The sequence below is a fragment of the Dipteris shenzhenensis genome, chromosome 7 (assembly GCF_047967505.1).
Source record: "Dipteris shenzhenensis isolate YYH24624 ecotype China chromosome 7, Dip_SZ_1.0, whole genome shotgun sequence".
Classification (NCBI taxonomy): Eukaryota; Viridiplantae; Streptophyta; class Polypodiopsida; order Gleicheniales; family Dipteridaceae; genus Dipteris; species Dipteris shenzhenensis.
Window position 1 is genome coordinate 37,959,751 of NC_141602.1, and position 72,089 is coordinate 38,031,839.

Sequence of the window (72,089 nt, forward strand, 5' to 3'; positions counted from 1 at the left end):
CCTCATGAGCATAAGCATGAGCTTATGCTTATGCTTATGCATAAGCATAAGCATAAGCTCATGCTTATGCTCATGCATGAGCATGAGCTTATGCTTATGCTTATGCATAAGCATAAGCATAAGCTCATGCTTATGCTCATGCATGAGCATGAGCTTATGCGCAAGTTTCCGCATAAGCTTATGCAGAAATAGAGAATGAGAGAAGCTTATGCTTCTCTCATTCTCTTTTTCCGCATAAGCTCCTTCTCTCTTTCCACATAAGCTCATGCGCTTTTTCCGCATGAGCATAAGCATGAGCTTATGCTTATTTTTATGCATAAGCATAAGCATAAGCTCATGCTTATGCTCATGCATGAGCATGAGCTTCTGCGCAAGTTTCCGCATAAGCTTATGCGGAAATAGAGAATGAGAGAAGCTTATGCTTCTCTCATTCTCTTTTTCCGCATAAGCTCCTTCTCTTTTTCCGCATGAGCATGAGCTTATGCGCAAGTTTTCGCATAAGCTTATGCGGAAATAGAGAATGAGAGAAGCTTATGCTTCTCTCATTCTCTTTTTCCGCATAAGCTCCTTCTCTATATCCGTATGAGCATGAGCTTATGCGCAAGTTTCCGCATAAGCTTATGCGCAAGCATAAGCATAAGCATAAGCTCATGCATGAGCATGAGCTTATGCGTAAGTTTCCGCATAAGCTCCTTCTCTATTTCCGCATGAGCATAAGCTCCTTCTCTCTTTCCGCATGAGCTCCTTCTCTCTTTCCGCATAAGCTCCTTCTCTATATCTGCATGAGCATAAGCATAAGCATAAGCTTATGCGGAAATAGAGAATGAGAGAAGCTTATGCTTCTCTCATTCTCTTTTTCCGCAAAAGGTCCTTCTCTCTTTCCGCATAAGCTCCTTCTCTATTTTCGCATCCGCGTAAGCATGAGCTTATGCTCATGCATGAGCATGAGCTTATGCGCAAGTTTCTGCATAAGCTTATGCGGAAATAGAGAATGAGAGAAGCTTATGCTTCTCTCATTCTCTTTTTCCGCATAAGCTCCTTCTCTTTTTCCGCATGAGCATAAGCATGAGCTTATGCTTATGCTTATGCTTAAGCATAAGAATAAGCATAAGATCATGCTTATGCTCATGCATGAGCATGAGCTTATGCGCAAGATTCCGCATAAGCTTATGCGGAAAAAGAGAATGAGAGAAGCATAATAGAGAATGAGAGAAGCTTATGCTTCTCTCATTCTCTTTTTCCGCATAAGCTCCTTCTCTTTTTCCGCATGAGCATAAGCATGAGCTTATGCTCATGCATGAGCATGAGCTTATGCGCAAGTTTCCGCATAAGCTCCTTCTCTTTTTCCGCATAAGCTCCTTCTCTATATCCGCATGAGCATGAGATTATGCGTAAGTTTCCGCATAAGCTCCTTCTCTATTTCCGCATGAGCATAAGCTCCTTCTCTCTTTCTGCATGAGCTCCTTCTCTCTTTCCGCTAAGCTCCTTCTCTATATCCGCATGAGCATAAGCATAAGCATAAGCTTATGCGGAAATAGAGAATGAGAGAAGCTTATGCTTTTCTCATTCTCTTTTTCCGCATAAGCTCCTTCTCTTTCTGCAAAAGATCTTGCGGAAACTTATGCATAAGCTCCTTCTCTATTTCCGATTGAGCATAAGCTCCTTCTCTATTTCCGCATAAGCTCCTTCTCTATTTCCCCCTTCTCTCATTCTCTATTTCCTCATAATCCCTCATTGTACATGAGCATGAGCTCCTTCTCTATTTCCGCATGAGCTCCTTCTCTATTTCCGCATGAGCATAAGCATGAGCTTATGCTTATGCTTATGCTTATGCTCATGCATAAGCATAAGCTCATGCTTATGCTCATGCATGAGCATGAGCTTATGTGCAAGTTTCCGATTGAGCATAAGCTCCTTCTCTATTTCCGCATAAGCTCCTTCTCTATTTCCCCCTTCTCTCATTCTCTATTTCCTCATAATCCCTCATTGTACATGAGCATGAGCTCCTTCTCTTTTTCCGCATAAGCTCCTTCTCTTTCCGCAAAAGATCTTGCGGAAACTTACGCATAAGCTCCTTCTCTATTTCCGATTGAGCATAAGCTCCTTCTCTATTTCCGCATAAGCTCCTTCTCTATTTCCCCCTTCTCTCATTCTCTATTTCCTCATAATCCCTCATTGTACATGAGCATGAGCTCCTTCTCTCATTCTCTCTTTCCGCATAAGCTCCTTCTCTATTTCTGCATGAGCATAAGCATGAGCTTATGCTTATGCTTATGCTTATGCTCATGCATAAGCATAAGCTCATGCTTATGCTCATGCATGAGCATGAGCTTATGCGCAAGTTTCTGCATAAGCTCCTTCTCCATATCCGCATGAGCATAAGCTCATGCTTATGCTCATGCATGAGCATGAGCTTATGCGTAAGTTTCCGCTTATGCGTGAGCATATGCGGAAATAGAGAATGAGAGAAGCTTATGCTTCTCTCATTCTCTATTTCCGCATATGCCGAAACATGAGCATAAGCTCATGCTCACCCATGAGCATAAGCTTATGCTCACCCATGAGCATAAGCATAAGCTCATGCGGGAAAAGAGAAGGAGCTTATGCGGAAATAGAGAATGAGTTTCCGCATAAGCTCTTTCTCTTTTTCCGCATAAGCTCTTTCTCTTTCTCTTTTGCGTGAGCATATGCGGAAATAGAGAATGAGAGAAGCTTATGCTTCTCTCCTTCTCTATTTCCACATATGCAGAAACATGAGCATAAGCTCATGCTCACCCATGAGCATAAGCATAAGCTCATGCGGAAAAAGAGAAGGAGCTTATGCGGAAATAGTTCATGAGTTTCCGCATAAGCTCTTTCTCTTTTTCCGCATAAGCTCTTTCTCTTTCTCTTTTGTGTGAGCATATGCGGAAATAGAGAATGAGAGAAGCTTATGCTTCTCTCCTTCTCTATTTCTGCATATGCGGAAACATGAGCATAAGCTCATGCTCACCCATGAGCATAAGCATAAGCTCATGCGGAAAAAGAGAAGGAGCTTATGCAGAAATAGAGAATGAGAGAAGCTTATGCTTCTCTCCTTCTCTTTTTCTGCATAAGCTCCTTCTCTTTTTCCGCATGAGCATAAGCATGCGGAAGAGAAGGAGCTTATGCGGAAATAGAGAATGAGAGAAGCTTATGCTTCTCTCCTTCTCTTTTTCTGCATAAGCTCCTTCTCTTTTTCCGCATGAGCATAAGCATGCGGAAACTCATTCTCTATTTTATGCATAAGCTCCTTCTCTATTTCCGATGCCTATGCTTAAGCATAAGCTCATGCTTATGCTCATGCATGTGCATGAGCTTATGCTTAAGTTTTCGCATAAGCTCATGCTTATGCGTGAGCTTATGCGGAAATAGAGAATGAGAGAAGCATAAGCTCATTCTCTATTTCTGCATAAGCTCATTCTCTATTTCCCACTCTATTTCCCCCTTCTCTCATTTCCCCCTTCTCTCCTTCTCTATTGTCCCTCATCTCTTTCCCCTTCTCTATTTCCCCCTTCTCTCATTTTCTATTTCCTCATTCTCATTCTTTTCTTTCCTTTACATCTTCTTTCCCTCTTATCTTTCCCTCTTCTTTCCCTCTTTCCTTTCCCTCTTCTTTCCTTTTCCTCTTCTTTCTTCTTGCCTATGTCTATGCCTATGAGAATGCTCATGTTTGTTTTTTATTTTTTGTTTTCGTGTTTGTGTCTATGTTAGACATGGGATCACGTCACTCATCGGACGAGTACGGACAGCCTCGCAGGAGGAGAGCTCACGATCTATATGCTCCAGAGGACTTTGATTCCTCTCAGGCGACTACCCCGAGGACTACCCCTGGTCCGACTCCTCTCGGTCCTAGCACTGTGACTACCCCTGGTCCGACCCCTCTTCCACATAGCACTGCGACTACCCCTTAGGGGACTCCTTTGCTAGCTGCGCATGGCTTTGTTGGGACTCCCGACGAGTTTGTAGCACAGATGAGCGATGAGGAGGCAGCGAGATTCTTCTCTCTGCTCTCTCAGAGGACCTCCGCAATTCCTTCCCCTACACCGACGGGTGGACGTACTGCCCAGCCATCCCCTCGTGCCCCTTCGACTGCGCGATCATCACCTGCGCATGCCTCCCACAAGGGAAGGAAGAGTAGGATGGGCGGCTCATGTTGTGCTGACTTAGGAGATGTAGACGAGTCAGCACACTCACGCTCCTTTAGGTCTCCACTTGGTCCGGAGACACAGTATCAGTCAGGTCCCTTTCCCTCTCCTACTCCCACAACTACTCCTCGATCCGGAAGCGGTCGCGCAGCTTCCACTCCTTCAGACTCTGCTACCGTCAGTCCCCCTTACTCATCAGGGGATCTCTCCTATCAAATCACATCTGCCGGAGAGATAATAGAAGACAAAAAGGGCAAAGCAGTGATGGCCGCCATGAGGCGGTTGATGAGTCATCACTTCAAGAGCGGCATAAATATCGATTGGCGGTATCAAGATGCCCAAAAGAAGCAGGCGGTGATCGATGAGTTAAAACAAAGATATCCTAATCCGCCAAATGTGGAGTTTAATAACAATTATATGCTCGAGCGCATGGGTTTGGTCCTAAAGCATCGCAGATCAACCATGCGTATTTCCATTACAAAGGGGTTGGCTAAACCCAGCTGGGTAGACAAAGCTGATTGGAAGTACTTCAAGAAGCAACATAGGGACCATCCCGAAATGTTCGAGGGTCAGAGGAGGGCTGCGAAGAGATGGCTGGACGTCGTAGGTACTTCGTACTTTGGTGTAGGCGGACGGTATGCGTTCGAGGCAACCGTGGTAAGTTTACTTCTTTCCATTTAATGTATTGTTCTATTTGTTTTACTTACATATTACATGCACTTTAGCTAACTCTAACTCTCGTAAATTGGATCCACAGCAAGCTGCGATGGGTCGTCTTCCTACGGATGCAGAGACGCGGCGCGCATTTCGGATAGGAACCAAGCCGTGGTTCATTGAGCAAGAGGCAATGGGAGCGACAGTCGATTGGGCTGAGGTGGCTGCTCGCACGGTATAAGTTTACTCCTACTTGTAATCTCACTTTTTAATTTAAGTTCCAATCTAATTTTTGATTTATATGGTTCACTCTTAGGGTCAAAGCTCAAGCCTCCCATCATCAGAGACGAGCGATCAACAGGGGCAAGGATCGGACGCAGGTGCCGAGGACGAGGGAGAAGACGCAGGTGTTGGGGACGAGGGAGAAGATGCAGGTGCCGAGGACCAAGGAACAAGCCAACAAGATGATTCGGATTCGGATTCGGATTAGTAGTGGTAGTAGCATTTTGTATATCTGCTCGTTAGAGCAATTTTGTATCGCCCTTTCATAGGGTAATTTTGTTACAAACACAGTTGTATATGTATATGCATTTCTTCCTCATCGTTCACAAGAACAATTTTGTATCACCCTGCAAGCAAGGGAAATTTTGTTATAAAAAACTTTCTTTTGTAATTACAAAAAAAAAAAAAGGATTAGTGGGGCTAAACAGGGCCAAAAGGAAGCCCTGTTTAGCCCCACTAACCGTTTTTTTTTACTTCTGTTAATCGTCGCTATATAGCGACGTTTACCAGTGTTGCTATATAGCGACGATTAACAGAGTCGCTATATAGCGATGTTTTTATCGTCGCTATATAGCGACGTTGCATCGTCGCTATATAGCGATGATTAACAGCGTCGCTATATAGCGACAGTTTATAGCGACGCTCCTTTTCCGATGACTTTTATAGCGACCTTTGCGCCCGTGAAAAAACAAATTTTTAATGTAAAAAGCGTCGGTATTTCCGTCGGAAAATGGCCTATGCCTTGTAGTGCTAGAGGATGCATAATTGCCTTGCTGCAATTTTCCAGTCATGATGTCATTCTGCTTTTTATAGCAATCTTTAACCATATGATCCATTTTACCACAGTAGTAGCATTCAACATTCACTTCTATTTGCATTTTGGCCTCTCTGCCATCCACCAAGAACTCTTTGGCTCCCCTTGCCTCTAAGGTTACCACTTCCTCCTCCATAGGACTGGTCCTCTTGAATTTGCTGCATATTCTGATTTCTGCCATGGCCTCCAGATCGGCCTGCTCTACCTCTGCCTCTACCTCTTCCAGCATTTCAGTAGAAGACAACTTCTTTTGAAGTTCCTCCTGAAGAAGATGCACCACCATTTCTCTACTCTTCAAAAATTAGAAGAGTAATCAACTCCTCAAAATCAAGAAATTTTTCACGGACGGCAATGGATGTCCGGAATTGTGCATAATCCTTTCCTAGACCATTGAAGGTCACGGAAACTAAATCATCATCTTCCACTAGCGACCCAATGGAAGCAAGTGCATCTGCAATCTTCTTCACCTTCATGTGGTAGTCATTGATGCTCATATTTTCTCTCTGCACATTATGCAACTCTTGCTTGAGCTGCATTTTCTTGGCTTGCGTATTTGTGCTATACATTTTTGTCAAAAGTATCCCACGCCTCCTTTGGCATGCTTGCATCCTAAATATGCACAATCATAGAATCTGAAATACTGGTAGATAGCAAGTACATAACTTTTTTGGCTCTCTCATGCCAGCCTTTAAACGCATGCAACTCCTGTTGATTGGGAAAATTAGGAATAACTAGTTCTTGTTCAGCTCCAGTAATGAACTCCCAATAGCCTTTTCCCTTAAGGAAATTCGTCATTCTAAACTTCCATGCTTGGAAGTCGTTCTTGTCAAGCTTTTTAGTGACTATCTATGAAAGAGCATCAGACGCCATTACAGAACACTGCAAAAATATTCTGTCACTGCAAAAAACAATATTCTGTCACTGCAAAAAACACAACTTCTGCCTCACAAGGGCAAATCTGCAAAACTGACGAAAGTGGTATTTGACCACACAGTCACTTCCTAGTGATGATTTTGCATCAACAAGCAATAAGAATGATTTTGTCACTCCCAATATCTCTATGCGCAGGCATACGATGCAATTTCTGCGCTGTCTTTTCACCGACCTGCAGAACAGTGGTCGCACAGCAAAAACAGGGCACTTTTCTGAGTGCCTGTGGAAAACTTCCGCCACCAAAATGGGCCCCGAAATGGCCTCGAATCAAAAAAATAATGTCACCGGGGCTTTGCCTATTCTTGCAGCACATACTATCCTCTCATCACACCGCGAAGGGCGTCCCAATCTGAGACAGTGCACTCTTGCACTTTCTGGCTCTGCTACCTACAGAGATTTGCTCCCAAACTCAAAAAAGGAAAGCAACACTGATCCTCTTACCAAGACACCGTGAACTTGGTTTGCTTTCTTGAGCTCCTTACCACGAACCAAGCTCTGATACCATGTGAAGAGAGTGGGAGAGAAGTAAGGAGTCTCACTTGCAGCTTTCTCACATACACAATGGCGGAATACACACAAAGGTGGAGGCTAAAAACAGTTTTCCGCTTCGTAGTTGTGAAAGCCAAAAGAACTCTCTCTTAGTACAAAAGGAATAGGTGAACCCTATATGTGGGTCTCAAACCAAACTCAGCTAACCTAGGTAGCATACTAACTAAGCCACTAACTAGAGTACATAAATATAGCTATCATCTAGCTATTATTCATGGGCGGTATACCAATCGCACCTACAGCTAACAAGTTGGTGACATAAATGCACAACGGTCACCCTGGCATATCATGAGTGGAGCTGGATATCTCAACAGGATAGTATGTCCAATGGTTGTTCTCCTTTAAAAAAACCTTGACCTTTAAGTGGGAGGTTGTGGGGGTTCAGGAGGGTTCAAGGCCACTGTACCTTAACCGCAGTTATGTACAATACTAAAACACACACACACACAGATATATATATATATATATATATATGGATGACATAGAAGATTAGGGTGTTTTGCACCCACCAAAACTTGTGTGGCTCTCTTCTAGATCTCCCTCTCTCTCACCCTCTTCTGTTCCACTTCTATTACTGAGATTTCTCAGGCTTTTTCCCCTATGGACTAATCCCATGTTAATATTTGGATGAGTAGATAGGATCTTGAGTAGGAGCTTCTTCTATTGGATTAGTGCACATCCTTAAGCTTTTTCATATGTAAGGTGACATGTCCTTGTTGATCTACAAGCTTTTCCAGGCAATTATGGTTTTTGGACTAGTGTGAGCCTAGCTTGTACAAGTTCCTTCATTTGCTGAGCATGGGCTGAGGTGAAGTAGTCATTGGTGGTCTCAGAGGATTGACTACTACTATTAGCTGTATTTGTTTCTACTAGAGGGTGGAAGTGATGTCAAGCACTGCTTTCTCCTAATTTTGGAGAGCTTGGTTCATCCACCCTTCTTCAACCTCTTTCTCCGTTATTTGGGCCGGAAGTGTTGTGACCTCTATCTCGATTGCATGGAATTCGTCTTGGATGTCTACTATAGTCTATCATTCCAATTCTTGAGTATGATGCCCCTTGGCCAAGCTAGGGAGTATTTTTGACATTTAGAGCATCCGATTGGCTTGATATTTGAGGATGGAAGACGGTGATGAGGTTTGTCAAAATTGTTGATACATGAGGTGCCTATGCATCGTTGTTGATCTTGTAGTAGATCCCCTTGCGGCTCATTGTATGCCATGGAGATGCCATGATGTTGCCAAGTTGTTCTTGTACCAATGTAGCCTTTGGCTCTTATTGCTGATGGAGATCTATTGGTTGCAACTGTGTGCCAAGCTATAGCATCTCTTGTGGCAATTCCTTATTCCCTACCTCCATTGGAGGTAATTGTTGGACTCTTGGGAATCTTCATTAGGCAATGTGGCATGAGGAGGTGATTGGGATTGCTCCCAAATGGGTGACATGAGGATGTCCAAATCTCAAGAGGTTTTGGTGACAAGCGTAGAGCCATGTCCTTTTCTTGCTCCTCTTTACTGATGATTACTGCCAATAAGTAGGGAATTTTACATTTTTGGCCAGATTAACGATCTATCTTCTCTGTGAAGAAGATGACCAAATACTGGATCCATTGTTATTTTAGTTGCCTACTGAGCAAAAAAATGTGTAGAGTGGAAGGGATCGATTCTTTCCACGCCACCCAAGATTGTGGATAGGAATGTAGTTGTTTCCTTGAGTCTAGGGTCAATGATTGTACAAAGTATTACTCCACCCCTATGGAACTTGGTGCCCTTGGGGAGGAGATGCAGAATTTCTTAAAGTTTGGCATCTATAGGCCTTGAGGGGTGTTATTCCCCTTTAGTTAGAAGTGAGAAATCCCTTTGGATTACTGTAGGAGCAAGAATAATATTTAGTGGACTTTGATTTATAGTGATGGAGCCATATTTACTGTCCAATGCATCCCTGGAGGTAGTAGTTTCCTATAGGAATTCTAGAAGATCAAATAAGGTACCAAGTCCCCTTTTCCCTAGGAAGTCTTTTGTGGCATTGGAAAGTGTATATGCCAATGGAGGTGGCCACAAAAATTCCTGGGACTTTGCTGCATCAATAGTCGTATAGTTGGAGGGAGATCTGGGCTACATTGGTATTTCTTTTGATTTCATTTCATGCATTGACTCTTCCTTTAGCACTGTCGCTTTGCACCACAAATTATTGGGTTCACTTTGGTCGAGAAGAGGTAGATGGTTGTGAACATTGGCAGGAGTCTCGTTGCTGAGGCTGCAGTCTCTTTCATTAAATCTTCTTGAGCTTTTGCATTTTTTCCCATCATGCATCGATTTTGGATAGGATTATACCCTAATCATTCAACTTGTAGATCAGTTTGTATGCAAGTGTGAAATTTGTGCATGAAGACGTGTGTGTGATGTGAATTCATTACATACTTCAAGAATGTGAAATGAAAGTTTACTATGTTCCTATTCAAAATCATGTGAGTGCACGTGACTTATTCATATGCATGAGAGTGCACGTGACCTAACAACTAGGCAAGGACTAACATTGCACTTATTTGCTAGAATACATAGGGAAGCTAGGACCCAGTCATCACCTCTGAGCCCTAGATTAAAATAGATTAGGTCTACCTATATGTCCAAAAATGTACATACGCTCATGAGTGCATGTGTAACAATATAGTTCTAACTAAGGGGGATTTGAGATTCCCAAATATTTATTTTTGTCGAGTTGTCTTGGAAGCTATTGTTGATGAGTTGTGAGTTGTGGTACTAGCATTTGAATTTGCTGCCCATTGCCATTGATCGTCGATTTTCTAGGAGCGCAATGCCAATGGGGGAAATCTTCTTGACTTTAATAGGTCCTTGACCTTGATACTTTAGTTTACCCTTGTGGACTTTGGCGTTGTAGAGTGAGACAAGGTAACCTTCATTAATCTCCTTGTCTTTGATATTCCTATCAAACCATGCCTTTCTTTATCTATTTTTTGTTGTCATTGCATGGTAGGCTCTTAATCTCCTTTCAGTATGCTTCTCAAGTTGGAGTAGTTGTGCTTCAAGAGATTCTTTATCACCAAGGTGCTCCTATACTACCACTCAAAGACTGGGGATAATGAATTCTAATGAAACTACTGCGTTCGGAACAATATACTAGTTGGAATGGCATAAGACCTGTGTTGACCTTGAAAGTGGTTAGGCCCATAAGGCAGAGTTCATCTTTTCTGCCCAGTTAGAGCATTTGGATTCCACTACCTTTGCGAGAATAATGCATAGGTTTTATTCGTAGATTCTGCTTGCCCATTCCCCTGGGAATAGTAGGGAGTGCTCTTTTGGTGTACAACCATGAATCCTAAGAGAAGTTCCTGAATCACTTCATTGACAAAGTGCGTGCCTCGATCAGAGGCTATTTCTAAGGGGCAACCATACCATGTGATCACATTTTCATTAAGGTACTTGGCAGTACTTCTAGCATCAGCTTTGTGTACTACTTTTGTCTCAACCCATTAACTGAAATAACAAGTTGCCACAATTATGTAACGGGCTTGTGTTCCTTTAGTAGTAGAATGTATCGGTCCTACAAAGTCAATTTTCTATTTTTCAAACGGTTCTTGTGCCATGACTTTGGTTAGGGGGATTGAATTCCTTGTGTTGGGGTTTGGCAATTCTTTGGCATACATCATAATTGTTTGTCATCTCTCTCATCCAATCAGATTCGAATGTCTTTTGTTTCTTCCATACAAAAGGTGGACAAAGAGTTCATCCAATGTCACAAAGGAAGCATAATGAAAGCGAAGCCTCCTACTTAAGAGTCTTGATGATGCTAAAACCCATAGATTCAGAGTGAGTAATTTGTGACAAGGCTGAGGGAAAGAGCTTATTGCATGCATCAATTAGTAATCTCTAGGCTCACAACACTTGCGTGCATCAATTAGTATTCACTAGGCATTCAATAGGCATCAATTAGTATTCTATAGGCACACAACACTTGTGCGCATCAATTAGTATTCAATAGGCATTCAACAGTGCAGTAGCCTATGAACCACAAAAAGAATCAGCGTAATAAAACATCCCCAATAAAGTCAAACATTGTGCAAGTTCCTCCTTTAAAGCCATGCTAAACAACAAACGTACACCAATGCTTACATTACACTAAATAAATTCATGCAAATAATAATAAACTAGATTTGTCATAGGTAGTCTTTCCATCGTGGAGCACGTAACTACTAACTCGAAATTGAAGTTGAATCCTACTATTTTATCAATTGTTTAAGGAAAAAAGAGAATGAGTAAAATAGAGGACATGGGATGTGACACAAGGTCCGTTAGGAACCAATCCTCCCTCCAAATGTCATGGGTGGTGATTTATTATTGATTTTGTGATGTCCATATTTTGGAAGCTGAAGTCCAACAAATACATGAATAAGGCGATACAATAATTGATCCTCATTGCAGTTTTCACAATATTGTCACATGGACTATAACCATTTGAATAAAGGTGCAGTCATCCTTCAATCTTGCATCCATCTTGGATTTCCTTGCTCCCTCACATTGATAACATGCATTAAACAAAAGGAATGTTGTAAGAATCCAAATTGAAAAAAAGAAATTTTGAATAGACGAGTAATTAAAAATATTTATATTATTATATTTAATATATAATTATTATAACCACACATAGTGTGGGCGGGGAGCTGGTGCGATTCCTTCCCCAAAGATAGTATAATCCCCGAGCGAATGGGTTCTTCCTTGGGTGCCAAGTTAATGTTGAGAATATAAACATCGAGAATATGAGCACCGAGGATAAGTCTCATGAATGAATAAGAAACTGACATATTACCTAAATGTCAATAGTCGTAATCATAGTCGAATGCCGAGAGACAATATCCCAAAAACTTGCCACTGTGACCTTGAGAGGATCTGCGTGTGTCTATGAGCAGGATGATTCCAACATCCAAGATCATTCAGTAGACTCTAGACAACACAAAAAGACAACTATCATTAGAGGATGTCCAAAGTAGAGCATTCTAGATGAGCATAGTCTTGGATGATCAAAAGCAGTGCAATATCCCGACTGTCATTGTCAGTAAAGCTCTATCAAGATCTTTGTAAACCTCCTTCGTCATGATGTCCTCCTCAATTCTCATGCCTCCACAAGGCCTTGTTCCACCATAGACTCATCAAGATCCTTTCAAGTGATCTTAACAATAGCATCAAGTTGAATCAACTCTTACCTCATGCTCCTAGATTGGCCTCAGGTGACGAAGCATCAATTCGACCCATTGCTTGTCCTCCCAGTCATTTGTCAACCCTCCTTACCTAAGCACTACATCCATGCTCTCTGAAAATGATATCAAGCATCTTCCGCAGCAAAGCTTGGGCTCTTCTTTTTTGCATAGACTTTGTGAAGCTTTACTTGCAATCTAGAGAAAACCCTTGATGGTAACAAACATCCTAGCCTACTGTACATACACTACTACACACGGATCATATTGCGATGTTTATGTACCGACGTTTAGCGCCCGCTTAGCGTTAATCATCAGTATGAAAAGCGGGTTTCCTAAATCGTCGCTATATAGCGACTATTGCTAAAAGTCGCTATATAGCGACTTTTAAAAGTCGCTATATAGCGACACTGATACAAAATATTATAGCGATGTTTTTACAGAGAGGTTTTTTTTTTTTTATAGGCCTTAAAAGTTAGTTTTTTCCAATGACAAATTTTTTTAAATTTTCATACATGTTTGAGCTCATAGAGAATAAAAAAATGAGAGCATGTACATCAAGCCTTTGAAGCTCATATATTCATGTCCAAGTTTGAGATGAGAAAGTTCAAATAAGAGCATTTACATCAATTGTTTCATCTTGAGCCAAGTCTAAGGCGCCAAGCAAGTCTATCTCCAACTCTATACCGAGTCGATCTCCTATATCATCATTGTACTCTAGCATCGTACGTACGTTCACCTAAAAGTATTTGATCATCTTCTTTAATAGAGCTTAAGTGTGGTGATTGATCTTGATGATTGTTGTCTTCTTCGTCAATATCGTGATCTCCATCCTCCTCCCGTGCGATGTCATTATGCGCATCTTCCTCTTGGCTCATATGGTGATCTACATCTTCTTCGCTAGATTCATCAATTGGATCCGGCATTGGTAGTGGCATCTCCATATCCATTCCCCACACTTTGGACAACTAGCCAAATCTCCATGCTCACGACGAAAGAGAATACAATCATTATGGCAAGCATGGATGGTATCATAATCCATACCCACCGTTGTTAGCATCTTTTTCGCTTCATCTCTTGATGCGGGCATGGTATTTGGTGCAGGCAACATCTTTTGGAGCAACCTATGACAAAGACACTATCCAAATGATGATTCTCAAAACAAACAATATCCAAATAATGAGTCAAATTAATGCAAGGGCTAACCTCATTAAGGCCGAGACACTTGTATCCGACCACCCATACTGTACTTGTAGATTCAAGATTGAGAGACAAGCACGTAGTTTAGACATCCTAGCACCCTCGTACAATTGTGTTGATTGCAACTCTCGCATTTTGACCTCAGACTCTGACATCACGTGTACGTGGGATGTAGTGCCCCTAAAAATGGAATCCATCATGTCGACCATACCCTCGTCGTCATCCGGGAGACCATAGTCTTGTTGAAAGTGAGAAGGTATATGTGTACCCTCGTCACCCTCCTCATCCTGTTTTAAGATTTCGTGTAAATATAAGATCTTCTATTTCCTGGTATACAATAAGATTGCGAACTTAAATAGCTTTGACTTACCGATGATCCATCAACATGTGCAACACCAACAGGGGGTACTGGTTCCGGCTCCTCCCCATACATCCGCAAGTGGCGCATGATAATACGACGTTGATGTCGTACTTCTCACTTGCAATGAGTGCAATGACAGTATAACCTCTCCGTAAGCCACTTCGTGCTCCCGGGCGTTGGCGCATCATCGGACGAGCTTCCACTCGTCCCTTCCATCTACACTTATAAAATCACAACATAAGCATGAAGAGGAGATATTGACAATTATAAAATAGCATGTTTGAGCTTCTCTTGAGGCCATATTAAAAAAGTGACAGTAAGCGTCGCTATATAGCGACGCTCTGTTTCGTCGCTATATAGCGACGTTTTTAATTAAAAACGTCGCTATATAGCGATGAATAAGCTTTGCTATATAGCGACGCTGTGGGTTAAAACCCAAAACGCTAAATGCACGGCATTTTGTTCATACTATTTCCTAATATCTCAAGTAAGCAAGCCAATATCTCCTCCCACCTATTTTCGACGACCTCCCACCTATTTCAAGCAACCTCCCACTCTATTTTCCACTCCTCACCCTTCTTGTACCTCTTGTACTCCCTCTCTATCCTTTTCCCTCTTTGGTTTCTTGAAAGGAAGTTCTTCAAGAGGTGAGTTTGTTTCAACAATGTAGGTTGTTTGTTTGTTAGCTTTAGTTTTGTGAGTGTTTCTTCTTGTATTGCTAAACCTGTAAACTAGTTTTCATGCTTGTTTTGAAAGGATTGAAACAAAAAATGAGATTTCAAGAAAGAAAGAAAACTCACCTCTTTTTTCTGTATTTCTCTTCCTTCTCTTTCTCCTTGTCTCCTCAATCTCCTCCTTTCCTTGTCTCCTCAATCTCCTCCCTTCAAGAACTTGCTTTTGTAATCTCCTCCTTCCACTAACATCTTATTTGAAAAAATGGGTTGTTTTCTCTCTTTTGTAGGGCCACTCCACTACACCGAGTGGGACATACTATTTCAGGTAAGTGCTTTCTCTTTCTTTCATTTATTATTTTTGTTATTTGCATTGGCGTAGAAACCCTCTCTTCCCCTCAAACTCTTTCCTTCTTCCCCCTTCTCTTATTCTCTTTTTTCCCCCTTCTCTTTTTTCCCTCTTCTCTTATTCTCTCTTTCCCCCTTCTCTATTTCCCCCTCATCTCTTTTCCCTTCTCTCTTTCCTTTCCCTCTTATTCTCTATTTCCGCATAGCATGAGAGCATGAGCTTCTCTTTTTTCCCCCTTCTCTTTTTTCCCTCTTCTCTTATTCTCTTTTTCCCCCTTCTCTTTTTTCCCTCTTCTCTTATTCTCTCTTTCCCCCTTCTCTCATTCCCCCTCATCTCTTTCCCCCTTCTCTATTTCCCCCTTCTCTCATTCGCATAAGCTCATGCTCATGCATGAGCATAAGCTCATGCTTATGCTCATGCATGAGCATGAGCTTATGCTTAAGTTTCCCCCTTCTCTATTTCTCTATTTCTTTATGCTTAAGCTACAAGACTCTACAACAAAATTACGATAGGGCTATGCACTAGCTTGCCATGGCTTTTGATAGTTATGAAAAGCAGTCCGTCGTTTTGAGAGATTTCCAAACTAGAGTGGAAGTCTTGGAAACGGCCCATGAAGATGTTTTTGAGTAGTTTAACTAGCTTCAACAGATGCTGAAGGATTCAGATGAAGCTAGAGTGAAGCTATCACACAGAGTGAGCAAAAAGTGAAGGAGATGAAGGAGAACATCACCAACCTTAGGATGAGGGAGGAAGGAATCAAGAAGCAACTTCATCATGTACAGAGCAAGACTGTGGTATTCATAGCCGCAATAGTTAAATCGGATGCCTATCCTATTATGCAACAGGGTTCGAAATGCATGGTCTGCCATACCCCCATCATAGATGACTATTGTATCCAATGGCTTGCGTGCTAACACTTTGTGCACGTTTTTTGCTTTGGGGTGTTTGTGCATATAAAATCTAGCTGTAGAGAATGCCATTTGCCATTGCCCAGGTCATGGACAGATCAAATGTGCATGCCTGCTATAGCTATCTACGACAAAAAAGTAGATGTTGCACCTGATTTGGCCATTAGTCTGCTCATTTCTGTCATCACCTTGTCTACTAGAGGATGCATAATTGCCTTGCAGCAATTTTCCAGTCATGATGTCATTCTGCTTTTTTTTGCAATCTTTAACCATATGACCCATTTTACCATAGTAGTAGCATTCAACATTTCTATTTGCATTTTGGCCTCTCTGCTATCCCCCAAGACCTGTTTGGCTCCCCCTGCCTCTAAGGTTACCACTTCCTCCTCCATAGGACTAGTCCTCTTGAATTTGCTGTATATTCTGATTTCTGCCACGGCCTCCAGATCGGCCTGCTCTACCTCTGCCTCTACCTCTTCCAGCATTTTAGTAGAAGACAACTTCTTTTGAAGTTCCTCCTGAAGAAGATGCACCACCATTTCTCTACTCTTCAAAAATTAGAAGAGCAATCAACTCCTCAAAATCAAGAAATTTTTCAAGGACGGCAATGGATGTCCGGAATTGTGCATAATCCTTTCCTAGACCATTGAAGGTCCCGAAAACTAAAATCATCATCTTCCACTAGCGACCCAATGGAAGCAAGTGCATATGCAATCTTTTTCACCTTTATGTGGTAGTCATTGATGCTCATATTTTCTCTCTGCACATTATGCAACTCTTGCTTGAGCTACATTTTCTTGGCTTGCGTATTTGTGCTATACATTTTTGTCAAAAGTATCCCACGCCTCCTTTGGCGTGCTTGCATCCTAAATATGCACAATCATAGAATCTGAAATACTGATAGACAGCAAGTACATAACTTTTTTGGCTCTCTCATGCCAGCCTTTAAATGCATGCAACTCCTGTTGATTGGGAAAATTAGGAATAACTTGTTCTTGTTCAGCTCCAGTAATGAACTCCCAATAGCCTTTTCCCTTAAGGAAATTCATCATTCTAAACTTCCATGCTTGGAAGTTGTTCTTGTCAAGCTTTTTAGTGACTATCTATGAAAGAGCATCAGACGCCATTACAGAACACTACAAAAATATTCTATCATTGCAAAAAGCACAACTTCTGCCTCACAACGGCAAATCTGCAAAACTGACGAAAGTGGTATTGGACCACACAGTCACTTCCTAGTGATGATTTTGCATCAACAAGCAACAAGAATGATTCTGTCACTCCCAATATCTCTATGCACAGGCATACGATGCAATTTCTATGGTAAGTTTTCACCGACCTACATAACAGTGGTCGCACAGCAAAAACAGGGCACTTTTCTGAGTGCCTGCGAAAAACTTCCGCCACTAAAATGGGCCGCGAAATGGCATCGAATCAAAAAAATAATGTCACCAGGGCTTCCCCTGTTCCTGTAGCATATACTACCCTCTCACCACACCGCGAAGGGCGTCCCAATCTGAGACAGTGCACTCTTGCACTTTCTGGCTCTGCTACCTACAAAGATTTGCTCCCAAACTCGAAAAAGGAAAGCAACACTGATCCTCTTACCAAGACACCGCGAACTTGGTTTGATTTCTTGAGCTCCTTACCACGAACCAAGCTCTGATACCATGTGAAGAGAGTGGGAGAGAAGTAAGGAGTATCACTTGCAGCTTTCTCACATACACAATGGCGGAATACACACAAAGGTGGAGTCTGAAAACAGTTTTCCTCTTCGTAGTTGTGAAAGCCAAAAGAACTCTCTCTTAGTACAAAAGGAATAGGTGAACCCTATATGTGGGTCTCAAACCAAACTCAGCTAACCTAGGTAGCATACTAACTAAGCCACTAACTAGAGTACATAAAGATAGCTATCATCTAGCTATTATTCATGGGCGGTATACCAATCGCATCTGCAGCTAACAAGTTGGTGACATAAATGCACAACGGTTACCCTGGCATATCATGAGTGGAGCTCGATATCTCAATAGGATAGTATGTCTAATGGTTGTTCTCCTTTAAAAAAACCTTGACCTTTAAGTGGGAGGTTGTGGGGGTTCAGGGGGGTTCAAGGCCACTGTACCTTAACCCCGATTATGTTCAATTACTGTAGGAGCAAGAATAATATTTAGTGGACTTTGATTGATAGTGATGGAGCCATATTTACTGTCCAATGCATCCCTGGAGGTAGTAGTTTCCTATAGGAATTCTAGAAGATCAAATAAGGTACCAAGTCCCCTTTACCCTAGTAGTCTTTTGTGGCATTGGAAAGTGCATATGCCAATGGAGGTGGCCACAAAAATTCCTGGGACTTTGCTGCATCAATAGTCGTATAGTTGGAGGGAGATCTGGGCTACATTGCTATTTCTTCTGATTTCATTTCATGCATTGATTCTTCCTTTAGCACTATCCCTTTGCACCACAAATTATTGGGTTCACTTTGGTCGAGAAGAGGTAGATGGTTATGAACTTTGGCAGGAGTCTCGTTGCTGAGGCTGCAGTCTCTTTCATTGAATCTTCTTGAGCTTTTGCATTTTTCCCCATCATGCATCGATTTTGGATAGGATTATACCCTAATCATTCAACTTGTAGATCAGTTTGTATGCAAGTGTGAAATTTGTGCATGAAGACGTGTGTGTGATGTGAATTCATTGCATACTTCAAGAATGTGAAATGAAAGTTTACTATGTTCCTATTCAAAATCATGTGAGTGCACGTGACTTATTCATATGCATGAGAGAGTGCACGTGACCTAACAACTAGGCAAGGACTAACATTGCACTTATTTGCTAGAATACATAGGGAAGCTAGGACCCAGTCATCACCTCTGAGCCCTAGAATAAAATAAATTAGGTCTACCTATATGTCCAAAAATGTACATACGCTCATGAGTGCATGTGTAACAATATAGCTCTAACTAGGGGGGATTTGAGATTCCCAAATATTTATTTTTGTCGAGTTGGCTTGCAAGCTATTGTGGATGAATTGTGAGTTGTGGTACTAGCATTTGAGTCTGCTGCCCATTGCCATTGATCGTCGATTTTCTAGGAGCGTAATGCCAATGGGGGAAATCTTCTTGACTTTAATAGGTCCTTGACCTTGATACTTTAGTTTACCCTTGTGGACTTTGGTGTTGTAGAGTGAGACAAGGTAACCTTCATTAATCTCCTTGTCTTTGATATTCCTGGGGATAATGAATTCTAATGAAACTACTGTGTTCGGAACCATATACTAGTTGGAATGGCATAAGACCTGTGTTGACCTTGAAAGTGGTTAGGCCCATAAGGCAGAGTTCATCTTTTCTGCCCAGTTAGAGCATTTGGGTTCCACTACCTTTGCGAGAATAATGCATAGGTTTTATTGGTAGATTATGCTTGCCCATTCCCCTGGGAATAGTAGGGAGTGCTCTTTTGGTGTACAACCATGAATCCTAAGAGAAGTTCCTGAATCACTTCATTGACAAAGTGCGTGCCTCGATCAGAGGCTATTTCTAAGGGGCAACCATACCATGTGATCACATTTTCATTAAGGTACTTGGCAGTACTTCTAGCATCAGCTTTGTGTACTACTTTTGTCTCAACCCATTAACTGAAATAACAAGTTGCCACAATTATGTAACGGGCTTGTGTTCCTTTAGTAGTAGAATGTATTGGTCCTACAAAGTCAATTTTCTATTTTTCAAACGGTTCTTGTGCCATGACTTTGGTTAGGGGGATTGAATTCCTTGTGTTGGGGTTTGGCAATTCTTTGGCATACATCATAATTTTTTGTCATCTCTCTCATCCAATCAGATTCGAATGTCTTTTGTTTCTTCCATACAAAAGGTGGACAAAGAGTTCATCCAATGTCACAAAGGAAGCATAATGAAAGCAAAGCCTCCTACTTAAGACTCTTGATGATGCTAAAACCCATAGATTCAGAGTGAGTAATTTGTGACAAGGCTGAGGGAAAGAGCTTGTTGCATGCATCAATTAGTAATCTCTAGGCTCACAACACTTGCGTGCATCAATTAGTATTCACTAGGCATTCAATAGGCATCAATTAGTATTCTATAGGCACACAACACTTGTGCGCATCAATTAGTATTCAATAGGCATTCAACAGTGCAGTAGCCTATGAACCACAAAAAGAATCAGCGTAATAAAACAGCCCCAATAAAGTCAAACATTGTGCAAGTTCCTCCTTTAAAGCCATGCTAAACAACAAACGTACACCAATGCTTGCATTACACTAAATAAATTCATGCAAATAATAATAAACTAGATTTATCGTAGGTAGTCTTTCCATCATGGAGCACGTAACTACTAACTCAAAATTGAAGTTGAATCCTACTATTTTATTAATTGTTTAAGGAAAAAAGAGAATGAGTAAAATAGAGGACATGGGATGTGACACAGGGTCCGTTAGGAACCAATCCTCCCTCCAAATGTCATGGGTGGTGATTTATTATTGATTTTGTGATGTCCATATTTTGGAAGCTGAAGTCCAACAAATACATGAATAAGGTGATACAATAATTGATCCTCACTGTAGTTTTCACAATATTTTCACATGGACTATAACCATTTGAATAAAGGTGTAGTCATCCTTCAATCTTGCATCCATCTTGGATTTCCTTGCTCCCTCACATTGATAACATGCATTAAACAAAAGGAATGTTGTAAGAATCCAAATTGAAAAAAATAAATTTTGAATAGACGAGAAATTAAAAATATTTATATTATTATATTTAATATATAATTATTATAACCACACATAGTCTGGGCGGGGAGGTGGTGCGATTCCTTGGATCCCCAAAGATAGTATAATCTGAGGGAATGGGCCCTTCCTTGGGTGCCAAGTTAACATTGAGAATATAAACATCGAGAATATGAGCACCGAGGATAAGTCTCGTGAATGAATAAGAAACTGACATATCACCTAAATGTCAATAGTCGTAATCATAGTCGAATGCCGAGAGACAATATCCCAAAAACTTGCCACTGTGACCTTGAGAGGATCTGCGTGTGTCTGTGAGCAGGATGATTCCAACATCCAAGACCATTCAGTAGACTCTAGACAACACAAAAAGACAACTATCATTAGAGGATGTCCGAAGTAGAGCATTCTAGATGAGCATAGTCTTGGATGATCAAAAGTAGTGCAATATCCCGACTGTCATTGTCAGTAAAGCTCTGTCAAGATCTTTGTAAACCTCCTTCGTCATGATATCCTCCTCAATTCTAATGCCTCCACAAGGCCTTGTTTTGCCATAGACTTCATCAAGATCCTTTCGAGTGATCTTAACAATAGCATCAAGTTGAATCAACTCTTACCTCATGCTCCTAGATTGGCCTCAGGTGACGAAGCACCAAGTCGACCCATTGCTTGTCCTCCCAGTCATTTGTCAACCCTCCTTACTTAAGCACTACATCCATGCTCTCTGAAAATGATATCAAGCATCTTTCGCAGCAAAGCTTGGGCTCTTCTTTTTTGCATAGACTTTGTGAAGCTTTACTTGCAATCTAGAAAAAACCCTTGATGGTAACAAACATCCTAGCCTACTGTACATAGTGCAACCTCAGAAATATTCCTAGTGTTGGCACAGAGATTGGACTCTCGATAGAAATTCAAAAGATTTTTGCCATGTGGTTGCCAAGATTTATGTGCTTTGGTACAATGGAGGCCTGATTTCTCATTCGGTCACTCCAATCATTACAACGTCTGGCGAAGATCCAGTAGTTTCAAAGAGCATGCATGCAAGTCGACAATGAGAATAGAAGGTGTATCGTTCCCTTCTTCACGTGTCTTGTACGTTATAATGTCTTGAAACATTACTTTTGCAAAATGGGCTTTTTGGTGCTTAATGAATTTGAGCTTGACAAGGTGGTGGCAAACAATCTGTCCGTGTAACAATTCCAGTAAAGCTGATAGACATTCCTCATTCCTCTATTTGATTCCATTAAATTCGATCGACATTCTGTCTTGAATGCAATTTTCCTATGGTTCGATCAAATCAGTAGCAATGCTCAAGTATTCAAGCTTTGAAGAGTTCTGGTATTTGCAAATATGCTTGAAGCAAATGGATCTTTGTTGCAACAAAACTAATATCAAGGCGAGCGAAGAGGCTTGGAATCTCGTTCAAGCTCCAACACAGATACAAAGGGAGACATGGTTTTAAGTTCATGAGCTTTAATCATGGTATTTACTTGCAAGTATAGTTTCATTCAACTTTGGCACTAAGCATCCTAACTTCCTAGCAATATTCTGTTGAAGTCCTTTTAGATTTCAGCTCAATTTGATTTGAAAGCCATAGTTCGATTGTTATGCACCAAACGTCTGCTCTCTTCTCAAACTGCCTTTTGCCAATTCCTTCTTTCTCAAACAGCTCGTTTGTCAATTCCTTCCTTTTATTGGTGAGCAATCGTTGTCATGGTGCTTGTCTATGTGCAAGAAGATTTGAGCTAAAAAGGTGTGTGTTAGGCTCCTCTTTCTTTTTTCATCTTCCCCCACCGTCAAAATTTATCTTGTCATGTGCTTTCTTCACTCGCCCCTTTACGTGAATTTGTAGTCACTCATTAAGCTGACCTATGCCTTATTGGAAGCCGGCGCACTAGTACAGTTGATCTCTATCCACTTGCTCACAACGTGCTTGAAGACGTAAAAGTATTGCAAGCAGGCGTTGCAATAGATGATCGGTCTCATTAGCCTCCAAGAAGTCACATACCATTATTGCAAACCTTCATAGTCGTGCTTCTGCAAAGGAATTCAATCACCCCTTACTTGGATACATAGGGATTTTCACATGCGCCAGCCTCATCTGATTGAGCAGTGGGTGTAGTTGTGTGGATGGATTCTAGGGCCTCACCTGCTAGGAAGAGGAAGCCTGGTCGCACCATGCTAGATCGTCCTCGAATTTCCACCTACATCAAGTCTTTCTTGGCTCCTAGCTCGAGAAGCTTTGCCACAGGTCGTGAATTGCTCTGGGTTTTATATACACAATCGGTAGCTCAAAGAAGCACTGCAACATCGTCTTTCAAGATGCAAGGGCCATCTGCCAATACTTCCAATGCTACTTATTGTCCCAAAGCAATTCTCTTATTCCCCAAGATGCAAGAGCCATCTCCAAATACTTCTGATGCTACTTATTCCCCCAAAGCAATTCTCTTATCCTCCTTGACAGGGCGACTCTCGACAAAAACTTCGCAAATACAAACTGCCATCAAATTCGAATTATAAGGGCTGAGATTGAGGTCTTGATGGTGAAACCCAAGTATTGTCCCATCATGTTGAGTGGCCTAGAAGAATCATGGTGAACCATCATGTTGAGTGGCCTAGAAGAATCATGGTGAAAAAGCATGCTTGTCAAACTTGATGGCTCAAGTCAAGGCTTTTATTTCTTAAAAATCTTTAATGTTTACTTGGTTCAGATCAATCTGCATCAATGGTCTATATCTACAACACATGGCTCAATGAGAGTTCAAGAAACCCAAACTTCTCCCTAGGCTGCCTACCATAAAAATATTTTACCTTTGAAAAGAGAACAATCACCTTTGGTTTTTGGCCTACCCAAATACCAAAACTTTGGTTTTTCGTTCTAACCAAGTTTCAAATTCAATTTCGTGTGCGTGTGAAGAGGGGCTAATTTAGGCTCTAATTTGCCCTGCGTGAACAACCGTTGAACCATTTTATATCACTTCAAGACTCATCGCACCCGTGCCAGCTGTTGATGCCACATGGCTGTTCTCATCTGTAGCAGACTACGACGAGAGGAAAAGTATCTAAGCACTCGAAGGTTGCATTGCATCATTTTGTTGCCAATTCTTGTTTTACTTCGCACCTCTCCTCATGGCTCACACCCTCCCTAATTGCTTCCATCCTCGTCACCTCCCCTCCTTTTCCTTCCAGCATCAACCCAACCTCTCAATCCAATCACCTCCCAGACCGCTTGCTTCTTCTGCATTTGGCCAACTTAACTCATTAGTCTCTTGCTCGTGCCATCCACCTGCTTTTGTTTGTGCGCCCTTTACATCAATCTTTAGGTCTCACTATCTACACGCCTTTCTTCAAAAAGCTCACGGTGGTAAAGAATGTGGTCGTGTCCGGGGTGATCACTTCTGCAATTCTGGCTGGAGCTATGGCCATAGGTAATGAATCCATCTTAAGTTGCAATTCATTCTAGGTTCTGTAAGACTGCATGATCAACATTGTGACACCTTCTCGAAATTGCAGGCGGCAAAGAGCGCCTTGGAAACCCCACCATCGCTGTAGCTCTCTTTTTCTTCCTGTGCATTCTCAGTCGTGAAATCCTCATGGACGTGGAGGATATGGTGGGGGACAAGGCGGCTGGAGTGAAAACACTGGCAGTTCGCTTCGGAGGAAAAATTGGAGCGTTGACTGCTAGTGTATGTCTAGCGGCGGCAAATGCATTGCTGGTAAGAACACACCAATGATCATCGACCGAACGACTATGTTTGTCGGTCTCTAAAAATTAGGACGTTACCGATCTATCTAACGTGTAGTTCGAGTTCATGTTTTGCGTAGATCGGCTTTCTTGGTGTCAGAGCGAATGCGTACGCCACGGCCGGGACTTTGAGTCTGCTACCACTTCACGCCAAAGTCTTGCAGCTTTGGAAGAAGAGCGTGGGCATATCTGATGACACTACAGACACGGTGAAATCTATAAAGCACATCGTTGAACAGTCAATGATTCACATAGGCCTGGGAGTGCTTCTCCTAGCAACCGCAGCGTAGTCTAATTCTACAAAGAATAGAGATACGTTTGGATTGGTTTGTGTTGTAACTCAGGGCCGACCTTGTATACTCTCCTTACAGAAATTACAGTCATGTTCGTACTCCGTCTCATAGTTACACGGGAAAGACTGTAGTATATACTATAACAGGCATTTTGCACTGCATGAATGATGTCTAGATCTGTTGTGGGGAGTTCGTTCTTGTGCTGCGAATCTTATGGAAGCCAAGAAAGCGACTCCATTACAACATCAGGCTTCGAAGAAAGAAGAAGCCATGTGGTAATTTTATGGTGAGAGTCGGATTGGCAGTCGTTAAACAAGGAAGAGGTTAGTTTTTCTGTTACGAATGGATGAGCATTGAATAGACGTTGGCAGTTGGAACACTGATTCGAGGCGGTGAACAAGATGGGCTCGCCAGATAAAGTACACGCAATTTGCCTTATCGTCGATAACATGTTCGGTTGCTCTTTATTCAAAGTAGTTCCCGTCACTATGGCTGTTCGGTGGTCTCTTTTCGAAGTGAAGAGTAAAACTTGGTTGTATACTACCCAGGTATATAACTTAATGGCTGACTAGACATTTGGCTTTTCTATATAACTTCAGTTTTAAAGTATATAATTCACCATTTGTCCCATCCTTGGATATGACTACTTCACTCAGCTGGACTTAATAATTTGAAAATGTTGTATTTAGTTGGATTCAAAGGTTGTATTTTCTTATGACTGCTTCACTCAGTTGGACGTTATAATTTGAAAATGTTTCCCTGATTTGGACTTTATAATTTGATGGACATTTTCCAATAATACAGTATGATTCTATAGCTTGCAATTCATTTAGGATTTGTGGTCACTAGCTCAGTGGCTGAATTTTGATAATAGATAAAGAGAACCAGCCTAAAGGGGACTATTTTAGTATAGCACTTTGCAAACAACCACCGGGATGGTTTAGGCAACCACTGACCTATATTGTATCAAGCATGTGTATGATGTGCTCATCAAACATCTTGCATCCCATCTGCTTTCTACAGATGTCCTTGTTATTTGGAGAAACTCTCGTATTGTGCCAAAACATCATCACTATTGCAATGACTTCCTCACTTACACTGTCTCTCCTTTTCTTGCATTCTGTTGTAGCCCATAGACTACTCAGATCGGAGTGATCGGGCATTACTTTCGCTCTGCATGCATCTCTCGAGGTGTTGGTATGGTTGTCACTCTATGAACTTTAGGATGCAGGCTAAAGCTTGTGAAGACTCGAGACTGGTATTTACCTGAATGGCTCGATGTTGCTTCCTCGAATTCTACCACCAATCGTGGCATCATAGCTCGTGTTCTTCGCTCTTTTCGAAGTGAAGACGATAACACGTTCGGTGGTCTCTTATCATCGATAACATGTTCGGTTACTCTTTATTCGAACTTATCGAAAAGAGACCACCGAACATGTTGTCGGTTACTTTTCACAGCAAACTATTTGCTTAATCAGCTTCCTACCCAACCGATACAAGGTATGACTCCTTATGAAGCATTCACTGGACACAAGCCACACATTGGGCATCTCCGCATATTTGGTTGCATAGCATATGCCCACAAACATGATGATCATCGCAGGAAATTGGATACAAAGTCACGCAAATGCATCATGGTTGGCTACAGTGAAGAATATACAAGTTGTATAATCCCATCAACCGCAAGGTCATTATCTCCAGAGATGCAATCTTTGACGAGGAATCAGAATGGAAAACCTCAAATACACAGGAGATGGAAGCATCAACTTTAGAGTCATGTACAGAAAAGGTTGATGAAGAAGAGCAAGAATTGCCAGCATCACCCCCAATAGAGCCGCTGCAGCAGGGAAAGCAGACCTCCAGCCAGATTAACATATGCTCAGAAAGGCAAAGCAATTCAAGTTGAAACCACCAACTATGCTCTTATGACTACCATCATGGCTACAGAAGAGCCAGTGTACTTCGAAGATGCAGTAGACAAGCCAGAATGCGAAAGTGCTATGAATGAAGAAATGGATGCTTTGTACAAGAATAATACTTGGGAATTATGTGATCTTCCACCGGGAAAGAATGCCATAGCAAACAAATGGGTATACAAAGTGAAGTACAATCCAAATGGCAGTATTCAAAGATACAAAGCCAGACTAGTCGCAAAAGGATTTGCACAGCAATATGGTTAGGATTATGATGAGACTTGTGCTCTAGTAGCAAAGATGGATTCCATAGAGTTCTAAATATCATTAGCAATACTCAGCAGATGGAATGTGTATCAGCTCGATGTCAAGAAGGCAATTCTCAATGGTTACCTAGACGAGGAAGTCTACATGCAACAACCAGCAGGTTATGTTGAACCAGGAAAGGAGAATAAGGTTTACCATCTCAAGAAGAGTCTCTACGGCTTAAAGCAAGCACCCAAAAGTTGGTACAATAGAATCGACAAGTATTTTGCTAATCTAGGGGACATGAAGTCGAATGCAGATCATACTCTCTAATACAAAGTTCAAGGGAAAGATGTTACTATTGCACTTTTGTACATAGATGATCTGATTGTGACAGGAAGCAAGGATAGCTTCATCATAAAATTAAAACAAGACTTATCTGCAGAGTTTGACATGATCATAGATGACTGTTGTATCCAATGGATTGCGTGCTACCACTTTGTGCACGTTTTTTGCTTTGGGGTGTTTGTGCATACAAAATCTAGCTGTAGAGAATGCCATTTGCCATTGCCCAGGACAGATCAAATGTCATGCCTGCTATAGCTATCTACGACAAAAAAGTAGATGTTGCACCTCAATTGGCCATTAGTCTGCTCATTTCTATCATCACCTTGTCTACTAGAGGATGCATAATTGCCTTGCTGTAATTTTCCAGTCATGATGTCATTCTACTTTTTATAGCAATCTTTAACCATATGACCCATTTTACCACAGTAGTAGCATTCAACATTTCTATTTGCATTTTGGCCTCTCTGCCATCCACCAAGACCTCTTTGGCTCCCCTTACCTCTAAGGTTACCACTTCCTCCTCCATAGGACTAGTCCTCTTGAATTTGTTGCATATTCTGATTTCTACCATGGCCTCCAGATCGGCTTGCTCTACCTCTGCCTCTACCTCTTCCAGCATTTCAGTAGAAGAAGACTTCTTTGGAAGTTCCTCCTGAAGAAGATGCACCACCATTTCTCTACTCTTCAAAAATTAGAAGAGTAATCAACTCCTCAAAATCAAGAAATTTTTCACGGACGGCAATGGATGTCCGGAATTGTGCATAATCCTTTCCTAGACCATTGAAGGTCACGGAAAGTAAATCATCATCTTCCACTAGCGACCCAATGGAAGCAAGTGCATCTGCAATCTTCTTCACCTTCATGTGGTAGTCATTGATGCTCATATTTTCTCTCTGCACATTATGCAACTCTTGCTTGAGCTGCATTTTCTTGGCTTGCGTATTTGTGCTATACATTTTTGTCAAAAGTATCCCACGCCTCCTTTGGCATGCTTGCATCCTAAATATGCACAATCATAGAATCTGAAATACTGATAGAAGGCAAGTACATAACTTTTTTGGCTCTCTCATGCCAGCCTTTAAATGCATGCAACTCCTGTTGATTGGGAAAATAAGGAATAACTGGTTCTTGTTCAGCTCCAGTAATGAACTCCCAATAGCCTTTTCCCTTTAGGAAATTCGTCATTCTAAACTTCCATGCTTGGAAGTTATTCTTGTCAAGATTTTTAGTGAGTATATATGAAAGAGCATCAGACGCCATTACAGAACACTGCAAAAAACACAACTTCTGCCTCACAAGGGCAAATCTGCAAAACTGACGAAAGTGGTATTTGACCACACAGTCACTTCCTAGTGATGATTTTGCAAGCAATAAGAATGATTCTGTCACTCCCAATATCTCTATGCACAGGCATATGATGCAATTTCTGTGGTAACTTTTCACCGACCTGCAGAACAGTGGTCGCACAGCAAAAACAGGGCACTTTTCTGAGTGCTTATGGAAAACTTCCACCACCAAAATGGGCCCCGAAATGGCCTCGAATCAAAAAAATAATGTCACCGGGGCTTTGCCTCTTCCTACAGCACATACTGCCCTCTCACCACACCGCAAAGGGCGTCCCAATCTGAGACAGTGCACTCTTGCACTTTCTGGCTCTGCTACCTATAGAGATTTGCTCCCAAACTCGAAAAAGGAAAGCAACACTGATCCTCTTACCAAGACACCGCGAACTTGGTTTGCTTTCTTGAGCTCCTTACCACCAACCAAGCTCTGATACCATGTGAAGAGAGTGGGAGAGAAGTAAGGAGTCTCACTTGCAGCTTTCTCACATACACAATGGCGGAATACACACAAAGGTGGAGGCTGAAAATAGTTTTCCTCTTCGTAGTTGTGAAAGCCAAAAGAACTCTCTCTTAGTACAAAACGAATAGGTGAACCCTATATGTGGGTCTCAAACCAAACTCAGCTAACCTAGGTAGCATACTAACTAAGCCACTAACTAGAGTACATAAAGATAGCTATCATCTAGCTATTATTCATGGGCAGTGTACCAATCGCATCTGCAGCTAACAAGTTGGTGACATAAATGCACAACGGTCACCCTGGCATATCATGAGTGGAGCTCGATATCTCAACAGGATAGTATGTCCAATGGTTGTTCTCCTTTAAAAAAACCTTGACCTTTAAGTGGGAGGTTGTGGGGGTTCAGGGGGGTTCAAGGCCACTCTACCTTAACCCCGGTTATGTACAATACTAAAACACACACACACACACAGATATATATATATATATATGGATGACATAGAAGATTAGGGTGTTTTGCACCCACCAAAAATTGTGTGGCTCTCTTGTAGATCTCCCTCTCTCTCATCCTCTTCTGTTCCACTTCTATTGTTGAGATTTCTCAGGCTTTTTCCCCTATGGACTAATCTCATGTTAATATTTGGATGAGTAGATAGGATCTTGAGTAGGAGCTTCTTCTATTGGATTAGTGCACATCCTCTGACATGATCTTTTTCTTGTAGAGAGGCCATAGACTCTTGGTAAAGTACGATCATGCACTACAGTGGGGATTCATCTATTGTCTCATCCATTGGTGCAATAGCAATTAGTGTTCAAGCTGTAGCCTTACGGAAGTGCAGCTCATCAGATGTCTCCCTATACTTATGATAGATCGATGTATATGCACCCTTAAGCTTTTTCATATGTAAGTTGACATGTCCTTGTTGATCTACAAGCTTCTCCTGGCAATTATGGCTTTTGGACTAGTGTGAGCCTAGCTTGTACAAGTTCCTTCATTTGCTGAGCATGGGTTGAGGTGAAGTAGTCATTGGTGGTCTCAATAGGATTGTTGTAGCTTGAACTACTACTAATAGCTGTATTTCTTTCTACTAGAGGGTGGAAGTGATGTCAAGCACTGCTTTCTCCTAATTTTGGAGAGCTTGGTTCATCCACCCTTCTGAAACCTCTTTCTCCATTATTTGGGCTGGAAGTGTTGTGACCTCTATCTCGATTCCATGGAATTTGTCTTGGATGTCTACTATAGTCTATCATTCCAATTCTTGAGTATGATGCCCCTTGGCCAAGCTAGTGAGTATTTTTTTACATTTGGAGCATCCGATTGGCTTGATATTTGAGGATGGAAGACGGTGATGAGGTTTGTCAAAATTGTTGATACATGAGGTGCCTATGCATCATTGTTGATCTTGTAGTAGATCCCCTTGCGGCTCATTGTATGCCATGGAGATGCCATGATGTTGCCAAGTTGTTCTTGTACCAATGTAGCCTTTGGCTCTTATTGCTGATGGAGATCTATTGGTTGCAACTGTGTGCCAAGCTATGGCATCTCTTGTGGCAATTCCTTATTCCCTACCTCCATTGGAGGTAATTGTTGGACTCTTGGGAATCTTCATTAGGCAATGTGGCATGAGGAGGTGATTGGGATTGCTCCCAAATGGGTGACATGAGGATGTCCGAATCTCAAGAGGTTTTGGTGACAAGCGTAGAGCCATGTCCTTTTCTTGCTCCTCTTTACTGATGATTACTGCCAATAAGTAGGGAATTTTACATTTTTGGCCAGATTAACGATCTATCTTCTCTGTGAAGAAGATGACCAAATATTGGATCCATTGTTATTTTAGTTGCCTACTGAGCAAAAAAATGTGCAGAGTGGAAGGGATCGATTCTTTCCACACTTGCCACCCAAGATTGTGGATAGGAATGTAGTTGTTTCCTTGAGTCTAGGGTCGATGATTGTACAAAGTATTACTCCACCCCTATGGAACTTGGTGCCCTTGGGGAGGAGATGCAGAATTTCTTGAAGTTTGGCATCTATAGGCCTTGAGGGGTGTTATTCCCCTTTAGTTAGAAGTGAGAAATCCCTTTGGATTACTGTATAAGCAAGAATAATATTTAGTGGACTTTGATTTATAGTGATAAAGCCATATTTACTGTCCAATGCATCCCTGGAGGTAGTAGTTTCCTATAGGAATTCTAGAAGATCAAATAAGGTACCAAGTCCCCTTTTCCCTACGAAGTCTTTTGTGGCATTGGAAAGTGCATATGCCAATGGAGGTGGCCACAAAAATTCCTGGGACTTTTCTGCATCAATAGTCGTATAGTTGGAGGGAGATCTAGGCTACATTGGTATTTCTTCTTATTTCATTTCATGCATTGACTCTTCCTTTAGCACTGTCGCTTTGCACCACAAATTATTGGGTTCACTTTGGTCAAGAAGAGGTAGATGGTTGTGAACTTTGGCAAGAGTCTCGTTGCTGAGGCTGCGGTCTCTTTCATTGAATCTTCTTGAGCTTTTGCATTTTTTCCCATCATGCATCGATTTTGGATAGGATTATACCCTAATCATTCAACTTGTAGATCAGTTTGTATGCAAGTGTGAAATTTGTGCATGAAGACGTGTGTGTGATGTGAATTCATTACATACTTCAAGAATGTGAAATGAAAGTTTACTATGTTCCTATTCAAAATCATGTGAGTGCACGTGACTTATTCATATGCATGAGAGTGCACGTGACCTAACAACTAGGCAAGGACTAACATTGCACTTATTTTCTAGAATACATAGGGAAGCTAGGACCAGTCATCACTTCTGAGCCCTAGATTAAAATAGATTAGGTCTACCTATATGTTCAAAAATGTACATATGCTCATGAGTGCATGTGTAATAATATAGTTCTAACTAGGGGGGATTTGAGATTCCCAAATATTTATTTTTGTCGAGTTGGCTTGCAAGCTATTGTGGATGAGTTGTGAGTTGTGGTACTAGCATTTGAGTCTGCTACCCATTGCCATTGATCGTCAATTTTCTAGGAGCGCAATGCCAATGGGGGAAATCTTCTGGACTTTAATAGGTCCTTGACCTTGATACTTTAGTTTACCCTTGTGGACTTTGGCGTTGTAGAGTGAGACAAGGTAACCTTCATTAATCTCCTTGTCTTTGATATTCCTATCAAACCATGCCTTTCTTTATCTATTTTTTGTTGTCATTGCATGGTAGGCTCTTAATCTCCTTTCAGTATGCTTCTCAAGTTGGAGTAGTTGTGCTTCAAGAGATTCTTTATCACCAAGGTGCTCCTATACTACCACTCAAAGACTGGGGATAATGAATTCTAATGAAACTACTGCGTTCCGAACCTGCATATACTAGTTGGAATGGCATAAGACCTATGTTGACCTTGAAAGTGGTTAGGCCCATAAGGCAAAGTTCATCTTTTCTGCCCAGTTAGAGCATTTGGGTTCCACTACCTTTGCGAGAATAATGCATAGGTTTTATTGGTAGATTCTGCTTGCCCATTCCCCTGGGAATAGTAGGGAGTGTTCTTTTGGTGTACAACCATGAATCCTAAGAGAAGTTCTTGAATCACTTCATTGACAAAGTGCGTGCCTCGATCAGAGGCTATTTCTAAGGGGCAACCATACCATGTGATCACATTTTCATTAAGGTACTTGGCAGTACTTCTAGCGTCAGCTTTGTGTACTACTTTTGTCTCAACCCATTAACTGAAATAACAAGTTGCCACAATTATGTAACGGGCTAGTGTTCCTTTATTAGTAGAATGTATCGGTCCTACAAAGTCAATTTTCTATTTTTCAAACGGTTCTTGTGCCATGACTTTGGTTAGGGGGATTGAATTCCTTGTGTTGGGGTTTGGCAATTCTTTGGCATACGTCATAATTGTTTGTCATCTCTCTCATCCAATCAGATTCGAATGTCTTTTGTTTCTTCCATACAAAAGGTGGACAAAGAGTTCATCCAATGTCACAAAGGAAGCATAATGAAAGCGAAGCCTCCTACTTAAGAGTCTTGATGATGCTAAAACCCATAGATTCAGAGTGAGTAATTTGTGACAAGGCTGAGGGAAAGAGCTTGTTGCATGCATCAATTAGTAATCTCTAGGCTCACAACACTTGCGTGCATCAATTAGTATTCACTAGGCATCCAATAGGCATCAATTAGTATTCTATAGGCACACAACACTTGTGCGCATCAATTAGTATTCAATAGGCATTCAATAGTGCAGTAGCCTATGAACCACAAAAAGAATCAGCGTAATAAAACAACCCCAATAAAGTCAAACATTGTGCAAGTTCCTCCTTTAAAGCCATGCTAAACAACAAACGTACACCAATGCTTGCATTACACTAAATAAATTCATGCAAATAATAATAAACTAGATTTGTCATAGGTAGTCTTTCCATCGTGGAGCACGTAACTACTAACTCGAAATTGAAGTTGAATCCTACTATTTTATCAATTGCTTAAGGAAAAAAGAGAATGAGTAAAATAGAGGACATGGGATGTGACACAGGGTCTGTCAGGAACCAATCCTCCCTCCAAATGTCATGGGTGGTGATTTATTATTGATTTTGTGATGTCCAGATTTTGGAAGCTGAAGTCCAACAAATACATGAATAAGGCGATACAATAATTGATCCTCATTGCAGTTTTCACAATATTGTCACATGGACTACAACCATTTGAATAACGGTGCAGTCATCCTTCAATCTTGCATCCATCTTGGATTTCCTTGCTCCCTCACATTGATAACATGCATTAAACAAAAGGAATGTTGTAAGAATCCAAATTGAAAAAAAGAAATTTTGAATAGACGAGTAATTAAAAATATTTATATTATAATATTTAATATATAATTATTATAACCACACATAGTGTGGGCAGGGAGCTGGTGCGATTCCTTCCCCAAAGATAGTATAATCCGAGGGAATGGGCCCTTCCTTGGGTGCCAAGTTAATGTTGAGAATATAAACATCGAGAATATGAGCACCGAGGATAAGTCTCGTGAATGAATAAGAAACTGACATATTACCTAAATGTCAATAGTCGTAATCATACTCAAATGCCGAGAGACAATATCCCAAAAACTTGCCACTGTGACATTGAGAGGATCTGCGTGTGTCTATGAGCAGGATGATTCCAACATCCCAGATCATTCAGTAGACTCTAGACAAAACAAAAAGACAACTATCATTAGAGGATGTCCGAAGTAGAGCATTCTAGATGAGCATAGTCTTGGATGATCAAAAGCAGTGCAATATCCCGACTGTCATTGTCAGTAAAGCTCTGTCAAGATATTTGTAAACCTCCTTCGTCATGATGTCCTCCTCAATTCTCATGCCTCCACAAGGCCTTGTTCTGCCATAGACTTCATCAAGATCCTTTCAAGTGATCTTAACAATAGCATCAAGTTGAATCAACTCTTACCTCATGCTCCTAGATTGGCCTCAGGTGATGAAGCATCAAGTCGACCCATTGCTTGTCCTCCCAGTCATTTGTCAACCCTACTTACCTAAGCACTACATCCATGCTCTCTGAAAATGATATCAAGCATCTTCCGCAGGAAAGCTTGGGCTCTTCTTTTTTGCATAGACTTTGTGAAGCTTTACTTGCAATCTAGAGAAAACCCTTGATGGTAACAAACATCCTAGCCTACTGTACATACACTACTACACACGGATCCTATTGCGATGTCTACGTACCGACGTTTAGCACCCGCTTAGCGTTAATCATCAGTATAAAAAGTGGGTTTCCTAAATCGTCGCTATATAGGCCTTAAAAGTTAGTTTTTTCCAATGACAAATTTTTTTAAATTTTCATACATGTTTGAGCTCATAGAGAATAAAAAAATGAGAGCATGTACATCAAGCCTTTGAAGCTCATATATTCATGTCCAAGTTTGAGATGAGAAAAATCAAATAAGAGCATTTACATCAATTGTTTCATCTTGAGCCAAGTCTAAGGCACCAAGCAAGTCTATCTCCAACTCTATACCGAGTTGATCTCCTATATCATCATCGTACTCTAGCATCGTACGTTCACCTAAAAGTATTTGATCATCTTCTTCAATAAATCTTAAGTGTGGTGATTGATCTTGATGATTGTTGTCTTCTTCGTCAATATCGTGATCTCCATCCTCCTCCCGTGCGATGTCATTATGTGCATCTTCCTCTTGGCTCATATGGTGATCTACATCTTCTTCGCTAGATTCATCAATTGGATCCGGCATTAGTAGTGGTATCTCCATATCCACATCTCGATCTTCAAAAATTTGCTTACTTCGTGGTGCAACTTGGATCACGTACCACCATCTTGGATTAGAACGATCCGGATGAAAAACCACCTATATTGAAGATGAGTGCCAAATGTCGTCAATTATATATATGAAATTATGCTCAAGTACATGTATCAATGGACTTTAAAAATGAAAGCTTCGACTAATTAAATCATTAGTATGCACCTGCTCACAGTGCTCCAGAAGAACAAAAGTATCACTTTCATCGGTCCAATGTTTGGTGGAGTCTATTGCAAAGAGACCGCTACTATCTTTTCTCACTGTCACATGGGAACCATTGTAAGTAGTTCTAAACCATTTTACATCAAGAATGAAAATAGTAAATCATCTGAAATCAATTTCATAGATGTCGCATATGGTTCCACAATAATCCAACTGTGAGGAGAGAAGATTGGTATCTAAAGCACTTGCTCGGCTATCTTGTGTGAAGTTAGCCATGACTCCACAATCATACGTGACTCTCTTTGAATCGATGCGTTCCACGCAAAAATGTCATCCATATGACCATAATGCACTGTACTTTTTGTACTGTAAAAGAGCATCATTAAAACGATGAAAATGCATCTATTTTATAGCATATATTGCCACAAATAATTACTTAATTACATCAAGAGGTAAGAAACTTACATGCACCATACATCCAGATGATAACTCTCGCTCGCACTCGTTTATTGTATCTCCATCACGTTCGGCTTTACGTAGAGCCAATTGTAGCCAATCAAGTGACATGTGAGTAGGGAGAAGAGCCAGATCTCGTGGATATGGTTATGATCGCCTGTACATTACTCTGAATCTCGTCCTTGCATTTATTCTTTCTGCTTTGGCCACTTCATATCTCTCAATCCACTTCTGCATCTCAAGGCTATTGAGGATACAAAACTTATTGAATTTCTCCATTTTCTCTTCGCTCATCTTTCTTTCAATCCCTTTTCCTTGGGGAACCTTGCCAACGATGCGATCATCATCCTTGTTGTGCCAAGCTTGCGGCATATCAAGATCCGTGGATGCAAGAAACTCTGTGATATATACTAATGACTCTTGCACAAGCCATCCCTCTGCCATGCTTGCTTCCGGTCTTGCTCTTTGTTTTAAAAACCCCTTTAAAGTTTTCATAAACCGCTCGAGAAAAAACATCCATCGACTATGAACGGTACCTGCTATAGCCACCTCATCAACTATGTGCACAAGCAAGTGGACTTGAGTTGTCATAATCCTCGAGGGAAAGTGCTTCTCAAGCAATCATACGGCTTCGATGGATTCCACCCTAGCCTTCTCGATGCTCGATATAGAGATCTCTTTTTGAGATATCCACCTATTTCACATGTCCATGCATATGTAAGATATTTGAGATATCCACCTATTTCACATGTCCATGAAGAAAATACATAATGTGATTTGATAGTAAGCATACCTCACAATACCACAGATCTTGAATATAGCATTTCTAACATCTTCTTGTAAGCACCCTTTTATTGTAATTGGGAGGATGAACTATCAAAGCAACAATGAAGTCATGTCAACAATATAACATAAAAATAATTACGCTAACGCATCACGATTATCGGTACACTAATTCTACTTAGAATACTTGTAAGACCTTGTGCCAATCATGGGACTTGAGGCCACTAAGCTTATTGTCCTTTGAAAATGCTCCTTTCAAGCAACGCATGTACCCTGTCGGTGTTTGAAAAGAGGCAATGTCTGCCTTGACCACTGCCTCCTCCCTCGTAGAGAGGATCCACGTTACTTTCAGGAGGACAACTTTTCCCGAAGCATGCACTTGGGGCCACAAACGAGACATCCTATTCATACCACGCAAGTCTTCTCGCACTCCTCTCTAGTCCTTGGAACCAACCAAGTGTGCCCAAATAGTAGCCCCCACATTCTTGAAGATATGCATGGGATCCAAGAGATGATTGATTTGTAACTGACCCCAATAAGGAAGCTCGTGAAAGATCGATAGCCTCTTTATACTAGGAGGAGGTTCCTCTCCATTCACCCTCCAAGCTTGAATCCAATCACTTGCCTTCAAATATGATGGTGGTGGATCAAGCTGACCTCCATGTGCGAGATGGTCAAGCGGAAGGTATCGAGCATGACCTTCATAAACATTTTTCCTCATATGTTTGGAGTAGCGTGCAACCGATTTCAGAGCCGGTCCGCAAAGAGGACAAGCATGGTACCCACTTGTAACAAGTCCTGCACGCGTGCATGAATGTGTTAGTACAAGACATGCATGCAAAAGAGAGTAAAAAAAGCATAATCCCTCATTGTACATGTAAAGACACAACCACGTACCTGCGCACTCTCCATATCCTGGGTAGTCATGCATGGTCCACATCAAGATACCCCCGACCAAAATATCATTGGTATGTCTAGGAGCTCTAGAAATATTAAAGACCTGCACTCCTCTCCATAATATCTGTAACTCCTCTATCAAAGGTGCCATGTACATGTCCATGTTTTTTGCCTTGTACTTTCCTGGCACAAGTAGTGCAAGCATGAGGTGTCCCTTTTTTATTGTTAGCCATGGTGGGATATTGTAATTCACCATGACTATGGGCCATGTCGACCAAGATGTCGAGCGTAACCCGAAAGGATTCACGCCATCCATGGCTAGCCCAAGATGTAAGTTGCGTGGCTCCCTCGCAAAGTCCGGCCACTGATTATCTATGTGCTTCCAAGCTGCACAATCTGCAGGAATCCTCAATGTGTGATCAGTGGACCGATGAGATGCATGCCATGTCATCAACTCCGCTATGGATTTGCATCGGAACATGTGTTGTATTCTTGCAATGTTGGGAAAGTATCTTAAGACCTTTATCGGTATCCGCTCACCCTGCAAGTCATCTCTATATCATTGTTCCCCACACTTTAGACAACTAGCCAAATCTCCATGCTCACGATGAAAGAGAATACAATCATTACGGCAAGCATGGATGGTATCATAATCCATACCCATCGTTGTTAGCATCTTTTTTGCTTCATCTCTTGATGCGGGCATGGTATTTGGTGCAGAAAACATCTTCTGGAGCAACCTATGACAAAGACACTATCCAAATGATGATTCTCAAAACAAACAATATCCAAATAATGAGTCAAATTAATGCAAGGGCTAACCTCATTAAGGCCGAGACACTTGTATCCGACCACCCATACTGTACTTGTAGATTCAAGATTGAGAGACAAGCACGTAGTTTAGACATCCTAGCACCCTCGTACAATTGTGTTGATTGCAACTCTCGCATTTTGACCTCAGACTCTGACATCACGTGTACATGGAATGTAGTGCCCCTAAAAATGGAATCCATCATGTCGACCATACCCTCATCGTCATCCGGGAGACTATAGTCTTGCTGAAATTGCTGAAAGTGAGAAGGTACATGTGTACCCTCGTCACCCTCCTCATCCTGTTTTAAGATTTCGTGTAAATATAAGATCTTCTATTTCCTGGTATACAATAAGATTGCGAACTTAAATAGCTTTGACTTACCGATGATCCATCAACATGTGCAACACCAATGGGGGGTACTGGTTCCGGCTCCTCCCCATACATCCGCAAGTGGCGCATGATAATATGACGTTGATGTCGTACTTCTCGCTTGCAATGAGTGCAATGATAGTATAACCTCTCCGTAAGCCACTTCGTGCTCTCGGGTGTTAGCGCATCATCGGACGAGCTTCCACTCGTCCCTTCCATCTACACTTATAAAATCACAACATAAGCATGAAGAGGAGATATTAACAGTTATAAAATAGCATGTGTGAGCTTCTTTTGAAGCCACATCAAAAAAGTGACAGTAAGCGTCGCTATATAGCGACCTTTTCCTCTGTTCCATCGCTATATAGTGACGTTTTCAATTAAAAACATCGCTATATAGCGACGAATAAGCGTCGCTATATAGCGATGCTGTGGGTTAAAACCCGAAACGCTAAACGCGTGGCGTTTTGTTCATACTATTCCCTAATCTCTCAAGTAAGCAAGCCAATATCTCCTCCCACCTATTTCAAGCAATCTCCCACTCTAGTTTCCACTCCTCACCCTTCTCCTACCTCTTGTACTCCCTCTCTATCCTTTTTCCTCTTTGGTTTCTTGAAAGGAAGTTCTTCAAGAGGTGAGTTTGTTTCAACAATGTAGGTTGTTTGTCTATTAGCTTTAGTTTGGTGAGTGTTTCTTCTTGTATTGCTAAACCTGTAAACTAGTTTTCATGCTTGTTTTGAAAGGATTGAAACAAAAAACGAGATTTCAAGAAAGAAAGAAAACTCACCTCTTTTTTCTGTATTTCTCTTCCTTCTCTTTCTCCTTGTCTCCTCAATCTTCTCCTTTCCTTGTCTCCTCAATCTCCTCCCTTCAAGAAGTTCCTTTTGTAATCTCCTCCTTCCACTAACATCTTATTTGAAAAAATGGGTTGTTTTCTCTCTTTTGTAGGGCCAGTCCACTACACCGAGCGGGACATACTATTTCAGGTAAGTGCTTCCTCTTTCTTTCATTTATTATTTTTGTTATTTGCATTGGCCTGCAGCTAGCGCTTAAGGCGCTAGCTGCAGTGATGGGCGTAGGAACCCTCTCTTCCCCTCAAACTCTTTCCTTCTTCCCCCTTGTCTTATTCTCTTTTTTCCCCCTTCTCTTTTTTCCCCCTTCTCTTTTTTCCCTCTTCTCTTATTCTCTATTTCCCCCTTCTCTATTTCCCCCTCATCTCTTTTCCCTTCTCTCTTTCCTTTCCCTCTTATTCTCTATTTCTGCATAGCATGAGAGCATGAGCTTCTCTTTTTTCCCCCTTCTCTTTTTTCCCTCTTCTCTTATTCTCTTTTTCCCCCTTCTCTTTTTTCCCTCTTCTCTTATTCTCTCTTTCCCCCTTCTCTCATTCCCCCTCATCTCTTTCCCCCTTCTCTATTTCCCCCTTCTCTCATTCGCATAAGCTCATGCTCATGCATGAGCATAAGCTCATGCTCATGCATGAGCATAAGCTCATGCTTATGCTCACGCTTATGCTCATGCATGAGCATGAGCTTATGCTTAAGTTTCCCCCTTCTCTATTTCTCTATTTCCCCCTTCTCTATTTCTTATGCTTATGCTTCTCTCATTCCCCCTTCTCTCTTTCCCCCTTCTCTATTTCCCCTTTCTCTCATTCGCATAAGCTCATGCTCATGCATGAGCATAAGCATGAGATTATGCTTATGCTAATGCTTAAGCATAAGCATAAGCATAAGCTCATGCTTATGCTCATGCATGAGCATGAGCTTATGCTTAAGTTTCCCCCTTCTTTATTTCTCTATTTCCGCATAAGCTTATGCTTATGCATGAGCTTATGTGGAAATAGAGAATGAGAGAAGCATAAGCTCATGCTTATGCTTCTCTCATTCTCTATTTCTGCATAAGCTCATTCTCTATTTCCGCATAAGCTCATGCTTATGCATGAGCTTATGCAGAAATAGAGAATGAGAGAAGCATAAGCTCATGCTTATGCTTCTCTCTTTCCCCCTTCTCTCATTCGCATAAGCTCATGCTCATGCATGAGCATAAGCATGAGCTTATGCTTATGCTAATGCTTAAGCATAAGCATAAGCATAAGCTCATGCTTATGCTCATGCATGAGCATGAGCTTATGCTTAAGTTTCCCCCTTCTTTATTTCTCTATTTCCGCATAAGCTTATGCTTATGCATGAGCTTATGTGGAAATAGAGAATGAGAGAAGCATAAGCTCATGCTTATGCTTCTCTCATTCTCTATCTCCGCATAAGCTCATTCTCTATTTCCGCATAAGCTCATTCTCTATTTCCGCATAATCTCATGCTTATGCATGAGCTTATGCGGAAATAGAAAATGGGAGAAGCATAAGCTCATGCTTATGCTTCTCTCATTCTCTATTTCCACATAAGCTTATGCTTATGCTTCTCTCATTCCCCCTCATCTCTTTCCCCCTTCTCTATTTCCCCCTTCTCTCCTTCTCTATTTCCGCATAAGCTCATGCTCTATTTTCGCATAAGCTTATGCTTATGCTTCTCTCATTCCCCCTCATCTCTTTCCCCCTTCTCTATTTCCCCCTTCTCTATTTTGCATAAGCTCATGCTCATGCATGAGCATAAGGTCATGCTTATGCTCATGCATGAGCATCAGCCTATGCTTAAGTTTCCCCCTTCTTTATTTCTCTATTTCTGCATAAGCTTATGCTTATGCATGAGCTTATGCGAAAATAGAGAATGAGAGAAGCATAAGCTCATGCTTATGCTTCTCTCATTCTCTATTTCCGCATAAGCTCATTCTCCATTTCCGCATAAGCTCATGCTTATGCTTCTCTTGTTCCCCTTCTCTATTTTCGCATAAGCTCATGCTTATGCTTCTCTCTTTCGCCCTTCTCTATTTCCCCCTTTTCTCATTCTCTATTTCCGCATAAGCTTATGCTTCTCTCATTCTCTATTTCTACATAAGCTCATTCTCTATTTCCGCATAAGCTTATGCTTATGCTTCTCTCCCCTTCTCTCATTCTCTATTTCCACATAAGCATAAGCATGAGCTTATTCTCTCTAACTCTTATTCTCTATTTCCCTCTTCTTCCTCTTCTCTTTCCTTTCCCTCTTCTTTCCCTCTTTCCTTTCCCTCTTCTTTCCTTTCCCTCTTCTTTCTTCTTGCCTATGCCTATGCCTATGCCTATGCTTATGTTTGTTTTTTTGTTTTTTGTTTTTGTGTTTGTGTCTATGTTAGACATGGGATCACATCGCTCATCCGATGAGTACGGACAGCCTCGCAGGAGGAGAGCTCACGATCTATATGCTCCAGAGGACTTTGATTCCTCTCAGGCGACTACCCCGAGGACTACCCCTGGTCCGACTCCTCTTGGACCTAGCACTATGACTACCCCTGGTCTGACTCCTCTTCACGTAGCACTGCAACTACCCCTCGGGGAACTCCTTTGCTAGCCGCGCATGGCTTTGTCGGGAGTCCCGATGAGTTTGTAGCGCAGACGAGCGATGAGGAGGTAGCGAGATTCTTCTCTCTGCTCTCTCAGAGGACCTCAGCAATTCCCTCCCCTACACCGACGGGTGGACGTACTGCCCAGCCATCCCCTCGTTCCCCTTTGACCGCGGGATCATCACCTGCGCATGCCTCTCGCAAGGGAAGGAAGAGTAGGATGGGTGGCTCATGTTGTGCTGACTCAGGAGATGTAGACGAGTCAACACACTTACGCTCCTTTAGGTCTCCACTTGGTCCGGAGACACAGTATCAGTCAGGTCCCTTTCCCTCTCCTACTCCCACTGCTACTCCTCGCTTCGGAAGCGCTCGCGCAGCTTCCACTCCTTCAGACTCTGCTACCGTCAGTCCTTCTTACTCATTAGAGGATCTCTCCTATCAAATCACGTCTGCCGGAGAGATAATAGAAGATAAAAAGGGCAAAGCAGTGATGGCCACCATGAGGAGGTTGATGAGTCATCACTTCAAGAGTGACATAAATACCGATTGGCGGTATCAAGATGCCCAAAAGAAGCAAGCAGTGATCGATGAGTTAAAACAAAGATACCCTAATCCGCCAAATGTGGAGTTTAATAACGATTATATGCGAGAGCGCATGGGTTTGGTCCTGAAGCATCGTAGATCAACCTTGCATACTTCCATCACAAAGGGGTTGGCTAAACCCAGCTGGGCAGACAAAGCTGATTGGAAGTACTTCAAGAAGCAACATAGGGACCATCCCGAAATGTTCGAGGGTCAGAGGAGGGCTGTGAAGAGACAGCTGAACATCGTAGGTACTTTGCACTTTGGTGCAGGCGGACGGTATGTGTTCGATGCAACCGTGGTAAGTCTACTTCTTCTCATTTAATGTATTATTCTATTTGTTTTACTACATATTACATGCACTTTAGCTAACTCTAACTCTCGTAAATTGGATCCACAGCAAGCTGCGATGGGTCATCTTCCTAGAGATGCAGAGATGCGACACGCATTTCGGATAGGAACAAAGCCGTGGTTCATTGAGCAAGAGGCAATGGGAGCGACAGTCGATTGGGCTGAGGTGGCTGCTCGCATGGTATAAGTTTACTCCTACTTGTAATCTCACTTTTTAATTAATTAAGTTCCAATCTAATTTTCGATTTATATGGTTCACTCTTAGGGTCAAAGCTCAAGCGTCCCATCATCGGAGGTGAGCGATCAACAGGGCCAAGGATCAGATGCAGGTGGCGAGGACGAGGGAGAAGACACAGGTGTCGAGGACCAAGGAACAGGCCAACAAGATGAGGATGATTCGGATTCGGATGAGTAGTAGTGGTAGTAGCATCTTGTATATCCGCTCGTTTGAGCAATTTTGTATCGCCCTTTCGAAAGGGTAATTTTGTTACAAACAATGTTGTATATGTCCGACATGTATATGCTTTTGTTGCTCATCATTTCACAAGAACGATTTTGTATCACCCTTTTTGCAAGGGAAATTTTGTTATAAAAAACTTTGTTTTGTAATTACAAAAAAAAAAAAGGATTAGTGGGGCTAAACAGGGCCAAAAGGAAGCCCTGTTTAGCCCCACTAACCCTTTTTTTTTACTTCTGTTAAACGTCGCTATATAGCGACGTTTACCAGTGTCGCTATATAGTGACGATTAACAGTGTTGCTATATAGCGACATTTGCATCGTCGCTATATAGCGACGTTTGCCAGTGTCGCTATATAGTGACGCTTTATAGCGACGGTCCTTTTCCAACGCTTTTAGCGACACTTATAGCGACGTTTGTGCTCGTGAAAAAAAACAATTTTAATGTAAAAAGCGTCGGTATTTTCATCGAAAAATGGCCTATGCCTTGTAGTGATAGCACAACCTCAGAAATATTGCTAGTGTTGGCACAGAGATTGGACTCTCGATAGAAATTCAAAAGATCTTCGCCATGTGGTTGCCAAGATTTACGTGCTTTGGTACAATGGAGGCCTGATTTCTCATTCGGTCACTCCAATCATTACAACGTCTCGCGAAGATCCAGTAGTTTCAAAGAGCATGCATGCAAGTAGACAATGAGAACAGAAGGTGTATCGTTCCCTTCTTCACGTGTCTTGTACGTTATAATGTCTTGAAACATTACTTTTGCAAAATGGGCTTTTTGGTGCTTAATGAATTTGAGCTTGACAAGGTGGTGGCAAACAATCTGTCCGTGTAACAATTCCAATAAAGCTGATAGACATTCCTCATTTCTCTATTTGATTCCATTAAATTCGATCGACATTCTGTCTTCAATGCAATTTTTCTATGGTTCGATCAAATCAGTAGCAATGCTCAAGTATTCAAGCTCTGAAGAGTTGTGGTATTTGCAAATATGCTTGAAGCAAATGGATCTTTGTTGCAACAAAACTAATAGCAAGGTGAGCGAAGAGGCTTGGAATCTCGTTCAAGCTCCAACACAGATACAAAGAGAGACATGGTTTTAAGCTCATGAGCTTTAATCATGGTATTTACTTGCAAGTATAGTTTCATTCAACTTTGGCGCTAAGCATCCTAACTTCCTAGCAATATCTTGTTGAAGTCCTTTTAGATTTCAGCTCAATTTGATTTGAAAGACATAGTTCGATTGTTATGCACCAAACGTCTGCTCTCTTCTCAAACTGCCTTTTGCCAATTCCTTCTTTCTCCAACGGCTCGTTTGTCAATTCCTTCCTTTTATTGGTGAGCAGTCGTTGTCATGGTGCTTGTCTATGTGCAAGAAGATTTGAGCTAAAAAGGTGTGTGTTAGGCTCCTCTTTCTTTTTTCATCTTCCCCCACCGTCTCATTAGCCTCCAAGAAGTCACATTCCATTATTGCAAACCTTCATAGTCGTGCTTCTACAAAGGAATTCAATCACCCCTTACTTGGATACATAGGGATTTTCACATGTGCCAGCCTCATCTGATTGAGCAGTGGGTGTAGTTGTGTGGATGGATTCTAGGGCCTCACCTGCTAGGAAGAGGAAGCCTGGTCGCACCATGCTAGATCGTCCTCGAATTTCCACCTACATCAAGTCTTTCTTGGCTCCTAGCTCGAGAAGCTTTGCCACAGGTCATGAGATGCTCTCGGTTTTATATACACAATCGGTAGCTCAAAGAAGCACTACAACATCATCTTTCAAGATGCAAGGGCCATTTGCCAATACTTCCAACGCTACTTATTCCCCCAAAGCAATTCTCTTATTCCCCAAGATGCAAGAGCCATCTCCAAATACTTCTGACGCTAATTGTTCCCCCAAAGCAATTCTCTTATCCTCCTTGACAGGGCGACTCTCAACAAAACTTCGCAAATATGAACTACCATCAAATTCGAATTGTAAGGGCTGAGATTGAGGTCTTGATGGTGAAACCCAAGTATTGTCCCATCATGTTGAGTGGCCTAGAAGAATCATGGTGAACTATGATGCTTGAAACCCATCTCGAGTCCTGAAATAGGCATGCATTACCCTATTAAAAGACTAGAAAGCAAGGTGAAAAAGCATGCTTGTCAAACTTGATGGCTCAGGTCAAGGCTTTTATTTCTTAAAAATCTTTAATGTTTACTTGGTTCAGATCAATCTGCATCAATGGTCTATATCTACAACACATGGCTCAATGAGAGTTCAAGAAACCCAAACTTCTCCCTAGGCTGCCTACCATAAAAATATTTTACCTTTGAAAAGAGAGCAATCACCTTTGGTTTTTGGCCTACCCAAATACCAAAACTTTGGTTTTTCATTCTAACCAGGTTTCAAATTCAATTTCGTGTGCGTGTGAAGAGGGGCTAATTTAGGCTCTAATTTGCCCTGCGTGAACAACCGTTGAACCATTTTATATCACTTCAAGACTCATCGCACCCGTGCCAGCTGTTGATGCCACATGGCTGTTCTCATCTGTAGCAGACTACGACGAGAGGAAAAGTATCTAAGCACTCGAAGGTTGCATTGCATCATTTCATTGCCAATTCTTGTTTTACTTCGCACCTCTCCTCATGGCTCACACCCTCCCTAATTGCTTCCATCCTCGTCACCTCCCCTCCTTTTCCTTCTAGCATCAACCCAACCTCTCAATCCAATCACCTCCCAGACCGCTTGCTTCTTCTGCATTTGGCCAACTTAACTCATTAGTCTGTCGCTCGTGCCATCCACCTGCTTTGGTTTGTGCGCCCTTTACATCAATCTTTAGGTCTCACTCTTTTAAGTCCGTAGTAGACGAGTCTCTCAGTGGTAGCACTTTCCCACTTCATCGTCCATCTAAGCACTGCCTACTCCCGTATAACCACGCCTTGCGACCACTTTTATGTTCAGTTGATGATGCCCCCTATCCTTATGACCAGAATTTGAATCACAGATCCGATCAACACCAAAACCTCCTTAGAAACCATGATATCGTTGCTGTAACAGCCCCAGCTTCTGCAGAACAAAAGTTTTATGACTATGTAAGGTAGGTATGGCAGCACGAAATGATACACCACCAAGTTCAGTACTCCCAATATGAAATTTTAAATCTTACGAGAGGCTCGCTTCATGCTTTCCGTGGTGTTCCAACCATACAAACATCATTTGAAAATACTGCACTGATCAAATTTCAATCGAACATGCCAGACGCACGTCTTAACGAGGTCTTTTTCGTCAAGGAATATAAAAAATAATGTGGTTGCACTGGGTAAGTGTAGGTTTACTACAGGCATTATGGAGATGAGTCGTTTGCAGAACTTCCTTCCTTCTATGTTTCTGGTGTTTTTGGGAAGCTGGATGGCTGCCGGGCGAACTATAGGTGTATTGATGAGATCATCCGTATGGATCAATGCGTCTTGCTCCGCGCTAATTACCGTAGCGTCGATGCTAGCAAACGACATATTCGACTACAGATCTGGAACTGATAGGTTAAATGGAAAAAGAACGCCTCTACTTAGAGGACAAATCCAACCCGACGATGTAAGTTCCTCCAATATTGTAAAGTATTGAATAGTTTCTGGCCCCTGCATCACTCTGAGACTACCCTTATTTATCTCTTTTGTATCATGTCGTAGACAGTTTCTATCGAATCTCTTGTACACAAAATTCGTTGTGAATTAGAGCCAGTTTTGTTGATCAAGAGCGCCAACACTTTTCTGGGCACTTCTCATGCAGGTCGGTTGCTGGCTGCCTTTATGGTGCAGTAGTAATTGGGTTATGCTACCTGGAGCCTTTGAATCTTAGTCTTTTGGTGGGAGGGGCTACGGTTGCAAGCTACATCTACACGCCTTTCTTCAAAAAGCTCACAGTGGTAAAGAATGTGGTCGTGTGCGGGGTGATCACTTCTGCAATTCTGGCTGGAGCTATGGCCATAGGTAATGAATCCATCTTAAGTTGCAATTCATTCTAGGTTCTGTAAGACTGCATGATCAACGTTGTGACACCTTCTCGAAATTGCAGGCGGCAAAGATCGCCTTGGAAACCCCACCATCGCTGTAGCTCTCTTTTTCTTCCTGTGCATTCTCAGTCGTGAAATCCTCATGGACGTGGAGGATATGGTGGGAGACAAGGCGGCTGGAGTGAAAACACTGGCAGTTCGCTTCGGAGGAAAAATTGGAGTGTTGACTGCTAGTGTATGTCTAGCGGCGGCAAATGCGTTGCTGGTAAGAACACACCAATGATCATCAACCCAACGACTATGTTTGTCGGACTCCGAAAATTAGGACGTTACCGATCTATCTAACATGTAGTTTGAGTTCATGTTTTGCACAGATCGGCTTTCTTGGTGTCAGAGCGAATGCGTACACCACGGCCGGGACTTTGAGTCTGCTACCACTTCACGCCAAAGTCTTGCAGCTTTGGAAGAAGAGCGTGGGCATATCTGATGACACTACAGACACGGTGAAATCTATAAAGCACATCATTGAACAGTCAATGATTCACATAGGCCTAGGAGTGCTTCTCCTAGCAACTGCAGCGTAGTCTAATTCTACAAAGAATAGAGATACGTTCGGATTGGTTTGTGTTGTAACTCAGGGCCGCCGACCTTGTATACTCCTTATAGAAATTACAGTCATGTTCAAACTCCGTCTCATACTTACACGGGAAAGACTATAGTATATACTATAACAGGCATTTTGCACTGCATGAATGATGTCTAGATCCGTTGTGGGGAGTTCGTTCTTGTGCTACGAATCTTATGGAAGCCAAGACAGCGACTCCATTACAGCATCAGGCTTCGAAGAAAGAAGAAGCCATGTGGTAATTTCATGGTGAGAGACAGATTGGCAGTCGTTAAACAAGGAAGAGGTTAGTTTTTCTGCTACGAATGGATGAGCATTGAATAGACGTTGGCAGTTGGAACACTGATTTGAGGCGGTGAACAAGATGGGCTCGCCAGATAAAGTACACGCAATTTGCCTTATCGTCGATAACATGTATGGTTGCTCTTTATTCAAAGTAGTTCCCGTCACTATGGCTGTTCGGTGGTCTCTTTTCGAAGTGAAGACGATAACATGTTTGGTGGTCTCTTTTCGAAGTCAAGAGTAAAACTTGGTTGTATACTACCCGGGTATATAACTTAATGGCTGACTAGACATTTGGCTTTTCTATATAACTTCAGTTTTAAAGTATATAATTCACCATTTGTCCCGTCCTTGGATATGACTACTTCACTTAGCTGGACTTAATAATTTGAAAATGTTGTATTTAGTTGGATTCAAAGGTTGTATTTTCTTATGACTGCTTCACTCAGTTGGACGTTATAATTTGAAAATGTTTCCCTAATTTGGACTTTATAATTTGATGGACATTTTCCAATAATACAGTATGATTCTATAGCTTGCAATTCATTTAGGATTTGTGGTCACTAGCTCGGTGGCTGAATTTTGATAATAGATAAAGAGAACCAGCTTAAAGGGGACTATTTTAGTATAGCACTTTGCAAACAACCACCGGGATGGTTTAGGCAACCACTGACCTGTATTGTATCAAGCATGTGTATGATGTGCTCGTCAAACATCTTGCATCCCATCTGCTTTCTACAGATGTCCTTGTTATTTGGATAAACTCTCGTATTTTTGTGCCAAAACATCACCACTATTGCAATGACTTCCTCACTTACACTGTCTCTCCTTTTCTTGCATTTTGTTGTAGCCCATAGACTACTCAGATCGGAGTGATCGGGCATTACTTTCGCTATGCATGCATCTCTCGAGGTGTTGGTATGGTTGTCACTCTATGAACTTTAGGATGCAGGCTAAAGCTTGTGAAGACTCGAGACTGGTATTTACCTGAATGGCTCGATGTTGCTTCCTCGAATTCTACCACCAATCGTGACATCATAGCTCGTGTTCTTCGCTCTTTTCAAAGTGAAGACGATAACATGTTCGGTGGTCTCTTATTGTCGATAACATGTTCGGTTGCTCTTTATTCGAACTTATCGAAAAGAGACCACCGAACATGTTGTCGGTTACTCTTCACAGCAAACTATTTGCTTAATCGGCTTCCTACCCAACCGATACAAAGCATTCACTAGACACAAGCCACACATTGGGCATCTCCGCATATTTGGTTGCATAGCATATCCCCACAAACATGCTGATCATCGCAGGAAATTGGATACAAAGTCATGCAAATGCATCATGGTTGGCTACAGTGAAGAATATACAAGTTGTATGATCCCATCAACCGCAAGGTCATTATCTCCAGAGATGCAATCTTTGACGAGGAATCAGAATGGAAAACCTCAAATACACAGGAGATGGAAGCATCAACTTTAGAGTCATCTATAGAAAAGGTTGATGAAGAAGAGCAAGAATTGCCAGCATCACCCCCAACAGAGCCGCTACAGCAGGGAAAGCAGACCTCCAGCCAGATCGACATATGCTCAGAAAGGCAAAGCAATTCAAGTTGAAACCACCAACTATGCTCTTATGACTACCATCATGGCTACAGAAGAGCTAGTGTACTTCCACCGGGAAAGAACGCCATAGCAAACAAATGGGTATGCAAAGTGAAGTACAATCCAAATGGCAGTATTCAAAGATACAAAGCCAGACTAGTTGCAAAAGGATTTGCACAGCAATATGGTTAGGATTATGATGAGACTTGTGCTCTAGTAGCAAAGATGGATTGCATAGAGTTCTTGATATCATTAGCAATACTCAACAGATGGAATGTGTATCAGCTCGATGTCAAGAAGGCAATTCTCAATGGTTACCTAGACGAGGAAGTCTACATGCAACAACCAGCAGGTTATGTTGAACTAGGAAAGGAGAATAAGGTTTGCCATCTCAAGAAGAGTCTCTACAGCTTAAAGCAAGCACCCAGAAGTTGGTACAATAGAATCGACAAGTATTTTGCTGATCTAGGGGACATGAAGTCCAATGCAGATCATACTCTCTAATACAAAGTTCAAGGGGAATACGTTACTATTGCACTTTTGTACGTAGATGATCTGATTGTGACAGGAAGCAAGGATAGCTTCATCATAAAATTAAAACAAGACTTATCTACAGAGTTTGACATGAAAGATCTTGGACTTATGCACTATTGTCTTAGAATTGAGTTCTGGAGAGATTCAGATAGCACATTCATGAGTCAACTCAAGTATGCTGACAGTCTCCTCAAGAAGTTTCATATGGCAGATTGCAAGATTGTAGCCACTCCCATGGAACAGAGTTTGAAACTTACAAAAGATTCAGAAAAGCCTACAGTCAATGACAGGTACTATAGGCAGCTCATCGGATCTCTTATATATGTAACTATCACTCACCCAGATATTTGTTATGCAGTAAGCTCACTAGCACAATTTATGGAAAATCCAAAATAGTCTCACTGAAATGCAGCCAAAAGAGTCTTGAAATACATCAGAGGTACAAGACAGTTTGGAATAGAATACAGAGGAAGTCATCCATGGTTGCATGGGATATTGTGATAGTGACTATGCCAGAGATCATGAGACCAGGAGATCGACACAGGGATATGCATTTTTCCTTGGTCAAGGTGCTATATCATGGTTGTCAAACAAACAACCAACTGTTTCTTTGTCTTCGACTGAAGGAGAATATAGAGCACTCACTACAGGTGCATGTGATGCTATATGGCTCAGAAGACTATTGTCAGAAATAGATTACTTTGATGAGTCAAAGCCAACAACAATATACTATGATAATTAATCGGCTCAAGCATTGGCCAAGAATCCAGTACATCACTCCAAGATAAAGCACATTGATGTCAGAGAGCACTTCATCAGAGAAAGAGTGTTACTTGGTGACATCACACTGTAGGATTGTGATAGCAAAGAGAATGTTGCAGACATCTTTACCAAACCACTCGGTAAAGAGCTATTTGAGAAACACCGACTAGCTCTTGGTTTGATGCAGAGGAAGGGCATTCCCATTAAAGGGGTGTGATGGAATGTAATGTTCAGTCCTTCTAAAATTCCCCAGAATCATCATCTTGAGGGAAAGCCTACTTCATGATGTCGATCTTGAGGGAAGGTGTTCAGAGTTCACGCTCAACATCATGTGCATAGCACCATCATGTGATCATATGTGCATGGCACTAACCCAATAGAGTGCTATAAAGGAAAGGGTTAGATCCCCTAACCCTAACCCTAACCCTAAATGGGTTTATATATATTCTACATTTTCAACTAAATCTAGTGTACAGTTAGTACAGTTAGTCATTTGTGGTGTGCTCTCTAGCTGTGCCCTCTCTCCTCATCTCCACTCTTCTCCTCTCCCCTCTTCATATTTTGTCATTGTAGTGATCATGCATGCTTAAGCTCGGTGGTGGGTGAGTGGTGGCTCGTAATTTTACCTACTAGCCTGGTGGAATTGTAGCCATAACAGACATGGCTGATGATAGCCACCACCACCGGGCAGTAATTCCCATAAAAGTAAATCATGAACCCTAATCACCTCTAGTCCCTCATTACCATGCACTCTAACTCTAGTACTCTCCTGAGCATGCAAGCCCGATGACTGGAAATGTATTGCACTCGTAGTAATAATGCATGCAAGCCCGGTGGTGGTAATTGGAAGGTGAGTAATTGTGGGCCACTGTGGTGGCTGGTACTACCATTAACTGCCAACCCAATGGGTCTTAGCCGTCACCACAGATGTGGTTGGGAATCTTAGATGCCACCACCTCTAATCACTCATTACCATACAAGTTAATACTACCACATTGAAATAAATAAATTTTGGGCCAGCCATTGTGGTGGCTCTCACCTTGACAGTGTAGTCGGGCTACAACCACCGCGGTGGCTCTCACCTTGATTGTGTAGTCAGGCTACAAACCGCTATTCCATTCCCTTAACCATTTTGTCTTCTATGTGCCTCTTGACCGTTTCATTATCCCTTACAATCCGGCTACAAACTCAAGCCTCCACTATTCCATTTCCTTCACTGTTTCATCTTCTATCCCTCTCAACCATTTCTTTCTCCCTTGCAATCGGATTGCAAACTCAAGCCTCCACTATTCCATTTCCTTCATTGTTTCATCTTCTATCCCTCTCGACCATTTCTATCTCTCTTGCACTCTTCCTGCAACTTATATCCCCTCTTGTAATGGACCCTGCATAGTCTGGGAGCTCCTCACACAATCTTTCCTCCCCCTTTATAGCACCTCTATAGCACAGTGCCTCCTCTCCTGATCTTGAAATTGTGACATATGGGAGCTCCTCTCTCGCTCTTCAAAAGCCCAATTTGGATGCTCTCTAAAACTTTACCAAGTTGGTATAGGAGGTGAATGTGAACAACGGGAAACTTGTCTGTCAAGGTCAGAAGATTACCATCAATGAAAATTGATTGAAAATGCTCTAGGAATTTTTGGGGGTAGTTTGCAAGCATGCTTTTTCAAGAAGCGGTGGAAGAGACAGGATATTCTAGATGTATACCCCAACGCTCATATTAGTAAAGATGGTGGAGTCAAGATTTTGAGCTTGCCAACAGACCTCCAAGATGTGCTAAATAAGACCATTCACTTCTTTCTAGATACGAGAGGAACCGTGAAGTTCTAGCAGGTTCAAGCAGTAGAAGAGCAACTGAAAAGGACGTGATGTATCTTTCTCAAGGGAGATCTCCAAGAGCGAGTTAACCAACCTGAAGAATTGCATGGATGGCAAATCCCAATTGTCATCTCAGTCCACTGGAGTTCCAATGCACCTGATGGCATCTACCCTCAAAGGGATTTTTCAGCAATACGATAAGCAAATGTCTCAAAAGGTGACTTTTCTACAAGAGAAAGCCACCGATGCAGCAAAGGCAGCGCAACTTGAGAAAAGTCTCAAGGAAGGTGCAGAAGCCAAGATAGAGGAGGCACAAGCGAGGGCCTTGCAAGCACAAGAGCAAGCTAAGGCCGCTAAAGAGAAGCACATGAAGGAGCTCCGAGATAGGCTCGAAGAAGTGAGAAGACATGGCAGACAAGGAGCTAGAAAAGATGCAAAAGGGCCTTGAAGATCAGAGAGCCGAAAAGGGGTGTCTTTACAAACGGCTCTGCAACATGCAAAATGCATTGAACATTGAAAAATCCCAGATGATGGAGGAGCTAAAAAGGGAGAATGCTGAAACCAGAAAGGTGATGCAAGCACTGCAAGAGAGCTTCAAGGCCAGGAAGGATGGGGCAAAGAGCAGCCAGGGTGGAGAAGACAACATGGCAGCTCTCCAGGCCAAGAAGGATGCAAAGAGTAACCACGGTGGAGCAATTTGTAATAGCCACAGTGAGGGTTGTTTTTTTGAAACACTGTTGGAAGTCCAAAGAGTAAGCTACAAGACCCTGCAACAAAATCACGATAGGGCTATGCACTAGCTTGCCATGGCTTTCGAGTTATGAAAAGCAGTCCATCGTTTTGAGAGATTTCCAAACTAGAGTGGAAGTCTTGGAAACGGCCCATGAAGATGTTTTTGAGTAGTAGTTTAACTAGCTTCAACAGATGCTAAGGGATTCAGATGAAGCTAGAGTGAAGCTATTACACAGAGTGAGCAAAAAGTGGAGGAGATGAAGGAGAACATCAGCAACCTTAGGATGAGGGAGGAAGGAATCAAGAAGCAACTTCATCATGTATAGAGCAAGACTGTGGTCTTCACAGCCGCAATAGTTAAATTGGATGCCTATCCTACTATGCAACACGGTCCGAAATGCATGGTCTGCCATACCCCCATCATAGATGGCTGTTGTATCCAATGGCTTGCGTGCTACCACTTTGTGCACGTTTTTTGCTTTGGGGTGTTTGTGCATACAAAATCTAGCTGTAGAGAATGCCATTTGCCATTGCCCAGGTCATGGAAAGATCAAATGTGCATGCCTGGTATAGCTATCTACGACAAAAAAGTAGATGTTGCACCTCAATTGGCCATTAGTCTGCTCATTTCTATCATCACCTTGTCTACTAGAGGATGCATAATTGCCTTGCTGCAATTTTCCAGTCATGATGTCATTCTGCTTTTTATAGCAATCTTTAACCATATGATCCATTTTACCATAGTAGTAGCATTCAACATTTCTATTTGCATTTTGGCCTCTCTGCCATCCACCAAGACCTCTTTGGCTCCCCCTGCCTCTAAGGTTACCACTTCCTCCTCCATAGGACTGGTCCTCTTGAATTTGCTGCATATTCTGATTTCTGCCATGGCCTCCAGATCGGCCTGCTCTACCTTTGCCTCTACCTCTTCCAGCATTTCAGTAGAAGACAACTTCTTTTGAAGTTCCTCCTGAAGAAGATGCACCACCATTTCTCTACTCTTCAAAAATTAGAAGAGTTATCAACTCCTCAAAATCAAGAAATTTTTCACGGACGGCAATGGATGTCCGGAATTGTGCATAATCCTTTCCTAGACCATTGAAGGTCATGGAAACTAAATCATCATCTTCCACTAGCGACCAAATGGAAGCAAGTGCATCTGCAATCTTCTTCACCTTCATGTGGTAGTCATTGATGCTCATATTTTCTCTCTGCACATTATGCAACTCTTGCTTGAGCTGCATTTTCTTGGCTTGCGTATTTGTGCTATACATTTTTGTCAAAAGTATCCCACGCCTCCTTTGGCATGCTTGCATCCTAAATATGCACAATCATAGAATCTGAAATACTGATAGATAGCAAGTACATAACTTTTTTGGCTCTCTCATGCCAGCCTTTAAATGCATGCAACTCCTGTTGATTGGGAAAATTAGGAATAACTGGTTCTTGTTCAGCTCCAGTAATGGACTCCCAATAGCCTTTTCCCTTAAGGAAATTCGTCATTCTAAACTTCCATGCTTGGAAGTTGTTCTTGTCAAGCTTTTTAGTGACTATCTATGAAAGAGCATCAGACGCCATTACAGAACACTGCAAAAATATTCTATCACTGCAAAAAACACAACTTCTGCCTCACAAGGGCAAATCTGCAAAACTGACGAAAGTGGTATTTGACCACACAGTCACTTCCTAGTGATGATTTTGCATCAACAAGCAATAAGAATGATTCTGTCACTCCCAATATCTCTATGCACAGGCATACGATGCAATTTCTGTGGTAACTTTTCATCGACCTGCAGAACAGTGGTCGCACAGCAAAAACAGGGCACTTTTCTGAGTGCCTGTGGAAAACTTCCGCCACCAAAATGGGCCCCGAAATGGCCTCGAATCAAAAAAATAATGTCACCGGGGCTTTGCCTATTCCTGCAGCACATACTGCCCTCTCACCACACCACGAAGGGTGTCCCAATCTGAGACAGTGCACTCTTGCACTTTCTGGCTCTACTACCTACAGAGATTTGCTCCCAAACTCGAAGAAGGAAAGCAACACTGATCCTCTTACCAAGACACCGCGAACTTGGTTTGCTTTCTTGAGCTCCTTACCACGAACCAAGCTCTGATACCATGTGAAGAGAGTGGGAGAGAAGTAAGGAGTCTCACTTGCAGCTTTCTCACATACGCAATGGCGGAATACACACAAAGGTGGAGGCTAAAAACAGTTTTCCTCTTCGTAGTTGTGAAAGACAAAAGAACTCTCTCTTAGTACAAAAGGAATAGGTGAACCCTATATGTGGGTCTCAAACCAAACTCAGTTAACCTAGGTAGCATACTAACTGAGCCACTAACTAGAGTACATAAAGATAGCTATCATCTAGCTATTATTCATGGGTGGTATACCAATCGCATCTGCAGCTAACAAGTTGGTGACATAAATGCACAACGGTCACCCTGGCATATCATGAGTGGAGCTGGATATCTCAATAGGATAGTATGTCCAATGGTTGTTCTCCTTTAAAAAAACCTTGACCTTTAAGTGGGAGGTTGTGGGGGTTCAGGAGGGTTCAAGGCCACTGTACCTTAACCCCGGTTATGTACAATACTAAAACACACACACACAGAGATATATATATATATATATATATATGGATGACATAGAAGATTAGGGTGTTTTGCACCCACCAAAACTTCTGTGGCTCTCTTCTAGATCTCCCTCTCTCTCACCCTCTTTGGTTCCACTTCTATTGCTGAGATTTCTCAGGCTTTTTCCCCTATGGACTAATCCCATGTTAATATTTGGATGAGTAGATAGGATCTTGAGTAGGAGCTTCTTCTATTGGATTAGTGCACATCCTCTGAGATGATCTTTTTCTTGTAGAGCGGCCATAGACTCTTGGTAAAGCACGATCATGCACTACAGTGGGGATTCATCTATTGTGTCATCCATTGGTGCAATAGCAATTAGTGTTCAAGCTATAGCCTTACGGAAGTGCAGCTCATCAGATGTCTCCCTATACTTATGATAGATCGATGTATATGCACCCTTAAGCTTTTTCATATGTAAGGTGACATGTCCTTGTTGATCTACAAGCTTTTCCTGGCAATTATGGTTTTTGGACTAGTGTGAGCCTAGCTTGTACAAGTTCCTTCATATGCTGAGCATGCGCTGAAGTGAAGTAGTCATTGGTGGTCTCAATAGGATTGTTGTAGCATGAACTACTACTATTAGCTGTATTTGTTTCTACTAGAGGGTGGAAGTGATGTCAAGCACTGCTTTCTCCTAATTTTGGAGAGCTTGGTTCATCCACCCTTCTTCAACCTCTTTCTCCGTTATTTGGGCCGGAAGTGTTGTGACCTCTATCTCGATTCCATGGAATTCGTCTTGGATGTCTACTATAGTCTATCATTCCAATTCTTGAGTATGATGCCCCTTGGCCAAGCTAGTGAGTATTTTTTACATTTGGAGCATCCGATTGGCTTGATATTTGAGGATGGAAGACGGTGATGAGGTTTGTCAAAATTGTTGATACATGAGGTGCCTATGCATCGTTGTTGATCTTGTAGTAGATCCCCTTGCGGCTCATTGTATGCCATGGAGATGCCATGATGTTGCCAAGTTGTTCTTGTACCAATGTAGCCTTTGGCTCTTATTGCTGATGGAGATCTATTGGTTGCAATTGTGTGCCAAGCTATAGCATCTCTTGTGGCAATTCCTTATTCCCTACCTCCATTGGAGGTAATTGTTGGACTCTTGGGAATCTTCATTAGGCAATGTGGCATGAGGAGGTGATTGGGATTGCTCCCAAATGGGTGACATGAGGATGTCCAAATCTCAAGAGGTTTTGGTGACAAGCGTAGAGCCATGTCCTTTTCTTGCTCCTCTTTACTGATGATTACTACCAATAAGTAGGGAATTTTACATTTTTGGCCAGATTAACGATCTATCTTCTCTGTGAAGAAGATGACCAAATACTGGATCCATTGTTATTTTAGTTGCCTACTGTGTAGAGTGGAAGGGATCGATTCTTTCCATGCCACCCAAGATTGTGGATAGGAATGTAGTTGTTTCCTTGAGTCTAGGGTCGATGATTGTACAAAGTATTACTCCACCCCTATGGAACTTGGTGCCCTTGGGGAGGAGATGTAGAATTTCTTAAAGTTTGGCATCTATAGGCCTTGAGGGGTGTTATTCCCCTTTAGTTAGAAGTGAGAAATCCCTTTGGATTACTATACGAGCAAGAATAATATTTAGTGGACTTTGATTTATAGTGATGGAGCCACATTTACTGTCCAATGCATCCCTGGAGGTAGTAGTTTCCTATAGGAATTCTAGAAGATCAAATAAGGTACCAAGTCCCATTTTCCCTAGGAAGTCTTTTGTGGCATTGGAAAGTGCATATGCCAATGGAGGTGGCCACAAAAATTCGTGGGACTTTGCTGCATCAATAGTCGTATAGTTGGAGGGAGATCTGGGCTACATTGGTATTTCTTTTTATTTCATTTCATGCATTGACTCTTCCTTTAGCACTGTCGCTTTGCACCACAAATTATTGGGTTCACTTTGGTCGAGAAGGGGTAGATGGTTGTGAACTTTGGCTGAGGCTGTGGTCTCTTTCATTGAATCTTCTTGAGCTTTTGCATTTTTCCCCATCATGCATCGATTTTGGATAGGATTATACCCTAATCATTCAACTTGTAGATCAGTTTGTATGCAAGTGTGAAATTTGTGCATGAAGACGTGTGTGTGATGTGAATTCATTACATACTTCAAGAATGTGAAATGAAAGTTTACTATGTTCCTATTCAAAATCATGTGAGTGCACGTGACTTATTCATATGCATGAGAGTGCACGTGACCTAACAACTAGGCAAGGACTAACATTGCACTTATTTGCTAGAATACATAGGGAAGCTAGGACCCACCAGTCATCACCTCTGAGCCCTAGATTAAAATAGATTAGGTCTACCTATATGTCCAAAAATGTACATACGCTCATGAGTGCATGTGTAACAATATAGTTCTAACTAGGGGGGATTTGAGATTCCCAAATATTTATTTTTGTCGAGTTGGCTTGCAAGCTATTGTTGATGAGTTGTGAGTTGTGGTACTAGCATTTGAGTCTGCTGCCCATTGCCATTGATCATCGATTTTCTAGGAGCGCAATGCCAATGGGGGAAATCTTCTTGACTTTAATAGGTCCTTGACCTTGATACTTTAGCTTACCCTTGTGGACTTTGGCGTTGTAGAGTGAGACAAGGTAACCTTCATTAATCTCCTTGTCTTTGATATTCCTATCAAACCATGCCTTTCTTTATCTATTTTTTGTTGTCATTGCATGGTAGGCTCTTAATCTCGTTTCATCTCAAGTTGGAGTAGTTGTGCTTCAAGAGATTCTTTATCACCAGGGTGCTCCTATACTACCACTCAAAGACTGGGGATAATGAATTCTAATGAAACTACTGCGTTCCGAACCATATACTAGTTGGAATGGCATAAGACCTGTGTTGACCTTGAAAGTGGTTAGGCCCATAAGGCAGAGTTCATCTTTTCTGCCCGGTTAGAGCATTTGGGTTCCACTACCTTTGCGATAATAATGCATAGGTTTTATTCGTAGATTCTGCTTGCCCATTCCCCTGGGAATAGTAGGAAGTGCTCTTTTGGTGTACAACCATGAATCCTAAGAGAAGTTCCTGAATCACTTCATTGACAAAGTGCGTGCCTCGATCAGAGGCTATTTCTAAGGGGCAACCATACCATGTGATCACATTTTCATTAAGGTACTTGGCAGTACTTCTAGCATCAGCTTTGTGTACTACTTTTGTCTCAACCCATTAACTGAAATAACAAGTTGCCACAATTATGTAACGGGCTTGTGTTCCTTTAGTAGTAGAATGTATCGGTCCTACAAAGTCAATTTTCTATTTTTCAAACGATTCTTGTGCCATGACTTTGGTTAGGGGGATTGAATTCCTTGTGTTGGGGTTTGGCAATTCTTTGGCATACATCATAATTGTTTGTCATCTCTCTCATCCAATCAGATTCGAATGTCTTTTGTTTCTTCCATACAAAAGGTGGACAAAGAGTTCATCCAATGTCACAAAGGAAGCATAATGAAAGCGAAGCCTCCTACTTAAGAGTCTTGATGATGCTAAAACCCATAGATTCAGAGTGAGTAATTTGTGACAAGGCTGAGGGAAAGAGCTTGTTGCATGCATTAATTAGTAATCTCTAGGCTCACAACACTTGCGTGCATCAATTAGTATTCACTAGGCATTCAATAGGCATCAATTAGTATTCCATAGGCACACAACACTTGTGCGCATCAATTAGTATTCAATAGGCATTCAACAGTGCAGTAGCCTATGAACCACAAAAAGAATCAGCGTAATAAAACAACCCCAATAAAGTCAAACATTGTGCAAGTTCCTCCTTTAAAGCCATGCTAAACAACAAATGTACACCAATGCTTACATTACACTAAATAAATTCATGCAAATAATAATAAACTAGATTTGTTGTAGGTAGTCTTTCCATCGTGGAGCACATAACTACTAACTCGAAATTGAAGTTGAATCCTACTATTTTATCAATTGTTTAAGGAAAAAAGAGAATGAGTAAAATAGAGGACATGGGATGTGACACAGGGTCCGTTAGGAACCAATCCTCCCTCCAAATGTCATGGGTGGTGATTTATTATTGATTTTGTGATGTCCATATTTTGGAAGCTGAAGTCCAACAAATACATGAATAAGGCGGTACAATAATTGATCCTCATTGCAGTTTTCAGAATATTGTCACATGGACTATAACCATTTGAATAAAGGTGCAGTCATCCTTCAATCTTGCATCCATCTTGGATTTCCTTGCTCCCTCACATTGATAACATGCATTAAACAAAAGGAATGTTGTAAGAATCCAAATTGAAAAAAAGAAATCTTGAATAGACGAGTAATTAAAAATATTTATATTATTATATTTAATATATAATTATTATAACCACACATAGTGTGGGCGGGGAGCTGGTGCGATTCCTTCCCCAAAGATAGTATAATCCGAGGGAATGGGTTCTTCCTTGGGTGCCAAGTTAATGTTGAGAATATAAACATCGAGAATATGAGCACCGAGGATAAGTCTCGTGAATGAATAAGAAACTGACATATTACCTAAATGTCAATAGTCGTAATCATAGTCGAATGCCGAGAGACAATATCCCAAAAACTTGCCACTGTGACCTTGAGAGGATCTACGTGTGTCTGTGAGCAGGATGATTCCAACATCCAAGATCATTCAGTAGACTCTAGACAACACAAAAAGACAACTATCATTAGAGGATGTCCGAAGTAGAGCATTCTAGATGAGCATAGACTTGGATGATCAAAAGCAGTGCAATATCCCGACTGTCATTGTCAGTAAAGCTCTATCAAGATCTTTGTAAACCTCCTTCGTCATGATGTCCTCCTCAATTCTCATCCCTCCACAAGGCCTTGTTCTGCCATAGACTCATCAAGATCCTTTCAAGTGATCTTCACAATAGCATCAAGTTGAATCAACTCTTACCTCATGCTCCTAGATTGGCCTCAGGTGACGAAGCATCAAGTCGACCCATTGCTTGTCCTCCCAGTCACTTGTCAACCCTCCTTACCTAAGCACTACATCCATGCTCTCTGAAAATGATATCAAGCATCTTCCGCAGCAAAGCTTGGGCTCTTCTTTTTTGCATAGACTTTGTGAAGCTTTACTTGCAATCTAGAGAAAACCCTTGATGGTAACAAACATCCTAGCCTACTGTACATACACTACTACACACGGATCATATTGCGACGTTTACGTACCGACGTTTAGCATCCGCTTAGTGTTAATCGTCAGTACGAAAAGCGGGTTTCCTAAATCGTCGCTATATAGTGACTGTTGCTAAAAGTCGCTATATAGCAACACTGATACAAAATATTATAGCGACGTTTTTAGAGAGAGGTTTTTTTTTTTTATAGGCCTTAAAAGTTAGTTTTTTCCAATGACAAAATTTTTAAAATTTTCGTACATGTTTGAGCTCATAGAGAATAAAAAAATGAGAGCATGTACATCAAGCCTTTGAAGCTCATATATTAATGTCCAAGTTTGAGATGAGAAAAATCAAATAAGAGCATTTACATCAATTGTTTCATCTTGAGCCAAGTCTAAGGCGCCAAGCAAGTCTATCTCCAACTCTATACCGAGTTGATCTCCTATATCATCATCGTACTCTAGCATCGTACGTTCACCTAAAAGTATTTGATCATCTTCTTTAATAAAGCTTAAGTGTGGTGATTGATCTCGATGATTGTTGTCTTCTTCGTCAATATCGTGATCTCCATCCTCCTCCCGTGCGATGTCATTATGCGCATCTTCCTCTTGGCTCATATGGTGATCTACATCTTCTTCGCTAGATTCATCAATTGGATCCAGCATTGGTAGTGGCATCTCCATATCCACATCTCGATCTTCAAAAATTTGCTTACTTCGTGGTGCAACTTGGATCACGTACCACCATCTTGGATCAGAACGATCCGGATGAAAAACCACCTATATTGAAGATGGGTGCCAAATGTCGTCAATTATATATATGAAATTATGCTCAAGTACATGTATCAATGGACTTTAAAAACGAAAGCTTCGACTAATTAAATCATTAGTATGCACCTGCTCACAGTGCTTCGGAAGAACAAAAGTATCACTTTCATCGGTCCAATGTTTGGTGGAGTCTATTGCAAAGAGACCGCTACTATCTTTTCTCACTGTCGCATGGGGACCGTTTTAAGTAGTTCTAAACCATTTTACATCAAGAATGAAAATAGTAAATCGTCTGAAATCAATTTCATAGATGTCGCATATGGTTCCACAATAATCCAACTGTGAGGAGAGAAGATTTGTATCTGAAGCACTTGCTCAGCTATCTTGTGTGAAGTTAGCCATGACTCCACAATCATACGTGACTCTCTTTGAATCGATGCGTTCCACGTGAAAATGTCGTCCATATGACCATAATGCACTGTACTTTTTGTACTATAAAAGAGCATCATTAAAACAATGAAGATGCATCTATTTTATAGCATATATTGCCACAAATAATTACTTAATTACGTCAAGAGGTAAGAAACTTACATGCACCATACATCCAGATGATAACTCTCGCTCGCGCTCGTTTATTGTCTCTCCATCACGTTCGGCTTTACGTAGAGCCAGTTGTAGCCAATCAAGTGACATGTGAGTAGGGAGAAGAGCCAGATCTCGTGAATATGGTTGTGATCACATGAACATTACTCTGAATCTCGTCCTTGCATTTATTCTTTCTGCTTTGGCCACTTCATATCTCTCAATCCACTTCTGCATCTCAGGGCTATTGAGGATACAAAACTTATTGAATTTCTCCATTTGCTCTTCGCTCATCTTTCTTTCAATCCCTTTTCCTTGGGGAACCTCGCCAACGATGCGATCATCATCCTTGTTGTGCCAAGCTTGCGGCATATTAGGATCCATGGATGCAAGAAACTCTGTGATATATACTAATGACTCTTGCACAAGCCATCCCTCTGCCATGCTTGCTTCCGGTCTTGCTCTTTGTCTTACAAACCCCTTTAAAGTTTTCATAAACCGCTCGAGAAAAAACATCCATCGACTATGAACGGTACCTGCTATAGCCACCTCATCAACTATGTGCACAAGCAAGTGGACTTGAGTTGTCATAATGCTCGAGGGAAAGTGCTTCTCAAGCAAGCATACGGCTTCGATGGATTCCACCCTAGCCTTCTCGATGCTCGATATAGAGATCTCTTTTTGAGATATCCACCTATTTCACATGTCCATGCATATGTAAGATATTTGAGATATCCACCTATTTCACATGTCCATGAAGAAAATACATAATGCGATTTGATAGTAAGCATACCTCACAATACCACAGATCTTGAATATAGCATTTCTAACATCTTCTTGTAAGCACCCTTTTATTGTAATTGGGAGGATGAACTATCAAAGCAACAATGAAGTCATGTCAACAATATAACATAATAATAATTACGCTAATGCATCATGATTATTGGTACACTAATTCTACTTAGAATACCTGTAAGACCTTGTGCCAATCATGGGACTTGAGGCCACTAAGCTTATTGTCCTTTGAAAATGCTCCTTTCAAGCAACGCATGTACCCTGTCGGTGTTTGAAAAGAGGCAATGTCTGCCTTGACCACTGCCTCCTCCCTCGTAGAGAGGATCCACGTTGCTTTCGGGAGGACAACTTTTCCCGAAGCATGCACTTGGGGCCACAAACGAGACATCCTATTCATAGCACGCAAGTCTTCTCGCACTCCTCTCGAGTCCTTGGAACCAACCAAGTGTGCCCAAATAGTAGCCCCCACATTCTTGAAGATATGCATGGGATCCAAGAGATGATTGATTTGTAACTGACCCCAATAAGGAAGCTCGTGAAAGATCGATAGCCTCTTCATACCAGGAGGAGGTTCCTCTCCATTCGCCCTCCAAGCTTGAATCCAATCACTTGCCTTCAAATATGATGGTGGTGGATCAAGCTGACCTCCACGTGCGAGATGGTCGAGCGGAAGGTATCAAGCATGACCTTCATAAACATTTTTCCTCATATGTTTGGAGTAGCGTGCAAGCGATTTAAGAGCCGGTCCACAAACAGGACAAGCATGGTACCCACTTGTAACAAGTCCTGCACGCGTGCATGAATGTGTTAGTACAAGACATGCATGCAAAAGAGAGTAAAAAAAGCATAATCCCTCATTGTACATGTAAAGACACAACCACGTACCTGCGCACTCTCCATATCCTGGGTAGTCATGCATGGTCCACATCAAGATACCCCTGACCAAAATATCATTGGTATGTCTAGGAGCTCTAGAAATATCAAAGACCTGCACTCCTCTCCATAATATCTGTAACTCCTCTATCAAAGGTGCCATGTACACGTCCATGTTTTTTGCCTTGTACTTTCCTGGCACAAGTAGTGCAAGCATGAGGTGTCCCTTTTTTATTGTTAGCCATGGTGGGATATTGTAATTCACCACGACTATGGGCCATGTCGACCAAGATGTCGAGCGTAACCCGAAAGGATTCAGGCCGTCCATGGCTAGCCCAAGATGTAAGTTGCGTGGCTCCCTCGCAAAGTCCGGCCACTGATTATCTATGTGCTTCCAAGCTGCACAATCTGCGGGAATCCTCAATGTGTGATCAGTGGACCGATGAGATGCATGCCATGTCATCAACTCCGCTATGGATTTGCATCGGAACATGTGTTGTATTCTTGCAATGATGGGAAAGTGTCTTAAGACCTTTACCGATATCCGCTCACCCTGCAAGTCATCTCTATATCGTTGTTCCCCACACTTTAGACAACTAGCCAAATCTCCATGCTCACGACGAAAGAGAATACAATCATTATGGCAAGCATGGATGGTATCATAATCCATACCCACCGTTGTTAGCATCTTTTTCGCTTCATCTCTTGATGCGGGCATGGTTTTTGCTGCAGACAACATCTTCTAGAGCAACCTATGACAAAGACACTATCCAAATGATGATTCTCAAAACAAACAATATCCAAATAATGAGTCAAATTAATGCAAGGGCTAACCTCATTAAGGCCAAGACACTTGTATCCGACCACCCATACTGTACTTGTAGATTCAAGATTGAGAGACAAGCACGTAGTTTAGACATCCTAGCACCCTCGTACAATTGTGTTGATTGCAACTCTCGCATTTTGACCTTAGACTCTGACATCACATGTACGTGGGATGTAGTGCCCCTAAAAATGGAATCCATCATGTTGACCATACCCTCATCATCATCCGGGAGACTATAGTCTTGCTGAAAGTGAGAAGGTACATGTGTACCCTCGTCACCCTCCTCATCCTGTTTTAAGATTTTGTGTAAATATAAGATCTTCTATTTCTTGGTATTATACAATAAGATTGCGAACTTAAATAGCTTTGACTTACCGATGATCCATCAACATGTGGAACACCAATGGGGGGTACTGGTTCCGGCTCCTCCCCATACATCTGCAAGTGACGCATGATAATACGACGTTGATGTCGTACTTCTCGCTTGCAATGAGTGCAATGATAGTATAACCTCTTTGTAAGCCACTTCCTGCTCCCGGGTGTTGGTGCATCATCAGACGAGCTTCCACTCGTCCCTTCCATCTACACTTATAAAATCACAACATAAGCATGAAGAGGAGATATTAACAGTTATAAAATAGCATGTTTGAGCTTCTTTTGATGCCACATCAAAAAAGTGGCAGTAAGCGTCGCTATATAGCGACCTTTTCCTCTGTTCCGTCGCTATATAGTGACGTTTTTAATTAAAAACATCACTATATAGCGACGCTGTGGGTTAAAACCCAAAACGCTAAACGTGCGGCGTTTTGTTCATACTATTTCCTAATCTCTCAAGTAAGCAAGCCAATATCTCCTCCCACCTATTTTCGACGACCTCCCACCTATTTCAAGCAACCTCCCACTCTATTTTCCACTCCTCACCCTTCTCCTACCTCTTGTACTCCCTCTTTATCCTTTTCCCTCTTTGGTTTCTTGAAAGGAAGTTCTTCAAGAGGTGAGTTTGTTTCAACAATGTAGGTTGTTTGTTTGTTAGCTTTAGTTTTGTGAGTGTTTCTTCTTGTATTGCTAAACCTGTAAACTAGTTTTCATGCTTGTTTTGAAAGGATTGAAACAAAAAACGAGATTTCAAGAAAGAAAGAAAACTCACCTCTTTTTTCTGTATTTCTCTTCGTTCTCTTTCTCCTTGTCTCCTCAATCTCCTCCTTTCCTTGTCTCCTCAATCTCCTCCCTTCAAGAACTTGCTTTTGTAATCTCCTCCTTCCACTAACATCTTATTTGAAAAAATGGGTTGTTTTCTCTCTTTTGTAGGGCCAGTCCACTACACCGAGCGAGACATACTATTTCAGGTAAGTGCTTCCTCTTTCTTTCATTTATTATTTTTGTTATTTGCATTGGCCTGTAGCTAGCGCCTTAAGCACTAGCTGCAGTGATGGGCGTAGGAACCCTCTCTTCCCCTCAAACTCTTTCCTTCTTCCCCCTTCTCTTTTCTCCCCCTTCTCTTTTTTCCCTCTTCTCTTATTCTCTCTTTCCCCCTTCTCTATTTCCCCCTCATCTCTTTTCCCTTCTCTCTTTCCTTTCCCTCTTATTCTCTATTTCCGCATAGCATGAGAGCATGAGCTTCTCTTTTTTCCCCCTTCTCTTTTTTCCCTCTTCTCTTATTCTCTTTTTCCCCCTTCTCTTTTTTCCCTCTTCTCTTATTCTCTCTTTCCCCCTTCTCTCATTCCCCCTCATCTCTTTCCCCCTTCTCTATTTCCCCCTTCTCTCATTCGCATAAGCTCATGCTCATGCATGAGCATAAGCTCATGCTTATGCTCATGCATGAGCATGAGCTTATGCTTAAGTTTCCCCCTTCTCTATTTCTCTATTTCCCCCTTCTCTATTTCTTATGCTTATGCTTCTCTCATTCCCCCTTCTCTCTTTCCCCCTTCTCTATTTCCCCCTTCTCTCATTCGCATAAGCTCATGCTCATGCATGAGCATAACTCCTGCTTATGCTCATGCATGAGCATGAGCTTATGCTTAAGTTTCCCCCTTCTTTATTTCTCTATTTCCGCATAAGCTCATGCTTATGCATGAGCTTATGCAGAAATAGAGAATGAGAGAAGCATAAGCTCTCTCTTTCCCCCTTCTCTATTTCCCCCTTCTCTCATTCGCATAAGCTCATGCTCATGCATGAGCATAAGCATAAGCTCATGCTTATGCTCATGCATGAGCATGAGCTTATGCTTAAGTTTCCCCCTTCTTTATTTCTCTATTTCCGCATAAGCTTATGCTTATGCATGAGCTTATGTGGAAATAGAGAATGAGAGAAGCATAAGCTCATGCTTATGCTTCTCTCATTCTCTATTTCCGCATAAACTCATTCTCTATTTCCGCATAAGCTTATGCTTATGCTTCTCTCATTCCCCCTCATCTTTTTCCCCCATCTCTATTTCCCGCTTCTCATATTCTCGTAAGCTCATGCTCATGCATGAGCATAAGCATAAGCTCATGCTTATGGTCATGCATGAGCATGAGCTTATGCTTAAGTTTCCCCCTTCTTTATTTCTCTATTTCCGCATAAGCTTATGCTTATGCATGAGCTTATGTTGAAATGGAGAATGAGAGAAGCTTATGCTTCTCTCATTCTCTATTTCCGCATAAGCTCCTTCTCTATTTCCGCATAAGCTCATGCACATGCATGAGCTTATGCGGAAATAGAGAAGGAGAGAAGCATAAGCTCACGCTTATGCTTCTCTCCTTCTCTATTTCCGGATAAGCTCATGCTTAGAATGAGAGAAGCATAAGCTCATGCTTATGCTTCTCTCCTTCTCTATTTCCGCAAAATAAGCATGAGCTTATCCGGAAATAGAGATGCCCGACGTTTAACAGAAGTTAAAAAAAAGGGTCAGTGGGGCACTGACTCTTTTTTTTTACTTCTGTTAAACGTCGCTATATAGCGACGTTTACCAGTGTCACTATATAGCGACGATTAACAGTGGCGCTATATAGCGACGTTTGCATCGTCGCCATATAGTGACGTTTGCCAGTGTCGCTATATAGCAACACTTTATAGCGACGGTCCTTTTCCAACGCTTTTAGCGACACTTATAGCGACGTTTGTGCCCATGAAAAAAAAAATTTTAACGTAAAAAGCGTCGGTATTTTCATTGAAAAATGGCCTATGCCTTGTAGTGATAGCGCAACCTCAAAAATATTCCTAGTGTTGGCACAAAGATTGGACTCTCGATAGAAATTCAAAAGATCTTCGCCATGTGGTTGCCAAGATTTATGTGCTTTGGTACAATGGAGGCCTGATTTCTCATTCGGTCACTCGAATCATTACAACGTCTCACGAAGATCCAGTAGTTTCAAAGAGCATGCATGCAAGTAGACAATGAGAATAGAAGGTGTATCGTTCCCTTCTTCACGTGTCTTGTACGTTATAATGTCTTGAAACATTACTTTTGCAAAATGGGCATTTTGGTGCTTAATAAATTTGAGCTTGACAAGGTGGTGGCAAACAATCTGTCCGTGTAACAATTCCAGTAAAGCTCCTCATTCCTCTATTTGATTCTATTAAATTCGATCGACATTCTGTCTTGAATGCTATTTTTCTATGGTTCGATCAAATCAGTAGCAATGCTCAAGTATTCAAGCTCTAAAGAGTTCTGGTATTTGCAAATATGCTTGAAGCAAATGGATCTTTGTTGCAACAAAACTAATAGCAAGGCGAGCGAAGAGGCTTGGAATCTCGTTCAAGCTCCAACACAGATACAAAGGGAGACATGGTTTTAAGCTCATGAGCTTTAATCATGGTATTTACTTGCAAGTATAGTTTCATTCAACTTTGGCGCTAAGCATCCTAACTTCCTAGCAATATTCTGTTGAAGTCCTTTTAGATTTCAGCTCAGTTTGATTTGAAAGCCATAGTTCGATTGTTTTACACCAAATGTCTGCTCTCTTCTCAAACTGCCTTTTGCCAATTCCTTCTTTCTCAAACGGCTCGTTTGTCAATTCCTTCCTTTTATTGGTGAGCAGTCGTTGTCATGGTGCTTGTCTATGTGCAAGAAGATTTGAGCTAAAAAGGTGTGTGTTAGGCTCCTCTTTCTTTTTTCATCTTCCCCCACCGTCAAAATTTATCTCGTCATGTGCTTTCTTCACTCGCCCCTTTACGTGAATTTGTAGTCACTCATTAAGCTGACCTATGCCTTATTGGAAGCCGGCGCACTAGTACAGTTGATCTCTATCCGCTTGCTCACAACGTGCTTGAAGACGTAAAAGTATTGCAAGCAGGCATTGCAATAGATGATCGGTCTCATTAGCCTCCAAGAAGTCACATTCCATTATTGCAAACCTTCATAGTCGTGCTTCTGTAAAGGAATTCAATCACCCCTTACTTGGATACATAGGGATTTTCACATGCGCCAACCTCATCTGATTGACCAGTGGGTGTAGTTGTGTGGATGGATTCTAGGGCCTCACCTGCTAGGAAGAGGAAGCCTGGTCGCACCATGCTAGATCTCGTCCTCGAATTTCCACCTACATCAAGCCTTTCTTGGCTCCTAGCTCGAGAAGCTTTGCTACAGGTCGTGAATTGCTCTGGGTTTTATATACACAATCGGTAGCTCAAAGAAGCACTGCAACATCGTCTTTCAAGATGCAAGGGCCATCTGCTAATACTTCCAACGCTACTTATTCCCCCAAAGCAATTCTCTTATTCCCCAAGATGCAAGAGCCATCTCCAAATACTTCTGACGGTACTTATTCCCCCAAAGCAATTCTCTTATCCTCCTTGACAAGGCGACTCTCGACAAAATTTCGCAAATACGAACTGCCATCAAATTCGAATTGTAAGGGCTGAGATTGAGGTCTTGATGGTGAAACCCAAGTATTGTCCCATCATGTTGAGTGGCCTATAGCTAGAAGAATCATGGTGAACTATGATGCTTGAAACCTATCTCGAGTCCTCAAATAGGCATGCATTACCCTATTAAAAGACTAGAAAGCAAGGTGAAAAAGCATGCTTGTCAAACTTGATGGCTCAAGTCAAGGCTTTTATTTCTTAAAAATCTTTAATGTTTACTTGGTTCAGATCAATCTCCATCAATGGTCTATATCTACAACACATGGCTCAATAAGAGTTCAAGAAACCCAAACTTCTCCCTAGGCTGCCTACCATAAAAATATTTTACCTTTGAAAAGAGAACAATCACCTTTGGTTTTTGGCCTACCCAAATACCAAAACTTTGGTTTTTCGTTCTAACCAGGTTTCAAATTCAATTTCGTGTGCGTGTGAAGAGGGGCTAATTTAGGCTCTAATTTGCCCTGCGTGAACAACCGTTGAACCATTTTATATCACTTCAAGACTCATCGCACCCGTGCCAGCTGTTGATGCCACATTGCTGTTCTCATCTGTAGCAGACTACGACGAGAGGAAAAGTATCTAAGCACTCGAAGGTTGCATTGCATCATTTCGTTGCCAATTCTTGTTTTACTTCGCACCTCTCCTCATGTCTCACACCCTCCCTAATTGCTTCCATCCTCGTCACCTCCCCTCCTTTTCCTTCCAGCATCAACCCAACCTCTCAATCCAATCACCTCCCAGACCGCTTGCTTCTTCTGCATTTGGCCAACTTAACTCATTAGTCTGTCGCTCGTGCCATCCACCTGCTTTTGTTTGTGCGCCCTTTACATCAATCTTTAGGTCTCACTCTTTTAAGTCCGTAGTAGACGAGTCTCTCAGTGGTAGCACTTTCCGACTTCATCGTCCATCTAAGCACTGCCTACTCCCGTATAATCACGCCTTGCGACCACTTTTATGTTCAGTTGATGATGCCCCCTATCCTGATGACCAGAATTCGAATCACAGATCCGATCAGCAGCAAAACCTCCTTGGAAACCATGATATCGTTGCTGTAACGGCCCCAGCTTCTGCAGAACAAAAGTTTTATGACTATGTAAGGTAGGTATGGCAGCACGAAACGATACACCACCAAGTTCAGTACTCCCAATATGAAATTTTAAATCTTACGAGAGGCTCGCTTCATGCTTTCCGTGGTGTTCCAACCATAAAAACATCATTTGAAAATACCGCACTGATCAAATTTCAATCGAACATGCCAGACGCACTTCTTAACGAGGTCTTTTTCGTCAAGGAATATAAAAAATAATGTGGTTGCACCGGGTAAGTGCAGGTTTACTACAGGCGTTATGGAGATGAGTCGTTTGCAGAACTTCCTTCCTTCTATGTTTCTGGTGTTTTTGGGAAGCTGGATGGCTGCCGGGCGAACTATAGGTGTATTGATGAGATCATCCGTATGGATCACTGCGTCTTGCTCCGCGCTAATTACCGTAGCGTCG

The 72,089-nt window shown here is 41.7% G+C and overlaps 3 protein-coding genes across 3 annotated transcripts in view; all 3 read left to right on the top strand.

Annotated features, from left to right (window-relative positions):
• The first annotated feature begins 4,723 nt into the window (after window positions 1–4,723).
• On the top strand, window positions 4,724–24,865 carry LOC147900312 (uncharacterized). Its single transcript, XM_087376616.1, has 5 exons — window positions 4,724–4,823; window positions 4,924–5,055; window positions 24,096–24,258; window positions 24,344–24,546; window positions 24,656–24,865. Exons 1-5 carry the CDS (start codon window positions 4,725–4,727, stop codon window positions 24,863–24,865), a joined length of 807 nt encoding a protein of 268 aa, XP_087232742.1. The 5' UTR covers window position 4,724.
• Window positions 24,866–25,356: 491 nt separating this feature from the next.
• LOC147900313 (uncharacterized) lies at window positions 25,357–48,363 on the top strand. The gene is made up of 6 exons (XM_087376617.1): window positions 25,357–25,416; window positions 46,761–46,867; window positions 47,100–47,384; window positions 47,557–47,756; window positions 47,842–48,044; window positions 48,154–48,363. The coding sequence occupies exons 1-6, from the start codon at window positions 25,357–25,359 to the stop codon at window positions 48,361–48,363; spliced, it is 1,065 nt and encodes a 354-aa protein (XP_087232743.1).
• A 23,195-nt stretch (window positions 48,364–71,558) lies between these two features.
• The window catches only part of LOC147900314 (uncharacterized), a 2,042-nt gene continuing 1,511 nt past the window's right edge, over window positions 71,559–72,089 (top strand). The window contains exons 1-2 of the mRNA XM_087377565.1: window positions 71,559–71,691; window positions 71,924–72,089. The exon at window positions 71,924–72,089 is cut by the window's right edge and continues 96 nt beyond it. Coding sequence (XP_087233691.1) covers window positions 71,940–72,089 — 150 coding nt within the window. The 5' untranslated portion in view covers window positions 71,559–71,691; window positions 71,924–71,939. The remainder of the gene's footprint in view (window positions 71,692–71,923) is intronic.

Coding starts and splice junctions, on each gene's coding strand:
- LOC147900312 (XM_087376616.1), top strand. CDS start 4,725: ATGTTCGAGGGTCAGAGGAGGGCTGCGAAGAGATGGCTGGACGTCGTA. Junction 4,824..4,923: donor ATGCGTTCGAGGCAACCGTG/GTAAGTTTACTT, acceptor TTGGATCCACAG/CAAGCTGCGATGGGTCGTCT. Junction 24,547..24,655: donor CGGCGGCAAATGCATTGCTG/GTAAGAACACAC, acceptor TGTTTTGCGTAG/ATCGGCTTTCTTGGTGTCAG.
- LOC147900313 (XM_087376617.1), top strand. CDS start 25,357: ATGGCTGTTCGGTGGTCTCTTTTCGAAGTGAAGAGTAAAACTTGGTTG. Junction 25,417..46,760: donor CTTGGTTGTATACTACCCAG/GTATATAACTTA, acceptor CCTTATGACCAG/AATTTGAATCACAGATCCGA. Junction 47,757..47,841: donor GGCTGGAGCTATGGCCATAG/GTAATGAATCCA, acceptor TCGAAATTGCAG/GCGGCAAAGATCGCCTTGGA.